At 37.6% G+C, this 72,089-nt stretch overlaps 5 protein-coding genes across 6 annotated transcripts; 1 reads left to right on the top strand and 4 right to left on the bottom strand.

Moving 5' to 3' along the window:
- Positions 1 to 13,096: 13,096 nt before the first annotated feature.
- LOC111900522 (uncharacterized) lies at positions 13,097 to 15,524 on the bottom strand. Its single transcript, XM_023896407.2, has 2 exons — positions 15,434 to 15,524; positions 13,097 to 14,787 (listed from the first exon to the last, which is right to left on the bottom strand). Exon 2 carries the CDS (start codon positions 14,775 to 14,777, stop codon positions 13,722 to 13,724), a length of 1,056 nt encoding a protein of 351 aa, XP_023752175.1. The 5' UTR covers positions 14,778 to 14,787; positions 15,434 to 15,524; the 3' UTR covers positions 13,097 to 13,721.
- A 13,373-nt stretch (positions 15,525 to 28,897) lies between these two features.
- Positions 28,898 to 31,216, bottom strand: LOC111900472 (uncharacterized). Its single transcript, XM_023896356.3, has 2 exons — positions 31,119 to 31,216; positions 28,898 to 30,330 (listed from the first exon to the last, which is right to left on the bottom strand). The coding sequence occupies exon 2, from the start codon at positions 30,326 to 30,328 to the stop codon at positions 29,267 to 29,269; it is 1,062 nt and encodes a 353-aa protein (XP_023752124.1). The 5' UTR covers positions 30,329 to 30,330; positions 31,119 to 31,216; the 3' UTR covers positions 28,898 to 29,266.
- A 2,689-nt stretch (positions 31,217 to 33,905) lies between these two features.
- LOC111900521 (uncharacterized) lies at positions 33,906 to 35,695 on the bottom strand. 2 transcript variants are annotated; one of them, XM_023896406.2, is made up of 3 exons: positions 35,581 to 35,695; positions 34,959 to 35,055; positions 33,906 to 34,883 (listed from the first exon to the last, which is right to left on the bottom strand). In XM_023896406.2, the coding sequence occupies exon 3, from the start codon at positions 34,844 to 34,846 to the stop codon at positions 33,992 to 33,994; it is 855 nt and encodes a 284-aa protein (XP_023752174.1). In that variant the 5' UTR covers positions 34,847 to 34,883; positions 34,959 to 35,055; positions 35,581 to 35,695; the 3' UTR covers positions 33,906 to 33,991. The 2 variants fall into 2 exon arrangements, with proteins under 2 accessions (XP_023752174.1, XP_023752173.1); XM_023896405.2 differs by having other exon boundaries at positions 33,906 to 35,055.
- A 2,689-nt stretch (positions 35,696 to 38,384) lies between these two features.
- LOC111900470 (putative protein FAR1-RELATED SEQUENCE 10) lies at positions 38,385 to 41,105 on the top strand. The gene is made up of 4 exons (XM_023896354.3): positions 38,385 to 38,576; positions 38,792 to 39,840; positions 39,949 to 40,392; positions 40,470 to 41,105. The coding sequence occupies exons 2-4, from the start codon at positions 38,815 to 38,817 to the stop codon at positions 41,082 to 41,084; spliced, it is 2,085 nt and encodes a 694-aa protein (XP_023752122.1). The 5' UTR covers positions 38,385 to 38,576; positions 38,792 to 38,814; the 3' UTR covers positions 41,085 to 41,105.
- Positions 41,106 to 41,271: 166 nt separating this feature from the next.
- Positions 41,272 to 44,202, bottom strand: LOC111900471 (pentatricopeptide repeat-containing protein At5g39350). Its single transcript, XM_023896355.3, has 2 exons — positions 43,783 to 44,202; positions 41,272 to 43,440 (listed from the first exon to the last, which is right to left on the bottom strand). Exon 2 carries the CDS (start codon positions 43,401 to 43,403, stop codon positions 41,376 to 41,378), a length of 2,028 nt encoding a protein of 675 aa, XP_023752123.1. The 5' UTR covers positions 43,404 to 43,440; positions 43,783 to 44,202; the 3' UTR covers positions 41,272 to 41,375.
- Between the last annotated feature and the right edge of the window lie 27,887 nt (positions 44,203 to 72,089).

Here is a 72,089-nt window from a genome sequence, read left to right as displayed (position 1 = left end):
TTGGGAAACCCTAATTCCGGGACTTGGTACCCTATTTAAGCATCTTATTCTCTTCCCTAAGGCTCATTTGCGTCCCCTATAGTCCAGAACCCCTAACCCTAGCCACCATAATCGTTTTTGGAGCAAGATCTACCCTTGGTGAAGTAATTTGGAGCTTGGAAGAGAAGAGATTCATAGTGGTGCAAGAAGAGACCTTGGATCCAGAGTTAGTGGAACTTTTTAGAGCATTTGGAGGTAATGAATCGTTATCCTTGGCTTTCTCCTTTCTAGATCCACCTTTCATGGAGTTTTAGGGTTCCTTTGAGAGTATGTGATGATAAATTGGTGCACAAGTTAGATCTGGAGTTGAAACTCCAGATCTGAGCTCTATTTGGACCAAAGATGCAAAAAGCCTTGTTAGTTGCTATGCAAAAGCCATTCCCCATGAGTTAAGTTCCTTTCTATCTTGGTTTTTGGTATTATGAGACAAGAAGCACGTAAAGGTAGCAACTTTATGTTGCTAATGGACTCTAGGAACCCAGATCTATTGTTTAAAGCAAAGGAGAAGCTCTGTGACTCGAAATTATGGAAATGCACGTATGGACTCGGCGAGTCAGGCTAAATATCGGACTTGAGTCGCGTAGTAACTCGGCGAGTCACATGGGTGAACTTGGAGAGTTGGATGAAAATAGGCAGGAACTCGACGAGTTGGAAGAATGACTCGGCGAATCTGTTGAAGATTGTCTTGGACTCGGCGAGCCTGTTCTTAGGACTCGGCGAGTCAAGTCGTGAAACCCCAAACCCTTCTAGTTAAGACTCGGATCAGTGGGTTGAGTGAAGACTCAGTGAGTTGGACAGTTCAGAACTCATAAATCAGTAGACTCGGCGAGTCATGTTCTGACTCGGCGAGTCGAGTCGCGAATGAAAGGGGTTTTATCAGAGACAAGGGTTTTATCAGGCCGAGTAGTTCACCATGGGGAGCCTCGATCCTATTCATGAAGAAAAAGGACCGGTCGTACCGTATGTGCATAGATTACCGAGAGCTGAATAAGGTAACGGTGAAGAACCGTTACCCACTCCCGAGGATAAATGACTTGTTTGACCAGCTTCAGGGAGCATCTTGGTTCTCCAAGATTGATATGCGCTCTGGATATCACCAGATGTGGGTCAGAGGTAAGGATGTCCAGAAGACCGCTTTTAGGACCCGCTATGGTCATTATGAGTTTGTGGTGATGTCGTTTGCGCTCACCAACGCTCCAGCCGCGTTCATGGACCTCATGAACCGTGTATGAAGACCCATGTTAGATCGGTTTGTAATAGTGTTCATTGACGACATCTTGGTTTACTCCAAGACTCAGGAGTAGCACGAGGAGCACCTGAGAGAGGTGCTAGAGACGTTGAGGAAGGAGATACTTTTTTCAAAGTTCTCTAAGTGCGAGTTCTGGTTGCGCGAGGTGCAGTTCCTTGGTCATCTCGTCAACCAGAAGGGTATTCTAGTAGATCCGGCCAAGATCGAGGTCGTGATGCAGTGAGAGGTCCCGAGGTCTCCATCAGAGATTCGGAGCTTCCTGGGATTAGCAGGGTACTACAGGAGATTCATCCATGATTTCTCCAAGATAGCAGTTCCACTCACCCGACTGACCAAGAAGTCAGTGGTGTTTCGTTGGGGGCCTGAGCAGCAGGTGGCATTCGAGACCCTCAGATGGAGGCTGTGCGAGGCGCCAATTCTTACCCTGCTAGAGGGTGTAGAGGATTTTGTAGTCTACTATGATGCCTCGATCACAGGTATGGGAGCAGTGTTGATGCAACGGGGGCATGTGATAGCTTATGCCTCTAGACAGTTGAAGCCTCACGAGGCTAACTACCCGACACACGATTTAGAGCTGGGGGGTAGTGGTGTTCGCTCTCAAGATTTGGAGACACTACCTCTATGGGGTTCATTGTACCATTTACACGGATCACAAGAGTCTGAGGTACCTCATGGACCAGTCGAATTTAAACATGAAGCGGTGTCGATGGTTAGATGTGGTAAAGGACTACGACTGTGAGATCCTTTATCATCCGGGCAAGGCCAACGTTATGGCCGACGCCCTGAGCCGTAAGGCAATGGTGGCTCCGATCAGAGATATATGTCTGAGGATGACAGTGATTACTCCATTGTTGGAGCAGATTAGAGAGGCACAGGTTGAGGGCCTGAAGGAAGAGAGGTAGAAGTGTGAGAGGATTATGGGCTGAGTAGCTTCTTTCGATTATGACAGTCAAGGATTGTTGACCCTTCATGTGAAGGTTTGGGTGCCGTATTGGGGAGGAGTACGACAGGTGTTGATGGATGAGGCCCATAAGTGTCGGTTCTCCATCCATCCAGGGGCGATAATGATGTATAGAGATCTTCGACCCAATTATTGGTGGCTCTGCATGAAGCGGGACGTAGCCTGGTACGTAGAGAGGTGCCTGAACTGTAGGAAGGTCAAGGCAGAGCACCAGAGACCCCATGACAAGATGCAACCGTTAGACATTCCTGTGTGGAAATGGGAGGATATCACCATCGATTTCATCACTAAGCTTCCCAAGACCGCACGGGGAGTTGATTCGATTTGGGTCATAGTGGATCGGCTGACCAAGAACGCACATTTCATACCGATTCAGGAGAGCATATCGCCCAAGAAGCTAGCCAATATCTATGTGCGCGAGGTAGTGGCACAACATGGGTTGCCTGTATCAGTAGTATCAGACCGAGACGTCCATTTTACTTCCAGGTATTGGAAGCGGTTTCATGACGAGATGGGCATTCGTCTCCATTTCAGTACCGCTTTCCACCCGCAGACGGATGGGCAGAGCGAGAGGACGATTCAGACTCTCGAGGACATGCTTCGGTCATGTGTCCTAGATTTCGGTGGCAGTTGGGATATGTATCTTCCATTAGCGGAATTTTCGTATAACAACAGTTACCACGCTAGCATTGACCGCCCTCCTTTCGAGATGCTCTATGGGAGGAAGTGTAGGACCCCGATTTGTTTTGGAGAGGTCGGTCAGTGAGTCATCGGGAGCATCGAAGTGGTGCTCAAGACCACAGAGTTGATCCATCAGGTTCATAGTAGACTGCATACTGCACAGAGTAGGCAGAAGATTTACGCCGACAGGAGGCGTTCGGACTTGGAGTTTCAAGTGAGTGATATGGTCCTCCTAAAGGTATCACCCTGGAAGGGTGTTATTAGGTTTCAGAAGAGGGGAAAGTTGGGCCCCAGGTTCATTGGTCCTTTTAGGGGTTTTCCCTGTGTGGGTCGGGTTGCTTATTGGTTGGATCTTCCGGCAGAGCTTAGCTAGATCCACAACACTTTTCATGTTTCTCAGTTGCGAAAGTGTTTGGTGGACGATTCAGTAGTTGTACCATTGGAGGATATTCAGGTTGGTAGTAGCCTAAATTATATCGAGATGCGATCTTAGATCGGAAGATAAAGACCTTGAGGAACAAGGTGGTTCAGTTACTTAAGGTGCAGTGGCAGCACCAAAAGGGTTCAGAGTGGACGTGGGAGACCGAGGGGGAGATGAGAGAGCATTATCCTAAGTTATTTTCGGATTCAGCAACAGCAGACTTCGAGGACGAAGTCTAAGATAAGTGAGGGAGAGCTGTAACGCCCCATTTCTGGTATGTAATTTAAATAAAGTATTTTCATTTCTTAAGGGGTACTCGACGAGTCTATAGCCCGACTCGTCGAGTAGAGACGAATTGATCATGCAATTTGAGTTGGCTACTCGACGAGTCCATATGTTGGAACTCGGCAGGTCCGCCTGTCTGGATGAAGCCCCAATTTTAAGGGTTTGCACCCTATTTAAACACATTTATGCGCCCCAACCTCGCCTCCATCACCCTCAGAACATTTCTTATGAAACCCTAGCCTCCTTGAAGAGTGTGTGAGTGATTATTGCCTTATGAAGGAACTTTTGGTGCATTTTGGAGCAAGTAGAAGAAGGAGAAGGCTGAAGAACTCAAGGAAGAAGAAGCAGATCCAGAACACACTCCTTTATGGTCATCTTTTCTGGTAATAAAGTCTCCATCTTTCTTATTGATCTAATAGATCTAGTTTGTCCCCAAATTGTTGGTATTAAGCTCAAAAACCCCCCAAATCCTTTGTGATAAAGCCTTATGATCGAGTTATACTTCAGATCTAGCCTCTCTTAGGCTCTAGGAGCTCAAGGAGATTGCCTTTTTGGCAGCCATGACTTTATTTTGGCTTATTAACCCCATAACAGTAGAGTTTGAGTGAAATAGCTTCATTTCTTCTTAGTTACACATAAAGTTAGCAACTTTACGTGTTCAGATAGTCCCAGGAGCTTAGATCTACGAGTTAGATGCTCTGAAACAAATTAGAATCGACTGTATGGAATCTTTATGCTTAGGACTCGGCGAGTTGTTCTACGGAGTCGACGAGTCGAGTCGTGAGTCCCCCGTCTTTCCTTGGTTTGGTAGATTACGAGTGGAATCAGTGCGTAGGAGGTGGACTCATTGAGTTGGGACATAAACTCAGTAATGAATGGACTCGGCAAGTCTACGCACTGACTCGGTGAGTCCAAGGCAATCTTCTTGCCTCAAGAACAGACTCGACGAGTTGTTCATACAACTCAACGAGTCACGGACTAGACGTGTTCATGAGATGAAGGTGGATTCGACGAGTTGTTCATACAACTCGGCGAGTCGAGTGAAGTTAGACTGGATGTTATTATCGAAGAAGAGCTCGTCAAGTCTTTGCTAAACTCGACGAGTAGTAGCGAGTAGTGGATAAGAAGAGAGTATAGGGACTCCACGAGTTAACGGCCAAACTCGGCGAGTCTAGTCAACTAAATGTTGACTTTGACTAGGGGTAAAATAGTCATCTTACCCTCAGTTCAGTTATCGGTATCTGATTTAGTGTTTAAGGGAATTGTAGCCGGGGAGTTCCGGAGCAGCCGTCATCTAGTTTCGAATTTAGCATCTCAGCAGCCAGAGTTTTGAGGTGAGTTTCCTTCCAGTAGGAATGGGTCTACGGCCACAATGCCGACCCGTCTAGTTAGCAGTAGTTCCGGACCTCGGTCCGATGCAGTTGTTAGATTGCTTGATGTCTTTGTGATTCAAGCATGTTTTGTGTTATGTGTTCCGGACCCTGGTCCGGTGCAGTATGCAGTATATGTGTTCATGCTAGTTGATATGTTTATGTTATGTTATGTTCAGTCAGTTCCGAACTTCGGTTCGATGCAGGGGACAAGGTCCCAGTCAGTTCCGGACTTCGGTCCGATGCAGTCAGTTCCGGACTTTGGTCCGATGCAGTCAATTCCGGACTTCAGTCCGATGCAGGGGACAAGGTCCCAGTCAGTTCCGGACTTCGGTCTGATGCAGTTTCCGGACTTCGGTCCGATGTAGAGGGCAAGGCCCTGGTTAGTTTTCGGACTTCGGTCTGATGCAATTTCCGGACTTCGGTCCAATGTAGTGGGCATGGCCCAATAGTTGTTTACATGTTATTGTATGGTATGTGGTAGTTTGGGGGAGCTCAATAAGCTTCGTGCTTACAATTTTCAGTTTTGGTTTCAGGTACTTTTGCTAGCAAAGGGAAGAGCTCGGGATGATGGCATCGCACACACCACAACTTCAGTTTATCCTGGGAGTTTATTTCGGATATTGTTATGATTGATACAGTTTTGTTTTGACACAATTACTATGACATTTGAATTACTCATTCCATGGTTTTATTATATATGATATTCGAGGATTTGATTTTTAGTATTATTAAAACAAAAAAAAAAATTTGGGTCGTATTTTGGGTTGTTTCAGTTAAACCATTTGTAATGACTGTTTTAACTTTTAACAAAAAAAATGAACAAAACGTAGGTTCAAAACGTCTTATGGTTTCTTTTCATGCTTGTATGGTATTTAAATAAGTAGAACCATAAGGGTAATATTGGTAAAATAGTTTCTAAAAAAAATAAAATCAGAGCTCATCTTGTGGTGGTTGAATAATTAACATTCATTTTGCAAAATAGGGGTTGTTAGACTAGAGAGAGAATTTGTATACAAGACCCATTTGTATAATCTTTCTAGATCTAATAAGAGCTTACAAAGATTTATTTACTCCTTGTGTTCTTGAATTTGTATGATGAATCACTAGATCTTTTCTAATTCCGCACATGTCATCATAATCAACACCACTACAATTGGTATCAGAGCGGGTGTTCTTGATTTCATCAAGAATTGATCCTTGATGGCGATTTTGATTTGGTGATTCTTATTGTTCATTGATCTTCGTGTTTTAGAGAGCTTTTGGATTCTAGAAATCGAATTCATCTTTGATTCTATTCATAATTTGATTTTCTTCACTAGAATTCAAGTGATTTTTACTTTCTCTCTCTAGAAAACCCATTCAAAATCACTTTCTCTCTCTAGAATTCTTCAAGTTTTTGTGATCATGGTGGGTTTGCCATATGATTCTTGGATTGTGATCGTTAAAGATGTGAAATACAAAGTCAATGAAGATCAATTTTATGGGTTGTTGTTAAGCAACTTGATTTCATGGGGTAATTTGGTTTCTTATGGAGATTTGAAGGATGATCATGGAAGCTTGGTATTTCAACCACTTTGTAAGATTGCATGGTTGAATAAAATTGCCTTGTCCATATTAGTTCGTAGTAGAAATCAAAAGGAAGGAGAAGAAAGAGATTTGTTCAATAAGAAATATGTTTCTCTTATTGAAGACCCAAATGATCTTCGTGCTCTTAAATTTCTTGAAGTTCTTGATAATGGAGTTCAATGTGATGTTCTTGATGTTCAAGAAAAAGGAGTTCAAGTTGATTTTCAAGATGAAAAAGTTTTTTGCTCAATTGGAGTTCAAACCGATGATATTTTGTGTTCTTGTGATTCGTTTGAAGCAATGATTCCTTATCGGAAGCTGTAACACCAAGAATTTAAAAACAATTTTTCGCATTTTATAAAGGCAAAATTCATTTAATATTCATAAAAACATCATTGTTTGTAATTCATTTCATAACATATAAAAACCCCAAGATCACATAATATAAAAATACCGCATGTGTGCACTGATCAGGCCGGCGCCTTCCCGCGATCCTCACTAGTACCTAAAACAAATAACACCAACACTGTAAGCATAAAGCTTAGTGAGTTCCCCAAAATACCACATAACACATATTAGCCACTCGAGGCTATAACTCTGTGGGTCCGTGCACCCATACTCTGTGAACCCTCAGGTTCTAACTCTGTAAACAAGCATAGCATAATCACATAGAAGAATGCAGTGCAACACATAACATACATAGCATACAAATACTCTATCACATAACTCTGGTTACCTACTCAAGGTAAAGTATAGTGAGAAGACTCACCTCGCGTGTCTCGATATCTCACAACCTGGGATTCCCTCGTGCCCGATTCTCCGAGCTCTAATCCTCCTATAACATCATATGTCCCTAGTTAACACTTTATATCTCTAATGTTGACTATCCCTAAGAAGTCAACACCGGTCCACTCTGGTCAACGGTCAACGGTCAACTTTGACCGGACTCGGCGAGCGCTAGGGCGACTCGGCGAGTCTAGACGTCCTCACCAATTCTCTAAGATCCCCTTTCTACACGTCGAGTATCCCCCCTGACTCGACGAGTTCCTCCTGGAAGAATCACGGGGCCACCCCGACTCAACTCGCCGAGTCTGAAGAACAACTCGGCGAGTCCCAGTTCGACTCAGACCACCTGTTAACCCTCTCTAACTCACCCTGACTCACCGATCCAACCCATAACCCGGACAGGACCACTCTAAGGCAATCTTCAAGCTACTCGCCGAGTCTGTTCATCGGACTCGGCGAGTCCATGCCATGCAACCGCTCAAACTGCTTTCTAAGGTCAGATCTGTTTCGGCAATTCATAGGTCTGGCCTTCCTAGACTGGTTCATCACGTAAAGTCCTCATTTCGGTGCTCATAATACACCCCATGACTCATAATTTACGTTTTGACCTAAGGCATAAGGATTCCAATCCAAAACCTCCATTGATTCCCGAAAAGCTCAGGCATGGGACATTCTGGACTTCCAAGGGTCCCAATATAGGGTTCCAGTCGCTTGGGGAACTAAGGAAACACTCAATCTAGCCACAAAAGGGTTCAATAAACCCTAAATCCATATACACATCAACATAGAAGGGAACAACTCGAAAATATTACCTGAATAACGTTGCTCTGTGTCCCCAACCCTCAGAATATGGCTTCTCCTGTTGTTCCCTTAACCAAGCCTCCTCCTCCTTGCAAAATAACACTTCCAAGATCAAGAATGGTCTTCTACCTTGCTCCAGATGCTCACAATCGAATTGGGGTTTCTCTCAAAGGACTAGGGTGAACAATGACGGCCATAAGGCCCCTTATATATGTCCCAAACCTGGACGGTTAGGGTTTCGCTAAACAGCGCGGACTCGCCGAGTCCATATCCGGACTCGTCGAGTCCAGTCGCGAACCCGCGACCAGTTCCGCGATCCTACTCGGCGAGTCTGAGCTCCAACTCGCCGAGTCCCCTCTTAAAACACCCAAAATCATAAATATAACGATACCTGGAATTCCGGGCTGTTACAGAAGCGGTTCAAGAAATTCACAAATATCAAACTCCAAAATATTTGATTCAAACTCAAAATGTTCATGTTGTTGAAAGTGGGTTTGTTCATGAAGTCAAGTCTTCAAGATGTAAAAATATGAAAAAGAAAAAGAAGAAGAAGATGAATCGGAAGAACAAGCGGGTTTACTCACAAAAATCGTCATATGTTGTGAAGCCAAAATCCGTGAAACAAATTTGGGTTCCAAAGCAACAATCTCCAAAGGTTGCATTGAATTTGAAGTCAAAACCCAAATGTGTTGGTGGTTCTTTTGAAGATGTTATTGGCTTGATGAAGAACACGAAGAACACGAAGAACGAGTTGTACATCTCGCATGGTGGGTGGTACAATGTTCGTTTTGGAGATTTTCTCATTCCGAAAAAAGAACCACGATCTTCCAAATTTGATTCGTTCGTTGAAAACGGAACTCGATTCGTCAAAAAGGTAACTCAAATTCTCAAATGGATTCCAAAACATCCATGACTTCGATTCGTGCTTTGCATTTTTCATTTTTGATCAATTTGTTTCGTTGGATCTAATCCGTTTCAACCCCTTTCTTGATCCAATTGTTTTTGTTTAGATCAAAATTACAAAAAGTCAAAATCAAAATTTCCTTACTATTCATCAATCAAATATTCGATCCAAATTTGATTCTTTGTTAATATTCAGTGATCCAAAATTTTAAGCCCAGTACTGTTCATCGGAAATATTCCCAGTACTATTCACCGATACATTCCTTCGGAATCGCTTGTTCGCTTATATGTTTTTTTTTTGCGATCACTTAATCTGAGTAGCAATGTTCTCATTTGATTAAGTTGTGTATATCGATCGTCTATCAGTATAGTTTCATGGTTTTCAAAAGTTTTTGAAAATCGTTTTTTTTTCGATTTAATTTGATCAATAACAGATCGGTATTGATTCTACTTGCTTCTTGTTCTCGATTTATACTTAAGACGAATTGATCGATATCATTCAACACTTGATTCAATTTTATCTTCTGTTTGATCGTTTTTCCTGAAAAATGTTTAATCTGTTCTTGAAGTTGAATCTAAGGTCAAATTAAGAGAGTCAAAATTGAGTGTTTGGCCGATTATTTTGAAATCGAGAGTGCTGAAGTAGTATTTTGATTCAAGAGGGTTAGAGTTAAAATCGACGGTCGTTTGTGAATCTGTGATTATCAAGAGTTAATTTCGAATGGTATTCTTTGATTTCAATTGTTGATGATTTGAAATTGAAACATTTGGAATCGATGGAACCTTGGGGTTGATTTTCATGAAAACGAATATGTACTACACAAAATTATGAATCGATATTCAAATTTCAAAGTCAAGAATCTAATCAAAAGATAAATCAGTTAAAAGGACTTTGAATCAAATACGATTCCATGAATTCAATGAGAACGCATATAATTTCGCCAGTTAGATCGGATCGAAATCGGAACTCAAGATCAAGAACAAAATCGATTTTAAGATTGACAATACTACACAAAATTGATTCAGATTACAAAACAAGCATTAATCGATTATTTTGAAACAATAGCAAGAAATCGATACTCAAGAACTCGGATACTGCTTATGTAGACCAGATGTACAATTGATCTATGCGTATGATGCAAAAAGACGACGCAAGCAGATAATCAAACTTGTTTTGGAGAATCATTTGGGCTCAAGTAAAGATATCAAAAAAAAATATGATGAACAGTAATGGATATCAAATTTTGGGCTCAATTATTCAAATAATATTCAATGGCATTTTGGCCTTCATTGGTGAACAGTAACAACGAATAATGATTTTATTTTTGGTTGAATTTGATCTAAAAAAAATTAATTGGATCAACAATGAGATTTGAAACTAATTAGATCCAATGAATCAAAACGATCAAAAAACAAGAACGCAAAGCACGAATCCAAATATTACGAGAGATCATAGAGAGAGACTCACCAAAATTGATCAAATTGCGACAAAAAATTTCCAAACTGAGAATCGTTCTTCAAAAGTCACGTTGATCGTGAAAACCAAGCTCTGATACCAATTGTAGTGACAAAGAACATGGTTTGGCATGCGGAATTAAAGCTTGCACAATTGAACATGGTGATTTGGGTGTTTAAGAGATATATTGAATGTATATGGTGTTACAAAAAAGATCTAGATCTAGACTACATAATTAACACACTTACACACTCACTTCTACATCTCTCAAGCACACCTCTACAAGTGGTATGAACCCACTATTTATAGAGGTGTTTACATGTCTCTCTCTCACTCTAACTAACAAATGGGTCTAAAGGCTAAAGCACCACATGCAAGTGGGTTTTACAAAAGTCAAACATTTACAAAGTCATGAATGAATAACTTTGCACCCCAACAGGGGTTGAAAAATCAAGTAACCCAAACCAAAACAATGGAATTTGATCCCAGTGATTTGGTAACTATATTGCCAAAAAAAATTCATCAGCCAAACTGTTGTGACGCTTATAGGCTATTCACTCAAAAAAAAACATGCGTTAGTGATTATCAGTGACAAGTTTAGATGATACGTAAGTGCAAGTTACACGATGATGACCATCAATTCCAACGTAGAATCCAAATCATGAGGGCATTACTTACAATTTCTCATCACCAAACTTCCACCACACAAGTTTACACAACGATTAATGATTCCCTCTAGAACATATGTACAATCCTAAATTTATATAAATAAAACATATGCTTTTTTTATTTCATGAAAAAGAACATTGGTTATTGAAGTTTTTGGAAGATTTATTGAATTACCTTCCTAATCCATTGTAGAAACCTACCAAAATAAACCTGCAGAAAGAAACAAATGCATAAAGTATCAATAAATTGTATATTGAGGTGATAGAAGAAAGGTTATTTGGAGAAAAAGATGGATATAAAGAAATGAAAGTCTAGGGCTTACTGATCTGAATCATCAATTAATATGATCCCTAAAAAGGGGGTTTAACCATAGCGATGTCGACGAAAAATAAAAACATATAAAGCCAATAACTAAAAATAAAAAAGGTAAGAAAAATACCTAAAGAGATTCATGTTGTCATTAATGGAGTATCAACCAAGAAGAAGAAAAGATGAAGAGTAATGGAGCAAGGCTGTTTGTTGAACAAAAGGCGATGATGACTTTGGAGTAAAGGGTTTATGGTTGTGGTGATGGAGATGACACAGGGGGTGACAGGCAGCCACGTTATTGCTGAAAGTCATCTAGGGTTTGGGATATAAGAGTAGGAAATCGGGATTTAACATGAACGGGATTGCATTGAAACAAAAATGCTACTAGGCCTGACAATCGTGTCGTGTTTGGGTTGGCGTGTCGCGGGTTGGCGGGTCAAAATGTGCCAACCCAAACACGACCCATTTAAATATACAGGTCACGGTTTGGCGGGTCACTGGTTGATGGGTTTGGAACATAAACTCATATATGACCCGCCAACCCATTTATTTATACGGGTTCACAGGTTGGCGGGTTCGTGGGTCAGATTTGGGTTAGTAGGTCAGATTCCATAAATAAAATTGACAATTAAACATGAATAAATTCTTGATGGTTGATGCAAACATATTCGAATTTTAGACATTTAAGTCTTAAACATCCAAATAAAAATTAAAAACATTCATAGAAACATGTTACATACTTAGCCTTATAGGTTACGACTTACGACCTTAAGCCATCCACCACGAGTCAAAATGTCAAAACAGTCAAATGGTCTATCAATCAATTGTCTATATTATATAATACTTATTAAATATTAATACTTGATACATAAATACATTTAAAAATAAAATAATTTTTTTATTAAGAATATAAACCGGTTGGCGGGTCAACCCGTTTATTTTTTGAGAAACTCATATATGATCCGTTTAATAAACGAATTGACGGGTTGAAAAACTCAACCTAAACCCATTTATTTCGTGTCGTGTCGAGAATTGTCGGCCCTAAATGCTACTATGAAGGAAGGAATAAAACAGAAGATGGATGAACGAATAGAGGAAGAGGGTGAAGATAGCAGAATCCAAATCTATAAACTTGGAATGCGACTATGAGGGGGTATAACAGTTGTCGATGGTTATCTAATTGACTGATTTTCAGCGATGGTAAATATTGTTTGAATTCGAAAGGCAGCAAGGGCAAAGAAGGAAGATGTAAACGAATGGCAAAAGGGTAAAATCACAATGGCTGAATTATGAATCGAGAGGAATGACACGTGGATGAAGGTTTTTTTTATTAAGAATGAAGATTAAAAAGCGGCAAGCCTATATAAATACTTATTAATCTTATTTAACGTGCTACTTAATTTATAAATTTTTATTCTGTTAAGTATAAAATATTCTGGAAAATGATTTAGAATGTAGACTAATCCTTTTTCTATTATTCCAACATTTTAATTTTACGAGACATGTAAGTGCACTCTAAAAAATGTAATAAATGGTAATTTAGAGGTTCAGTGCATTTCATAATTAGATGATCACATTTTCAAATGGCAAAGTGGATATTTGGTTTGTTTTTTACGAGCGGTAATAGAATATTTTATATGCACATTTTCTAGAATTTTATGTATTATAGCTCTAAACAAAATAACTAATTTATACGTTTATTTATGAAGTTTTGATTTCCTCTCCAATTTTAACGTTCGAATTCCGCCACTGGAGAAGCCATGGCTGGTTTAGAACTTTAGGGCAAATGACAAACATCAAATATATTCAACCATTTTTCAAACACATAATTTGAATGAAAACAAACTATGCTAAATTCCACACACCCCGAACACACTTACATCCAAGAAATATTTCATCATTTTTACCTATTAAGGTTTCAACAAAGGATTGTAATGCATTCAAGAACTGGAATCAACAAAACTTTGACCATGACCTAAACATTCGTGCAAATATCCGTAACATTTTTAATTCACACCATTAGAACCACATATAATAAGCTACGCATAATGCTTAAGGCACAAAAGGAAATTAAAGAAAATATAATTTTAAGAACGAAGTGAAAGTTGTGCCCACTAAAGCAAAATAAAGGGCGAGAGTCAAACCGTTTATAAAATAAAATGCAAGATGCATAACAACCAATGACCCTAGCATAAGTGCATAACTATGTTAACAAGTCATCACTAATATAGAAAATTACCATTCAAACAATCGTGGAAGAAGTACCACATGTTTGCACGAAATAACCTGCCTTTTCCACATTTCTTAGGAAAAGAATATTTCCCGTATTGTGAGTAAAGATCAGCCCACGGCTCTATTCGTATAAGAGTAGCACCATTGTCAATGCTAAAAAAGAATGCATATTCTTCTGCTGTCTTTTCAGGTGACACCCATTCCATTTTGCTGAAATCTAATTCTTCAATCTTGAATGGAAACTCTGGCATACGATTTATCACATAAAGATTTTCACCCGAACTTACAAGCCTCCAATGATTACGCTCTGTCTTCGAAAAATTCTTGATTTCAAGTAATGTTACTTCGGGTGTTGGAAAAAGTCTCACTTCACTTAAACAATTATTGGGGTGTAGGGTATAAATCTTCCCTTTGAAAACATGTAAATCATATATGCTTAAAGGGGTGAAGACACAAGTCCATTCTCGTTTACCAGCTATACAAAACCATATTTTGTTCCAAAATCTATTGATCACAACAAACACCCATGCGGATATTGAAGGTGAAAAGACAAGGATAACCCCCAGACCATGAATGTAAAAGCGGATATCAAGGAAAGGGAAAGGTGCATGAAATTCATGCCTTGTGATAGGATTCACAAGCCATAAGTCGTTGGTTTCCTCACCAATCAGAATCAAGTAACCACAACTTACTCCAATACATTGCTTATAATCAGAATGAGCTGGAAAAATGGTTTTGAACTTTCTCCCTTGAGAGTCCTCTAGATATAGATAGCACTCGTTCTCATTAGCATCTGTAGATATAGATATAGCCATGGGTGGTCTGGACACTATAAACATGTTCTTGTTAGATAGTGCGAGTGATCTCCATGACTTACAAACTCTGCTGAATGCAACAAAATCAACAACTCCAAGTCGCATCAAAACTAAGAAAAGCACATCATGGTTAAGATTTGACCAAGGATCACAAGTCTTGATCATGATCTTCTTCGTGATAGATGCATCATCATGGTTCTCGTCTATAGTCATACTTCTTGTCTCTTCCATTCCTCGTTTTCTACACTTGCAAAAAAGAAAAAAGCATTTGAGAGATTCATATGTACCACTTTCATATAAGATACAAAGATTATATACAAACAGGGGACAAGTATACACGTTTACACAGACACTAAAAAAATCAAACTTGATGAAAATAACATGCTAAAGTAAGGGATCCTAAAATTGAAGAAGTTTCATGTGGGTATAAACAAACATGACTATGATCCAGTCCCATGAAATAGTTACTATAGCATGCAATTACGTAAGTCCAAATAATGTTTAATAACTAATTGATAAAGCCAAGCATATGTTACCATTTAGAATAGTTCGTGTTTTAAATAGATTGATAACAAAATATGGTTTAAAGTCAATCAGGACTTGGGAAAACAAGAGGCATATAAATATGGTCTTTTCTTTGTGCAACTAAACAAAGAAGCAAGATTGGTTTGTTGATGATGTAAAGCTGTATTTGTATTTTGTTTTCTCAAATAGTTCCTAAGGTTTACGTTTGTTGCTGAATAGGAAAATAGGTTTTTGTCCCTGTCGACCACTGGACAGGAGTTAATAGGAAAAGATGTCGCTTAATCATCGAGTATTAACATCCAAATCCTCTGGAATTAGTTATAAACAAACAATATCGACATGTTCTTGAAGAAACAACTTACCTAATTACTGAGGATGAGAAACTTAAGCAGGATCGCCAATCGGTTGAACTTAAGCAGGTTCTATACTTCTAAGAGCCTGGCTCTCGCTAGGTATAGTAGATTCGTAATTTCGTATCCCATATTCTTATAAATAACAATTTTACCAATATGCTAATCGGCTAAAATGTGTCGATATTGTTTTGGGCTACAGAGTTCATTAGGTCTTGTGATTGCTCATTCACAAGCCCAATGCGCAGTTTGTATGGGTTGTGGGCTGGCGGCTGGGGGTAAACGCAATAAAAGGCTATCCAAGTTTTCTTCTCTCTAACTGTAAGGGGTAAATTACAATAATGTTAGTTCGGTAATTTGCTTGTTTAGCCTTTATTTTATTATTATTATTTTTTAATTCCGATAATCTTTATGGTTTGATTTTGTTTTGGGTTTTGCCTTTGACTGATTTAGAATGACGATTATATCCTTATAAGAATTTTTTGTTTGTTTTTGTTTCCTTTTATGTTATTATTTATATTGTTATTAAGAACAAATTGGGTCCCAAATCAAGGTAACATTAGAAGAACCGGAAAAAAAACATAACATGGTAAATTACTTCTACCCTTATAAGTGATTCATTTTTGCTCTATGTTTCTCTCATTTCTCAATTATTTTGTGTTTGTATTTGACTTGATAACAAATGATGAAAAACATGTTTTTCAGGATGGGATAACTGAGCATTTGATGCAACGTGATGGTCAACAGAAAGTCGAGCTTCAAGAGTTGGAGTAGTAACCAGATAGAGGTCGTTAGTGTTGTCACATCATATGAGAATTTGATGAGTTAAAAAGCAATTCATAGAAAAACCAATTCATCAAATTTAATAGAGTATTTGTTATCGAGAGTAAAATGACACATAAATAATGTTTTTAACAATTTAAGGTGCGATGAGGATTTGATTTTTTTTTGAACCACTAAAATTTATTTGAGAAACTAGCAAGGAGCTAGAGCAACCAAAAATTACAAAGAATTAAGAGGGTTTTGAATCCACCAAGTCCAAGTAATACCATTTTTCCGATTCCTACTCGAATACCATAAAAACAAATAATCAAGAATAGCTTAGAAAATAATTTTTTTTACGACCATGTCTATGACCCAACACAATTTCACCCTGGTTCTTCCAAAGCACCCACCAAGCTATTTGTATTATGATGTGAATCACCAACCTCTTAGGCTCTTAGCATTTGAAATAGGCAGCGAATTTGTCCATATAAGCCAATCCGAGATAGATAAATGAACCAGAATTTGCATCTCCAACCAACGTGAAACCGAACCCAAGTATGAGTAGCTATCTCACAAACGCGAAATAAGTGATGCAAGTTCTTCGAATCTTCGTAACAAACTAGACAAAGAAAAGTGTCAACATCCACTCCTTTAAGAACCAGGTTTGGTCTTAGAGGCAACCGGTCCAAAACCAGACGTCATGCATGCAAATATATTAACCTTCCGAGGAGTATAAGCATTCCAAATCATGTTACTGACAAAATCTTATATGATTATTTGCTCCATGTATTTTCTAGTGTTTTTTTTCTTTTTTACTGTAACACCTCATCATACACCAAATCCCACCACCATTTATCCTCTAGAGCTGATAACCGAGTTCCTTCCAGAAGAACCAAATGCTTTGAAAGTTGATTCATCTCTATACATTCATTAAGCATACCATCCCAATCCCACATTCATTGACCATCCTGCCAACGATCACTCACCAAACATAAATGATTCCTATCTTTACAAAATAAAACATGAAAGAGAATGACCAAAGCAATATCGTCACACCAAGTATCACTCCAGAATAAGATGGAAGTTCCATTTCCAACCTTACAGGTCAGAGTGGAGCTAGGAATGATTCCTTTTTATCCATTCTGCACCATGAATTTTGAATCGTATTCCTCACACCATGTTTTCGAACATTCAAATTTCCCATAAAAGAGCTACCACTCCTGTGCAAATCCCTGATAACTTTAACCCATAAAGCATCTAGCTCTATACAGAATTGCCACCTTTGTTTTTGTAACAAAGAATAACTATAACATTCCGGACTACCAATACCTACTCCAGTAATCCACCTTGATCTTTAGGATCAGTCATCAAGTCTCACGCCACCGACCGAATCTTTCGATTTCCATCTTCAATAACTCAAAAAAATGAGCTCTAATCGACTCAAGAATATTCTTAACTTACACTGACATAAGGAACAAATACATGAACTAAATGCCTAAGGATTTGTCTTTCGATTTCCATCTTCAATAACTCAAAAAAAAGAGCTCTAATCGACTCAAGAATATTCTTAACTTGCACTGACATAAGGAACAAAGACATGAAGTAAATGCCTAAGGATTTGATAATAGAGGAAGTCAACATAACTAATGCCCTAATAGAAAGTAATTTCACTTTCCAAGAAGCAAGTTTCTTCCCACAATGATCAATAATACATTGCCAACTCTTGGCAAGCATCATATTTTCACCCACCAGAAGACCAAATATTTGTTGGTCTATTGCAGGGGTAATAAAGACTTTCATTACCAAGATAGGAAACAAAACACAGCAAAGGAAACTACACAGGGGACAAAAATTGATAAAAGACAAGGAAGGGTAAAACTAGAATAAACAGTTTTAAAGAAAGTTGCACGATGAACAAAGAAGATATAGTGAAGAAGTAATAGGCATGGGGGATAATTGAGGCAAATTTTCTTTATTCACTGAACAAAATAAATAAAGTTGGGAGCTCCTAACAACGTACATTTGCCTGTGTATTTAAACTAGCACTTAGCTAAAAATTAGGAAACAAATTTGACTAGATGTTGTAGACCAGGGACCACTTCACTGGCTACTTTGATTTATTCTAAAGCTAATAAAATGTGCATAAAACAATAATTCTGAATTAATCTTAGCATTTTCCCCCTTAATTATTAATTTCATTCACTCCAATTAAGTCCCTCGTCTCTTCATGCTTCACTCTTGCTAGGGACTTTGTGAGAATGCCTGCTTTCTGGCTCTTCCCACACACATGAGTCACTATAATTTCTCCATTTTCAACACACTCCCTGATAAAATGATACCTGATGTCAATATGTTTGCTCCGACCATGAAATACAAGGTTTTTCATCAAATAAGGGTTGATTGTATGTCTACAAATAGTGTCATAGGTGGTAATCTTTGACCTGTGATTTCTGCAAGAAGTCTCCTTAGCCATATGCCTTGACAGGCTGCCATTGTGGCAATAATGAATTCAGCTTCACAAGATGAAAGTGTCGCTACCCTTTACTTTTGAGATACCCATGTGACCAAATTACCATTTACATAAAATGCCATCCCCCCAGTGCTTCTCCTGTCATTTACATCCTTGGCCAAGTCACTATCAGTATAGCCTGAAATAGTGACCTTTTCTCCTCCTTTAGAATAGACTAAACAATAACTTAAGGTTCCTTTTACATATCTAAGGATCCCCTTTACAGCTTGGAGATGTTTTATGGTGGGCTTCTCCATAAAGCGACTTACAACGCCAACAACAAAAGTAATATCGGGTCTAGTATGAGTGAGATACCTTAGGCAGCCAACAATGCTCCTGTACCCTGTTGGGTTCACCAATTCTTCATCTCCATCTTTGGTTAAAGAGAGTTTGTGTTCCATTGGACTCTTGGTGAGATTGCAGTCTAGCATCCGGGGTTTTGACCAAAATGTTCTTGGCATAGGCTTCCTGCTTTAGTGTGATTCCATTACCTTGTTGATTCACTTCAATTCCAAGATAATATGTTAGCAAGCCGAGATCACTCATCTCAAACCTGTCCTTCATCTCCTTTTTAAATTCTTTCACATCTTCTGGGTTGCTTCCTGTCACAAGTAGATCATCCACATATACTCCAATGATCAAATTATTCCCATTCTTTGACCTTGTATACACCGAATATTCTTGACCACACCTTTTGAAACCCAAACTCTTTAGGTACTTGTCTAAACACGAATTCCATGCTCTGGGAGCTTGTTTCAAGCCATACAGGGCTTTAGAGAGTTTATACACTTTGCCAAGTTCATCCTTCTTCTCGAATCCTTGAGGTTGTGTGACATAGACCTCTTCGGTTAGGTGCCCATTCAAGAACGCAAACTTCACGTCCAGGTGATGCACATGCCACCTATTCGAGCCTGCAAGTGACAAGATGACTCAGACTGTTTCGATTCTCGCCACTGGCGCAAAGACCTCTTTATAATCGATGCCCTGTTTTTGAACGTAGCCCTTTGCCACGATTCTTGCTTTGTGCTTCACAATCCTTCCTGTTGGGTCACGCTTCACCTTAAAGACCCACTTTAGCCCAATTGGCTTCCTTTCTTTTGGCAATTCGACTAGACTCTAGGTGTCGTTCTCCTAATTTGAGGCTATTTCATCGTTCATAGCCTGTACCCATTCTTTCTTTCGACATGCTTGACCGTAGCTCGCTGGTTCATCATCTTTGCACAGTAACAACAGTTCTTCTGGTGGCAGCTCGATTTCTTCGGGGTTCTCATAAAGGTCGGTAAACAATCAGTAACGTCTTGGGGCACCGCCACCAGTGGAGCTCGAGGCGGTGTTGGACGAATTGGGCGTAATTGGTGTTGACGATGTGTTTAAAGGGGTCAATATGTTTGATTGGCTTGTTGTGGGCTTATCTGAGGGTCCGAGTTAACATTAGGCTGGGATTCACTGCTGATCCAGTCCATATTAACTGGAGATAAATGGGTATCGGGTGTAGTTGGGGTAGATCCATGGATAGATCCATCCCCTTCGATAGTGCCTTCAACATCATCGAATTCTCTATCGTTGAAGTCAAATCCTTCAACGGTGAAGCTTAATCTAGGTGTACCATTGACTTTCTTTTCCTTCGCCCACAACCAAATCTTATCCTCTTCGAATACGACGTTCCTACTAACATGAACTGACCTAGTGATGGAATCATAAAGTTTGTATGCCTTCGTCTCCTTTTCATTCCCCATATGTACAAGTCGTCTGCTTCTCTCGTCCAACTTTTTCAATTGATTCTTGGGAATCATCATGTGTGCGAGGCATCCAAACACCCTCAAGTGGCCCACATGAGGTTTGCGACCAGTCCACATCTTGTAGGGTGTAGATTCATTCAGCGCTTTCATACCCAACCTATTCAACACATAGATGGCGTGACTAACTACTTCTCCCCACAGTGTGTGTGGAACTTTCATCGCTATTAGGTTGATTCTCACCATTTCTATCATCGTACGATTATGCCTCTCCACCACCCTGTTTTGTTGTGAGGAATAAGGGGAGGTGTATTGTCGATCGAGTCCTGTTTCACTGCAGTAAGCAGTAAATTGATTGGAAAAGAATTCACCGCCTCTATCTGTTCTTAGAACTTTGATTTTCTCACCAGTTTCAGTCTCCACTTTTGCTCTGAAGTTTTTAAACGACTGAAAAGCTTCATCTTTTGTCTTTAGCAGGTATACCCACATCACCCTACTATACTCATCAACCAGGAGCATGAAGTATTTGTTTCCTGCTGGTGTAGGAGGTGAGACTGGACCACATAAGTCTCCGTGAATCAATTCGAGCTTCTTCTTGGCCTTGAAACTTGTACACATTGGATACGGTCTTCTTGATTGTTTTCCAACCAGGCAGCCTTCACATAGCTGGGATGGAATAACAATCCTTGGAATTCATTCAATCATCCCTTTCTCAGACATCATTTTCAAAGAAGAAAAATTTACATGACCTAGCCTTGAGTGCCAAAGCTAGGTTGGGTGATCAATTTTGACAGCTAGACACTTTGAACTGACTTCTCTTAACTATATCTTGTAGAGACGATTTGGTGACCTTTGTACCTTCACGAGCAGCCTCATTTTTTAGTCATAGATCCTCAGAAAGTTCTGCTTGATTCTAATCTCATCCCCTCCTTCTGAAAGTTGGCTGAGACTTTTAATATTGTTGCACAATTCTGGTATATAATATACTTCTCTTAATTTTCTTTGCTCACCATTTTTACACTGAAAAGTTATCATCGCTTTTCCTTCAATTCTCACTTTTGAATTGTTGCCAAACTTCACAGTTCCCTAGACTGTGATGTCTAGTTCCTGAAACTTGCTTCTTTCTCCAGTCATGTGGTTGCTAGCCCCTATGTCCAGATACCACATGCTTGAATCACACCTAATATCCCCATTTGATCTTAGCTTCGGGTTGACCTTCTCTTCATTCAAAAAAAACTTCACCTGACTCTTCTTTAGCCTCAAAGGATGACAATAATAGGGCTGGTTCATTATCTTCTTAGATCAAATTGCTTTCATGATTTCTTTCTTTCCTTGGGTTCTTGCACTCAGCTGCATAGTGCTCGAACTCTTGACAGTTATAGCACTGTATTTCACTCTTATCTTAACTTTAACTTCTTTCTTTCTGCTGGTAAGAACCACCCCTGCCACGACCACCTCGACCACCACTAGGACCACCTCTGCCACGACCCCTTCCTCTTCCTCATGATGACCCACCACGGTTGCCTTTTGGTGCTGTCTTTGAACTACCTTCTCCTTTCTTCTTGTTTCTCTCAGTCCACTCTTGGTGGGTTAAGAGAAGCTTTCTTTCTTCACTTTCACCATGCCCTTTCAACCTTTCTTCATGGGCCTTTAGCCTCCCAATAACCTCTTTAGTTGTCATTGTTTCCAGGTCCCCAAATTGTTCAAGTGTTGAAGCAATTTGGAGAAACTTAGTGGATACTACCCTAAGCATCTTCTTCACTACATAGGACTCATTCACTGTGTCCCCCGATGTACGCAAAGAGCTCACTAAGTTGCTTATTTTGGCAGCAAATTCATCGACTCCTTCTAATTCCTTCATGTTTAAGGATTCAAACTCAACCTTCAATGTTTGAATCCTTGTTGTCTTGACACAATCCGCTCCAAGGAACATCACTTTCAAAGCATCCCAGGCTTTTTTAGCTGTCTTTTTCTCAAACAAGGACAAAAATAGGTCCTCGGGCATCCCTTGGTAGATAGCGGCCAATGCCAATTCATCTTTCTTGACCTTCACAGCTGTGTTGGCTGTTCTGGGTTCCACTGCATCCCAAACTCCTTAGGTTTGCATGAAAACTCTCATCTTTATAGCCCATGCAAAATAGTTGCTTCTTGACAGCATCGGGTAGTGAAAAGTGATCAGACCTTCCTTCTCCCCATTTCCATTGCTTCCTGCCATCTCTTCACGAGTTTGGTACTTTGGCATACAACAACCAGGTTTTGCTCTGATACCAAATGTTGGTCTATTGCAGGGGTAATAAAAGAATTTATTACCAAGATAGGAAACAAAACACAGCAAAGGAAACTACACAGGGGACAGAAATTAATAAAAGACAAGGAAGGGTAAAACTGGAATAAACAGTTTTAAAAAAAGCTGCACAGTAAACAAAGAAGATACAGTGAAGAAGTAATAGGCACAAGGGATAATTGAGGCAAATTTTCTTTATTCACTGAACAAAATAAATAAAGTTGGGAGTTCCTAACAACGTACATTTGCATGTGTATTTAAACTAGAACTTAGTTAAAAACTAGGAAACAAATTTGACTAGATGTTGTAGATCAGGGACCACTTCACTGACTACTTTAATTTATTCTAAAGCTAATAAAATGTGCATAAAATAATAATTTTGAATTATTCTTAACAATATTTAAATGGAAGTTTACCCGGAGCACAACATTTAATACTTGCCATTTCCACCGTTCGGTCAAAAGGAACCCCCTCCCTAAATAAATTGGACTTATGAAGATTCATCTTAAGACCAGAAACAAGAAAAAAATAGTTCGGGGGCCATAGTCATATTGTCAATATTCAGTCGAGACCAATCACCGAGCATCAACACATCATTTGTGTAAAAAATATGAGATAAAATAAAGTTATCGAACCAATGGGAACTACATGCAACAAGCCTGCAGCTTTGGCATCCTTGAGAGGTACATGTAATCCTTTCATTGCTAGAATAAACAAGAAAGGTGATATCAGATCTCCTTGACGAAGACCTCTCTCAATGCGAATCTCTTGAGAAAGACTACTATTAAAAACAAGTCAATATCCAACCCCACCACTTTTCACCAAACACAAGGAACTGCATAACTTGGAATAAATAATCCCAACTTAGAGAATCATAAGCCTTCTCAAAGTCAATCTTTAGAAGTCCCATCTTGTTTCTTTTTTTTAATCCAATGAATCACATCATTAACTATTAAAGGTCGATATAGAATATGTTCGCCCCTTTATAAATGCTGATTGTTCCAAGCTAACTATCGAGTCTATCACTAAGGCTAACCTATTTGCAAGAACCTCAGCAATGATCTTATATTGTAGACCAATGAGACTAATAGGCGTGGCCTGATTTTGTGATCAGAGACCAACATACGATTGTCAAATTTGGAATTAAAATAATAAAATAAGCATTACATCCGAATGAAATGTTGGCGTTTAAAAAAAAAATCATCCATACACTTCATCACATCCGACATAAGACACTCCCAAATCTTTTTCAAAAAAGAAAAAGGAAAATCATCAGGCCCAAAGATTTATCGCTGCCACAGGACCAATCTACATCCTTCCTTTACTTCCTCAACAGTGAATCAAGATTCCAACAACCCAACTTGAGCAAAGTCCAAGGCTTTGAAGGAAAATCATCAGGCCCAAAGATTTATCGCTGCTACAGGACCTGTTAATGTCTTTGTCTTTTTCATCATCAATGAACATAAATTCACCCCACACCTAAACATCTGTGCAAATATTCCTAACATTTTAAATTCACACCATGAGAACAACATGCCAGTAATAAGATACACTACACATAATGCATTATGCACAAAAGAAAAGTAAAGAGAATATAAATTGAGAACGAAGTTACAGTTGTGTCCACTAAAGCAAAATAAGGAGCAAGAATCAAACCGTTTATAAAATAAAGTGCAAGATGCAAAACAACCAATGACCATAGCATAACAAAAGTCATCACTGATGTAGAAAATTAACATTCAGACAATCATGGAAAAAATACCACATGTTTGCATGAAAGAACCGGCCTTTTCCTCTTTTAACAGGAAAATAACATTTCCCGTATTGTGAGTAAAGATCAATCCATGAGTAAGATCTGACCAAAGATCACAACTCTTGATCCTGTTCTTGCTACATGCATCATTATGGTTCTGATCTCTAGTCATAATCCTTGTCTTAACCATTTCTAGTTTTCTACACTTGCAAAAAAATAAAAAATAAGCATTATTGAGACATTCTTATATACCAGTTTTATATAAGATACAAAGATTATAAACACACGACAAGCATACACGTATACACAGACACTAAATATATCCAACTTTATGAAAACTATATGCTAAATAATCTATAGGATCGTAAAATTAATGCAGGAGCTTCTTGTGGGTATCAACAAAGATGACTATCATCCCCATATCATGAAATAGTTACTATCGCATACGTAAGCCTAAATAACAAATTAAACAAAAAACCCTAAAATATAAAGGCAAACACTTTATATTATTTAGAATAGTTTGTGATTTAAACAGATTTATAACAGAATATGGTTAACATCAGGATATGGGAAAACATGCAAGAGGCATATACATATGGTCTTTTGTTGTATCACTAAATAAAGAAGCAAGATTGGTTGGGTGATACTGTAAAGCTATATTTGTATTTGGTTTTCTCAAATACACATCCCCAATTTTAATCTGAATGTTAAAAAAAACTACTAAAAAAGGGATAATCATCTCCATGTTGCTAAATACTTATCTTACAGACAATTCACCAAAAATCTAAAGCTTATAGATACAGGAGAACGATCTTACATGGCACAGATTACATATCCGTAAAAGTCTAATCTAAACTATTAGAGCTCAAAACAAAATAAACAAAAATTAAACCTGATATGAATCAATTCCAAGTTTATAAGGGAGCACTACATAAGCATAATATTATTGAGACTATAAACTGAAATTTGTGGATTTTCAAAGTTGGAGTGAATTGCATTTGTCCAATATTTATAAGAATAAAATGCAGCAAAAAGAAAAGATATCGCTATATGACCGAGTATTAACATCCAAATCCTCTAGAATCAGTTATAAACAAACAAAATCCAGACGTTCCTAATAAAAACAGTTTACCTGATTAAAACTAAGAGGAACTTAAGCAGGATGGCAAATCGGTTGAACTTAAGCAGGTTCTATACACCTATGTGCATGGCTCTCGCTGCGTATAGTAGATTCGTAATTTCGTATTTTACCAATAAGCTAATCGGCTAAAAAGTGCCTATATTATTTTGGGATCCGCAGTTCATTGGTCCCTTGTTCTTGCTCGTGTGCAAAGCCCAATGCGCAGTTTGTATGGGTTCTGGGCTGGGAGTAAACGCAATAAAAGGATATCCAAGTTTTATTATCAATAAAGAATAAAGTACACTAATGGTTTATGTAGTCGTGTTTAGTTTTTAACTTTTTTTTTAAATTCGGATTATTTTTATGGTTTGGTTTTGTTTAAGGATTGGTCCCTAACTGACTTAGAATGATTAACGTTATGAGAATTTTTTTTTTGTTTTATTTATGTTATTATTTATATTGTTATTAAAAAGGTTGGGTCCCAAGTCCCAACTAACCCACATTCCTTGATACTTACCATCAAATATTTGATGTTCAAGAAGGGTTAGGGTTACAAAATGGAGGTGAGGGTGTCACCGGGGATGTAGACCGTGGTACGGCTACATGCGATCTTGTTTCTAGCGAGAGAAGAGATTAACGAGAGGCGGCTAGGGGTTCGAAAATGGAGGTGATGGTGTTACCAGCAATTCAACTCCAAATTTCAATTTGCTTCCAATCAACTCAAGGTAGCATTAGATGAATCGAAAAAACAAAATATGGTCAATTGCTTCTACCCCTACCAACGATTCTCTTTCTATTCTCCGTTTTCTAGCATTTCTCATTTATCTTGTGTTTCTATTGACTATACATGAGTGGTCAGTCTTTGGGACGTGGTCTCCTTGGTTAATGTTGAAAAATAGAGCCAATTTGAGTTGCATGAGAGCTGTTCAATGAAATGATGAAATGTTTACTAAAATATCAATTTAAAAATTGTATGTATGTTGTGAGTTAGAATTTTGTTGTTAGATGGTTACTCAAAATCGTTTGAAAATTGAAGTCCATATGAGTTTCATGTTTTTGATATAAAAGGGTAAATGGGGATGAGGAAAGGGATGTAGGAATCCCTAGGAAGTTGGAAGGGATATTAGGGAGTGAAAGAAAGAATGAAGTGAAGGGAGGGGGTTGTGGGACCAATGTAAATTAATGTTACTAAACATATAACACCAAATAAAAAAGAAAAACTAAAATAAAAGTTTAAAGAAAGAGTTCCATTAAAAAACTACAACAAAAGTTCTCTCACACATCAAAAAAAAAAAAGATGTAATTATTTTTCATTAAAACATTCTCTTTACTCTCCAAGGACTTGAAATCAATTCCTAGCACCACCGCTAACGTCGTCCCACAATCGCCTCCCTCCCCTCGTCGCTACCACCACCACTGATGTTTGGCCACAACCGTCTCCTTCCTCCCCCGTCGTTGTACCCTACCCTTGACGAACTACTGCTTCCGCTTACTATCAGCCACTCTACTCCAACGTCCACCACCACTGTGATATACTTTCCAACCATAGAGTTTTGGAAGCCTCCAAATATGTGATTTCCAATATCCTCTAGATCTGCAATTTTCGGCACCCTTGCCATTACCTACCATCACCTCTAGATTTGTGATTTTCGTCACCATCACCATTACCTACCATTAGTGAAGGTGTTTCGACGCAATCTAGGGATGTTTGCTCGAGGGAGTTTTGACGAGGCCATTGTATACTGTTGTTGTTCTACCACCTACGAAAACCACTGGTGCTCATGAATTTAAAGCCAGAGCCAATGAAACTATCATCTTATGTAATTGTTTCTTATTTATGTGATATGTGTGATGTACACAAGATGTTTGATGAAACTTCTCAATGAAATGAAATAAGGTATGTTTTAAGTTGTGAATGTACTTTTTTCTATATTAAGTTGTGGATGTTGTATTTTTAAGTTATGAATGTAGTTGTAAATGTATATTTTCATGTGTTAAGTTGTATTAATTGTTTATAGATGTATATATTTTTTTGTGTAATATAAATATGTATGAATGTATTAATTTTCTGAATTGTTTTTGCATTAAATTATGAATGGTGTACGAATTAGTATATTAAATTGTGAACTAGTGTATGAATTGGTCTATTAAGTTGTGAATGAGTGTATGGATGAATATATGTGAAAATGACAATTTTTTTCAACCAAAAAAGGCAAAACAAAAATTAATTTTTAACCCTTTCAATAAAATATGTCCATCTTTTAAATGAAATATTAAAATTAGTTCCCTTGGTTTCTAACATTTAATGGTTCATATATGAACCACTGCCCAATGGCGAATCCATGATCTAAACTATATGACAAAATAAAATGGTTATAAATTTTTTGTTATCAAGTTGCACGTTGCCAATAAAAGATTGTAATGCATTTTGGAACTAGGAATCAACAAGATATTTTTACCATGACCTAAACATTTGTGTATTCTTAACATTTTTATTTCACACCATCATAACTACATGTATGCCAATAGTAATCTCTATATACATAACTAGGTGTAAAACCCGTATAATACACGGGTTGATTAAAAAAAGAATAAATATCAAAATGTAAACAATAAGTATTTTTTTAAATAAAATTTTGAAATAAGAAATGAATAAACGTATTAACTGTAATTTACTATTACATTTATTACATTTAATACTTTACATATATAGGTATATAAGTATTTTGTGCCTTTTTTAATTTTAAAATTTGAAAAAACCTAGAAATTGACATGTGGATATTATATATTTAAAAAATATCATAAAATAACAAGTGTCAAAACTGATGAGAGATTGACAAGTAGCAAAAAGTTATTTATTTATTAGGGAAGATACATCAGGCATAAAAGGAAATTAAAGAGAATATATATTAAGAATGAAGTTGTAGTTGTGCCCACAAAAGGAAATGTCATTCTATTAGACTATATTCATAAGTTTTTTGTAAGCATGTAAACAATTTTTGTTATATGGTCTAAATTCCTATCTATTTGTAATTGCTTCACATTTTTTAAATTTTATTACCTTTATAATACATATTATCATGTAACATATATACACATTATATGGTACAATACTTAAACTAAATTAAAAACACCATCTAAAGGGCTATCTCAAATATGTAATGAAATAATTACCCCATAACCACAACATATATAGTTGGAGAGAATTCATGGTTGGTTAATTAAGAACTTCAAAGTGAACGAGAAACATCCAATATAGTCAACCATTATTGTAACACATAATTTACATAATTTGAGTTAAACAGTTGTTTTAAATTCCACACATCCAGAACACACTTACATCTTAGAAATATCCCTCACGTTTTGCCAAATAAGGTTTCAATAAAGGACTATAATGCATTTTGTAAATAGGAATCAACAAGAATTTTACCATGAGCTAAACATTAGTGCAAATATTTGTAAAATTTTTAATTCACACCATCATAACAACATGCTAATAATAAGCTACACATAATGCATCTGGCACAAAAGGAAATTAAAGAGAATATAAATTGAGAAGGAAGTTATAGTCGTGCCCACTAAAGCAAAACAATCCGTTTATAAAATAAAGTTCAAGATGCAAAACAACCGATGTTGACAGATTCTCAAGATTCTTGACAATGTTCTAGCATAACCATGCTAACAAGTCTTCACTGACTGATGTAGAAAACTAGCATCAAAACAATCATGGAAGAAGTACCACATTTTTGCCAAAAAGAACCTGTCTTCTCCACTTTTACAAGGAAAATAATATTTCCCGTATTGTGAGTGAAGATCAGCCCATGACTCTATTCGTATAAAACCAACACCTTGCTCAGGGTTGCGAAGAAAGAATGCATATTCTTCTCCTGTCTTTTCACGTGACACCCATTCCATTTTGCTGAAATTTATTTCTTGAATGTTGCTCAGATGTTCTGAAATTCGATCCATCACATAAAGATTTTCACCAAAACTTACAAATGCAGGATAATTGAAGTCAGGAATCGGAGAATTCTTGATTTTAAGTAACGTCACTTTTGGTGTAGGAAAAAGTCTCACTTCACTTAAACGATTAATGGGGTGTAGGGTATATATCTTCCCCTTGAAAGCATGTAAATCAAGGATGCGGAAAGGGCTGGAGACATAAGTCCATTCTTGTTTACTAGCAATAACAAACCATATTTTGTGATAGTATATAGCGAACACAACAAACACCCACCCAGATATTAAAGGTGAAAAGACAAGAATAGCCCCGAGACAAGGAGAGTAGAAGCTGACATTACGGAATGAGAAAGGGGCATGAAATTCATGTCTTGTGATAGGATTCACAAGCCAAAAGTCGTTGCTTTTTTCACCAAACAGAATCAAGTAACCACAACTTACTCCAACACATGTCTTATAATCAGAATGAGGAAGGCTGATTTTTAACTTTCTTCCTTCAAATTCCTCTAAGTAGCACTTATTCTCATCAGCATCGGTAGAGATAGATATGGACATGGGTGGTTTGGACACCATAAAATAGTTCTTGTTACAGACTGCAAACGATCTCCATGACTTGCAAACTCCACTAAATGCAATGAAATCAATGACTCCAAGTTTCATCATAATTAAGTAAAGCACATCATGGTTAAGATCCGACCAAGGATCACAAGTCTTGATCTTCTTCCTGATAGATGCATCATCATGATTCTGGTCTCTAGTAATACTCCTTATCTTAGCCATTTCTACACTTGCAAAAAATAAATAAGCATTTGAGTCATCGATATATGATAAAATGGGGACAAGCATGCACGTATAACCTGACAATAAAAAAATCAAGCTTTATGAAAACAAGATGCTAAAGTAACGAGCCATGGGCATTCACCATGGTGTAATAATAATCTGAGGGATCCTAAAATTGCAGGGATTTCATGTGGGTATTATATATAAGGCTATATTAGTATTTGGTTTTCTCAGCTATTTCCTAAGATTTTTGTTTGTAGCTTAATAGAAAAATTAAGGTATGCATATCCCCAGTTTTAATCTGAATGTTCCAAAAACTTCTAAAGAAAGGGATAGGAAAATTTAATAATCTCCATATTGCTAAATATCTTTCCAACAATTCACCAAAAATCATAAAGCTTATGGATATCCATACAAGTCTAATCTAAACTATGAGCACAAAACAACATTTAGAAAAAAAAAAAAAAAAAAAAAAGCTATGAACACAACCATAATTAATCTTATTGACACTAAAAGTTGAAGAACACGAACAAATTGAAATTTATGGATTTTCAATGTTGGAGTGAATTGCATTTTTCCAATATCTAATAAGAATAAAAAGCAGCAAAAAGATAATGTTAGTATTGTTGAAACTTTAAGTTGAATACTGCAATAATGTTTTTGTCCCTGTTGACCACTGGACAGGAGTTAACGGGAAAAGATATCGCTATATGATCGAGTATTAACATCCAAATCATCTCGAATCAGTTATAAACAAACAGAATCAAGATATTCTTAAGAAGCAATTTACCTAATTAAAACTGAGAACGAGGAACTTAAGCTAATCGATAGAACTCAAGTAGGTTCCGTACTTATATTAGTATGTGTCTTGCTCTTGCTTCCCTTGCGTATCGTAGATTCGTATCCTAATCTCAATTTTACCGATAGGCCCCTAATCAGCCGATAGTATTTTGGGCTCCACAATTCATTAAGGCCTAGGTGATTCTCGTACCCAAGCCCAATTTGGAAGTTTGTATGCGATCTGGGCTAGAAGTAAATGCAATGAAAGGGCTTTCCAAGTTTTATGTATATTGATTAAACTAATCTCATTTTAATTTTTTTTTTTACAAATAATCATGTTCTTTGGACCATTGTTTTCCACAAGAATAGTCCAGATTCTGGGGTTGTGATACAATCTCGTCCGTGGATCTGTGCATCAGTCAACCTAGAGGACTTGAGGACTTGGTCTAGTCACGTGCTTGAAGACTTAGGCCCCGTTTGATATGTATCTTTCCAGGTCCAAACAGATATTTCTGACTAAATGGACCTGAAAGACTGTTTGATTTGCACAAAAAAATGGGTCTTTCCCGGTAAGATATGTCTTTCCCATAAAGCCCCAAAATCATATCTTTCTGGCTGAATGGGCTGGAAAGACAATTATGCACCAAACCCCGTCTCTTTATTTCTTTCTTGGATTATTAATTTTTTTAAATAACTTTTTTAAAATTTATTTTTTATTGAATTATTACTTTTTTCATCATTCGGCACAGTCAATCAGATGTACAATCAAACAGTATGGTTTCTTTCCCAGTCAGAAAACTTTCTCAGACAGCATTTTTCCAAACAGAAACTATCAAACGGGACCTCTCATTTCAGTTTCTAGTAGAAGTTAATTGCAGTAAAGTAGGATTCACGTTTAAGTCCAGCATGCATGTTTCCCTTCATTTTAGCTAGCCAGTAACTCCATGTTGTCTATAAATTGTAACATGAATTTGATAAAAAGAGAAAAGAAATTTATTCCAAAGATTGTGTATTGTTCTTATTTTATCAGGAGATTAGTCATCTCGAAATAGACTGTATCATGTTGCCATTTAGACATTTGTGTTGATGATTCGTTTAGTTAAATCATGTTTGTTGGATTATTTTACTTACTTACTAGATGAATTTATGCTTCAATCGTATAATAAATTGAAATGTCAAACCATATCTAGCCTCACTTACCTAACTATTTCTAATTCCCCACCTAACATTCAAATTCATTAGATTTTGTACGTACATCCATATTTATAATCTATTTAAATCACTATATAATCAAGGAACATCATAACGACCCTTCCATGGAGCCCGTTCTATATTTCCAAGCATTACCCTAACGACAATCACTTGTTTGAAATCAAGAAGAACGTATGCACCACCATTAACAAATTCAATTTTTGATGTCACTACTCCATCTTTAGTTGAATCAAATGGTCAGCACTATCATATTGTGGTGGTTAAGGCTCCTCCCCAACTAGATTGTTGTCGTAGAAGGCTCGAGAGTTATTGCCTTATTGGAGTTGCTAGGCCAGCAGATTCAGTTGGAACATAAGCAATGGGTGCTGGGATGGAGCTTTCTTAGGGCCAGAAGGGGCTGCTCCATGATTTTTTTTTTGTTAGAAGTAGTCCTTACCCTGTAATTTTTATATATATTAGGTCTAAAAATATAAAATTTATGTTGTGCCCCCTTGCTTTCCAATTTTTATATATATTATACTTTTGGCCCCCTCAAAATAAATGTTTAAGCTCTCACGGGACGTGTAGGGGTGAAACTCTCGATATGGGTTTGAGTTAAAGGGTGTAGGGTCATCAGTAAAGGGTGTGCTTTGGTGCGGTGATAATAGAAAATGATGGGACAGAGGGTAGGTTTCATATAATATAAGTCATCTAGTTATCCGAAAAAGTGTAGGATGAAGGTGATTTTTGAGTCATTAAGGCAAACGAGAACATGTTTTCATCGAGAATGACATGTCGTAATAACTTAAGGGATCTTTATAGATGTGAGGTCTGAGTAGTGATACACAAGATGATGGGATGGGTAATCCATTCCCCACCTTTGTCCATCTCTTCTAATCGTTGTGCCACTGTTGCCCTTTTCCATTTCCATCTCGTCCGGATGTAATTTTGGATCTGGCAACATACACACTTCTTAACTACCTCCAAAAAAACAAATCTTAAATTTGTATGGAAAATTATGTCCTCTTCTATGCAATTAAATTTTTTTATGGAAAATTATGTCTTCTTCAGTGTAATTAAAAATTTTAGTAGTTTGTAAATCTTGCAAAGGAATTTGTGTATTGCCATAAGTGATTTTTGAGAAAAAGCTACCAACTCAGAATCCACAATGTCCTCTAAGTGGAAGAGTAGGAGTTGGCAGCGGAGGGCCAAAGTTTTTCTTTTATTAATGGTTTCTTTTGGGGCATTTTCACTTTATGTAGTTGGAGAGAAGCCATGGTTGGTTCATAACTTCTGACGAACATCAAATATATTCAATCATTATTCCAACACATAATTTGAATGAAAACAAATTCTTTTAAATCCCACATCCCGAACACACTCACATCTAAAGAATATCCAACCCTATTCATGACATACTTACTAAGGTTTCAACAAAGGATTGTAATGCATTTTGGAAATAGGAATCAACAAGAATTTTATTTGTGTAAATATTCATGACATACTTATTTCACACCATGAGAACAACATGCCAAAAAATAAGCTACACATAATGCAGAGAATATAAATTGAGAACAAAGTTATAGTTGTGCCCACTAAAGCAAAATAAGGAGCGAGAACCGAACCGTTTATAAAATAAAGTGCAAGATGCAAAACAACCAATGACCATAGCATAACCTTGCTAACATGTCATCATTGATGTAGAAAATTAACATTCAAACAATCATGGAAAAAGTACCACATTTTTGCACGAAATAACTTGCCTTTTCCATTTTTATCGGGAAAAGAATGTTTCCCGTATTGTGAGTAAAGATCAACCCACGTCTCTATTCGTATAAAAGCAGAAAAACAATAGTCACTGCTAAGAAAGAATGCATATTCTTCTACTGTCTTTTCACATGACACCCATTCCATTTTACTAAAATTTATTTCTTGAATCATGTATGGAAACTCGGAAATTCGATTTATAACATAAAGCTTTTCACCCAAACTTACAAGCCTCGGGTAACGACGGTTTGGCTTAAGAAAATTGTTGAATTCAAGTAACGTAACTTCGGGTGTTGGAAAAAGTCTCATTTCACTTAAAAAATTATCGAGGTGTAGGGTATATATCTTTCCCCTGAAGGCATGTAAATCAAGGATGCTGAAATGGGTGGTGACATAAGTCCATTCTCGTTTACCAAAAATAACAAACCATATTTTGTGAAAGTATCTATCGAACACAACAAACACCCACCCAGATATTAAAGGTGAAAAGACAAGGATAGCCCCCAGAAAAGAAGTGCAGGAGCGGACATTAAGGAAAGGGAAAGGGACATGAAATTCATGCCTTGTGATAGGATTCATAAGCCAAAAATCGTTGGTTTTCGCACGAAGCAGAATCAAGTAACCATAACTTACTCCAACACATGCCTTATAATCAGAATGAGGAAGGCTGATTTTTAACTTTCTTCCTTCAAAATCCTCTAAGTAGCACTTACTCTCATGATTAGCATCAGTAGAGATAGATACCGACATGGGTGGTCTGGACACTATAAACATGTTCATGTTAGACAGTGCGAGTGATCTCCATGACTTACAAACTCTGCTGAATGCAAGAAAATCAACAACTCCAAGTCGCATCATAACTAAGAAAAGCACATCATAGTTAAGATCTTACCAAGGATCACAAGTCTTGATCTTCTTCCGGATAGATGCATGCATCATCATGGTTCTGGTCTCTAGTCATACTCTTTGTCTTACCCATTTCTAGTTTTCTACACTTGCAAAAAAGAAATAAACATTTAAGAGATTCGTATATACCAGTTTTCATATAAGATACAAAGGTTAAAAACGTGGGACAAGTATACATATATAAACTGACACTAAAAAAATTGAACTTTATGAGAACAAGATGCTAAAGTAATAAGGCATGGGGCATACACCATGGTATATTAATAATATGAGGCATCCTAAAATTGAAGGAGTTTCATGTGGGTATAAACAAACATGACCATGATCCACGTACCATGAAATAGTTACTATAGCATGCAATTACACAAATCTCAATAATTAAAAAAAAAAAAAAAAAAAAAAAAAAAAAAAAAAAAAAAAAAAAAAAAACCCTAAAAGACAAAGGCAAACGCTTGATATCGTTTAAAATAGTGTTTTTGTCTCTGTCGACCACTGGACAGGCGTTAATAGGAAAAGATATCGTTATATGATCGAGTATTAACATCCAAATCCTCTTCTAGAATTAGTTATACACAAACAAAATCGAGATGTTCTTAAAAACAATTTACCTAATTAAGCAGGATGGTTGAACTCAAGCTGATATGGTTCCGATTCCGATACGTATCGTAGATTCGTAATTTCGCATCCTGTATTTGTATGAATTGCAATTTTACTGATTTCTTTTGGGCTCCACAGTTCATTAGAATTTAGACCTAATAGGCCCTAGTGCTTGCTCATTCACAAGCCCAATACACAGTTTGTATGCGTTTGGGCTGGCTTTTTACCAAGTTATTATATATATATATATATATATATATATATATATATATATATATATATATATATATATATATATATATATATATATATATATATATATATATATATATATATATTTTTATCTTTTAAAAGGAGTAGTGTTTATGATATAATTATTTTCTAAATCGATTTTATTGTTGAATCTTTCAACGTTTTATTTTTTTTTTATATAAGGTTGTTACTTTTATATATTTGTTATGATTTGTGAGTTAATTATTATCTTGACAATTGTCTATTTATTTATTTAGTGTTGTTATTTTGCTAAATGTCACAATTTTTTGAAGAAAGAACATCAAAGCAAAATTGTATATGCCATGCAATCAGCACTTTTTGAATAAAGATGTATATAGTCATTTTCAAATACGATATTTTTTCATTATTTCCAATGTATAGTCATGTTGCAAGATTGTGTTATAGTAATAAATCTCCATGTCGTTCATTCTAAGTCATAATGCAACATCCATTTTTAGGTACTAATCTCTAACCATTTAATGTATTCAAGACTGAAGTTTTTTAATTGACCGCAACACGGTGGTGGAGATCCATTATGGCACGGCCACGACATTCCCTACGGTGCGGTGACGAATGGTTTCAAAACCCTAGGTATCGGGTAGCGGAGACTATTTAAAAACAATGATGGTTAGGGTTTCCTCCACTCTTAGTCTCCTTCCCTTCTAGAGAACCCTAGCGTCAAAGTATCGTGTTCTCTTTTACTTCTTAGATCTTGTGATTTATATGCATTTTTGGGCCTTGTATGGATTATGAAAGGAGTTCTGGAAACTCCAAAATAAAGATTGGATCTTTATGGTCCCTTTGTGTTCTAGAAGTGTTTTATGGCATGGATATGGAGTTTAACCCCCATTTGATACCATGCATGGGGTTATGACCATATTTTCACCATTTCTTAACTTAGATTGTGTGACGTGCATAGGATATGCATGTCCATAAAGTTCTGATTTTTGTAGACCTTGAGGAAGTATAAAAGCTTCTTGGGAAGTATAAGACTTGGACTTAGGTGATTATGAGCTCAATAAGAAAATTGTTCTGCCAAATAAACCATGACACAGTCATGGCAAGGCCGATGAAGGGCAGGTGCAATCTGGACATACGCACGGGGCCCTTTTCCTAATGGGGCCCAATTTCTTTTTTTTTTGTTTGTTTACTATGAGGCCCAACAAATGAATCCATGCTAGGTTTGTCCAAGTCCATTCAACAATTTAAGCAAATACGTGAGATTGTGAGAACTAGGACTGGGAACGCAACACAAAAGTCAAGCCAAAAGTCATTGTAATTGTATTCCGTCGATTATCCGGTTACCGATCATTCAGCGAATGGACAAGTTTGTTAATCGATCAAGCCCAACAAATCACTCTTTGTTAATCGATTAGACGATTACTAATCAGGTAACAGTCATTCAATTTCATTCAACATTCAATCATTTATGTATCTTGTTTGCTTTTTGTTTTAGAATTCATAATTTTTTTGTTCCAAAATGCAAAATTCATAAACTGACTAATTTATGTTATTAGAAATTGAATGTATAATGTCTTTATGTTATTAGCAATTCTGAAATTGAATGTTGAATTTGAATAGTTTGTCTTTATACTAAATTGAATATATTATCAAAATCACTTTATCATATGACAGTTATTAGTTTGTGTTGAAATTATGAAATCTGAATGAATGTTGAATGTTGAATGTTGAAACTAATGAACTTGTAGTGATGAAGTCTAAATAACCAACCGGTAGTTGAAAACCTAAAAAAAGAAAACTAGATGAAGAAAAGAGAAAGGTTGACGTAGGTGTTCTAGATTATTTTATTTATAAAGTTTATCGTCGTTTTAAAAAAAAAATAGTTTATATAATTTAATTTGTTACACGTTAAGGCCTAAGGGCCCTTTTTTTGGCTCGTCCTGGGCATTTGAATCCCCAGGACTGACCATGAGTCAGGGGCTAACCACGGTGCGGTGGATGTGAGGTCTCGCGACTATTTTGGCGTGACTCGACCACGACGTGGTGGACCGTTGACTTTTTATCCGTTTAACTTTTGGTCAAACTTGGGGGTTTTAGGTTGTAGACTAAGGTATGACCTCTAAATTATTATAGGTGGTTCGTGTAGTTGATTCTGCATGATTTAGAGGGTTAATGTACAACTTTGATTCAGATAAGTCTTCTCACTATACTCTAGGATACGATGGTGCGTTATGGCAGTTTGCAGGTGATTGATTCATAGCAAGATGGGTAGATGGGTTGAAGATGAAGGGAATAAGAAGAATAGAAGATATGAGGAAAAGATGTGTGTGTGATTGAGAAAGGGGGGAGTGGGGTGTAATTTCTATTTTTAAACAATAAAGTATTAAAAATATATATAAAATACAAAAAATAAATTAAAATGGCAAAATCGTCTTTTCAAGTTTTTTAGGGAACAAAAGTATGAAATTTTTTTAATTTTAGGAAAAAACCATAGAAAATTCTTGATTTTAAACTTTTTATACAAATCTTAAGGTTTTTTTTAAATTTTAGGCAATTTTGTCAAAATTTTAGGCCCGACTATCTGATTCGAATTGCCATCAATCAACAGCATTTTGACTTCTTCCAATGTAAAGGGAGAGTGACTACAAAAACGAACAGCAGAAATTCTCCAGAAACAACAAAACTCATCACTCCAAAGAAGGTGAAAATCAAGAGGGTCTCTCTCAGGTTTTGTTATGATTCTCGTCTCCAAAACCCTAACTTCCTCTTCCTGGTACGTCAATTTTTCCTATCCAGTTGTTCTTCAATTGAATTGTGCTTTAATTGATCTTATATACAAACTGAAACCTGTCATAAATTGAAAAAGGTTTCTCCATAGTTCACATACTAATCATCTTTTACGCACCTCATCCTCGAAAAAAAATCTACAATTTCCGATTATATCGTCGTAAACCTAATACGTTCAAAATCCAAATTGATTGTTTGCAGCTTATGTGATTCTGTTGTGGGAAATGACATCAAAACCGTTAAACAACATCTGGATTCGACGCCAACAATGCCCTTGTGGAGATTGGAAATGCTATATCAAATACGAAGGTGATGATCAAACAACTGGAGTGTCTGAATTGGTAAAGACTGATGGAACAACTTCATCATCATCAGATGTAATTTTCACCCCATATGTGGGTCAAATATTCAAAACCGATGATGAAGCTTTCGAATACTACTGCAACTTTGCCAGAAAGAACGGATTTTCAGTCAGGAAAGCCCGGTCAACAGAAAGTCAAAACCTCGGGGTTTACAGGAGAGATTTCGTGTGTTACAGATCTGGATTCAATCAGCCAAGAAAAAAGGCTAACGTGGAACACCCAAGAGATAGAAAATCAGTAAGATGTGGATGCGATGCAAAACTATACTTAACAAAAGAGATTGTAGATGGTATAACACAGTGGTACGTTTCTCAGTTTAGCAACATTCATAATCATGAATTATTAGAAGATGATCAAGTACGCCTCCTTCCTGCCTATAGAAAAATCCAAGAATCTGATCAAGAACGCATTCTTTTACTCACAAAAGCCGGTTTTCCAGTCAACCGAATAGTCAAAGTTCTTGAATTAGAAAAAGGGGTTCAACCAGGACAATTACCCTTCATAGAGAAAGACGTAAGAAACTTTGTAAGAACCTGCAAGAAAACCGTTCAAGAAAACGATGCCATGTTGACCGAAAGAAAAGAACTTGACATGTTGGCACTTCTTGAAGCATGTAGGGAAACCTCACAAAGGGATAATGGATTTGCATATAATTATACAACTGATGAAAGTGGTAAAGTTGAAAATTTTTCATGGGCATATGGTGATTCCATTCGCGCTTTTTCAGTTTTTGGAGATGTGGTTACTTTTGAAACAACATATCGCTCCATTACTTACAATATGCTTCTTGGTGTTTGGTTTGGTATTGATAATCAAGGCAAAGCGTTTTTGCTCGGGTGTGCTTTGCTACAAGACGAAACTTCTCAATCCTTTTCTTGGGCCCTACAGGTGATAAATCTTTCATTGATCATTAAGTTTTCCACTTTCCACTTTATTGTTAGTATCTGCTTTCTGCTTTATCGCTAGTATCTGCTTTCTGTTTTATTGCCAGTACAGACTTTCGTCCAGTTCTTGAGAGGAAGTCACCCGCAGACAATCGTAACAGACATAGATTCGGGTCTGAGAGACGCAATCACCACCGAGTTACCAAATTCCAAACACGTGATATCCATATGGCACGTGTTATCTAAATTATCCAGCTGGTTTTCTTTGGATCTTGGATTACAATATCCAGAGTTCAAAACCGAGTTTGAGTTGTTATGTCATCTTGAAAACATAGAGGATTTTGAAAACCAATGGAATCATCTTGTGAGTCGATTTGGAATCGAGTCAGATAAACATGTGGCTCTTTTGTTTTCTTATCGAGCTTCATGGCCTGTTGCGTATATTAGAGGCTACTTTCTTGCACGTACAATGACAATTGATTACATGAAGTCTATGGATAAGTTTATGAAGACTATCTTGAATCCACATTCGTCTTTCAAGAATTTCTTTGATCAGGTAATAGGTTGAAATTTTGAAAATTACCCTACTTTAAATGAAAAGGGCTAAGATTGTTTTCTTTAAAATTTGTGAAGGTAAGTGAGGCTACAAATGTTGCTTTTCATAAGAAAGAGAAGCAACTATCATCATATTCACCAATGAAGACAAGTCTACCACTTGAAGAACATGCAAGAAGTGTTCTTTCACCTTACGCCTTCAATGCATTACAACAAGAGATTGTTTTATGCATGCAATATGCAACAACCGATATGGCAAACGGATCATATCTTGTGAGACATTACAACAAATTGGAAGGAGAGTGTCTTGTGATTTGGATACCAGATACTGAACAAGTTCATTGTTCTTGTAAAGAATATGAACATTCGGGTATTTTATGCAGACATTCTCTAAGGGTGCTTGTACTCAAGAACTACTTCCAAATTCCTGAAAAATATTTTCCACTTAGATGGCGGGTTGATACTTCTCTGGTTCTTGATGATCATGTAATGACAACACAAGAGGGAAATGATGAGTGTTCTGAGGCGTTTAACTCTTTGACTTCAACTCTATATTCCGAATGTTTGATCTCTAAAGATCGTTTTAGTTATGTTCATAAAGAATTGAATCAGATTCTTGAAATTGTTAGAAGTATGCCTGTTTTTGATGAAGTTACTCTGGATTTGGGACCTAACACTGTTAATGATTTATAGAAACTTGGTGAATATTGAGCTTTTCTTGTTGTTGAAGTACATAGAATTTATTCATTATCGGGATAAAATTTTACATGATTGGTCCCTATGGTTTCAGTTTCTTGCATGGTTGGTCGAAATTGATATTGTAAACACATTTTTAATACAAAATCCATATACATGATATTGGAAAAAAAAAAAAACAATATTAAGTGAAATTATTCTTCATGTTAATGTTAATACTCAATAAACCCTAGATTCAAAACATAATTTTGAACGAAAATCGCCTTCATAGTTTCATACCAAATTCACTCATACAAAGCTATGAGCAGGTGATTTCCTAAGTCCAATTTGATTCATCATATTTCTCACATTCTCAGCCTCTTCCCACCTACCAACAGCCGCATAAATATTCCCCATCAAAATATAATTCCCCGTGTTCTCCGGTTCCAACTCAAACAGCTTCTTCGCCGCCACTTCCCCCAATTCCACATTCTCATGGACCGCACACGCGCCCAATAACGCCCCCCACACCGTACAATTCGGACTCACGGGCATCTTAGTAATTAACCCATACGCCTCCTCAACCCTCCCCGCCCTACCAAGAAGATCAATCACACACGTGTAATGATAAGGACGAGGGGTAATTCCGTAATCTTCCATCATTTTAAACAACCTCAAACCCTCATCCACTAAACCCGAATGACTACAAGCATGTAAAACAGAAGTAAAACTCACCTCATTCGGTTCCACTTTACATTCAACCATTTGGTTAAAAAGCAAAACCGCACCCTCTCCATTCCCGTGTTTCCCATAACCCGATATCAACACGCTCCATAACACAATATCCCTTTCTTTCAAGGGTATTTCGGTAAATTGAACATACGCTTGTTCTAAAGCTCCGGATTTCGCATATATATCGATTAAACCGGTGGCTAAATCGTTTTTTGAAAGAAACCCCGATGTTATTAGATACCCATGGAAGTTTGTTACTTGCTTAAGATTTGTTGTAATCGCATATGCGGGTAGAACACATTTTATAGTTGCTTCATTGGGTCCCACGCCTTCGAGTCTCATTTTTTTGAAAAACAATATTGCTTCTGTGTAAAGTCCATTTTCTATGCTTCCGGAAAGAATCGCGTTCCATGGTGCTGTTCTTGTTTTTGATGTTTTGTTAAATGTACGAAAACTATATGTAAAAAACGTACATTTTGCATACATGTCGATTAATCCGGTTTCTACATTTACATCAGAATCAAGATTGTTCTTCATTGCCCATGCGTGAAAGGTTTTACCATGTTTTAAATGCTTTAAATCCGCACATGATGAAAGAAGAGAAGCTAAAGTTAATGCATTAGGGTCTACACCTTCATGTAACATCAATGGGCAAAGTGAGATAGCAGTTCTTGTATCTCCATTCACAATGTAGCCATTTATCATTGAAGTCCATGTCACTACATCTCTTTGATTAGTTTCATTGAATACAATTCGTGCATCTTCCATTTCACCACATTTTACATACATGTCTATTAAAGCGTTTCTAACGTATAAGTTTTCATCCAAATTGTTCTTTTTCACTAAATCATGAATCTTTCTTCCGATATCTATCTCTTTCAGATAAGCACAAGCGGGAAGAATGGAGACAATTGTAGCATTATCAATCTCCATCTTTGAATCAATCATTTCATTGAAAACACTCAAAGATTCGTTTGCGAATCCGTTTTTAAAACACCCACTAATCAAAGTGTTCCAAGATACCACACACTTGTCATGCATGTCATCAAAAACTCGTTTAGCTTCATCTTTTTTGCCAAAACTCATGTACATTGCTAGCAAAGAATTACCCACAAATGTGTTTGATTCAACACCACTATGTAGAATCAAACCATGAACCGATAAACCAAACTGCAACATTGAAAGTTCAGCACAAGATTTAACCACAAAAGGGTATGTGAGCCTATCTGGCTTTGTTGTTCCTGACTTGAGCATTTCCACAAACATCTCAAGTGCGTTATATGGAAATCCCTTCTCGGTGTACAGCTTTATCATACTGTTGTATGAGCGCTTGGTTCTCTGATGCAATTTATCAAACAGTTGGCGTGCGTATGGGAGGTGACCTGATAATGCATACCCAGATGAAAGGAGAGCGGGAATGTAACGTGATTCCCATTGTGTAAGGAGGCCTGATGTGATGACATGGGCGTGGAGCTTTTTAATGTCAGTGAGAGATTTGTTGGCTGCATAGTTATATAAAAGAGACTCGATTTGAGTGGCAGTTGGAACTATGGTTCGGGTAAATAAGTGGCTGATATTCAGAAGTGCTGTTGATGTGCCATTCATGACCTAGTTAGATGTACTTCAGAAGGTTAATCGCTTCCTGGTAGCACAAATATCAAACAGAAACAGTTCAATTCACAAGCGAAGTCGAAATAACTTTAGATACGAACGCAATTTGCACAATTTCAATTAGGAATCGAAAGAATTCTGTGTATTTTCTTCAGCAAAACAATCACTTGATTAACAGTTCAGAGTAGTAAGAAAAATCTCAAATGCATTCTTTCCTACTGTACTCGTTATATTTTCTGATAGATAAACACAGAAACGATCAAATTTTAAAAGTCGAAGAATCATATGTAGAACCACAATGAAATATATGATTAAGCAACAAGCATACATAAAACACATATACTATGATGCAAGAAATTATCGAAATACGTACGGTAATGAATTTAGGGTCTGAACTTGTCTGACAACTGGAAACGTCACCGGCGAGGAAGGGACGCAGTGGAGCTCCGACAATAAATTAGGAGTTTTTTAGGGCTCAAATTATGAACTTGATTTTGTTTTGACAAAATTACAAAAATGGTCCTTTTGGAATGTCATTTTTTTTAAAAAAAATTATAGATTTGGTACTTTTCTACTAGTTTTATTAAGGATTTGTTCCTTCGAATTAACTTGTTTTAAATTATTGATGTTAAGTCCCTCACTGTGGGAAAATGCAGTCTTTTTATTTTGGGGAAAGCTTTCACCGTATTAGCACCATAATTAAGATATATTTTACCCAAATATCTTATTTACGATCCGTAAGTTGCAGTTGGCTCTTCACTTTCTCTCTTATTCTTGAAACCTCAGTTGTGCAAAAGAAAAAAAGAAAAAAAAAAACTAATACAAGCATCAAAGAAGATTATCGTTTCTACATTTCAGTTGCAAATGATGCATGTAATGCGGGGATAAAACTAGTAAACAAGGTGTTTGACGCGTCACTCATATATGATTAGTTGTACTGCTTCAAAAACTTTCTTGAAATTTCTTATGATCTCGAGTATCATAGGCAAGATGCAAACTTTTTACTTCCATTTTCCTTTAATGATTATGTTTTTTTGTAGGGATAATATCATAAAAACCCTTAAGTTTTTCAGGAATTTGCGGTTTTACCCTTTGGAAGAATTTTAGTTCATTAATACCGCAAATTTGCAATTTTTTTTCGGTTTTACCCTTTTAAGGGGTTCAGCCGGTCACCTGCACACGTGGCACGCCACGTGTGTGCTGAGTGGAAGGTTCTTGCTGACTTGTCAGTCATATGGGCGGCCTCGATGACGTGGCTTGCTATGGCTTCCTTTATAAAACTAACACGCAAAATGAAGCAAAGGGGTTTCGAACCCGCAACCTCCAGTTTATAACGCAAGAATGCTACCACTAAGCTGCATCGCATTCATGTTCCATATTTTGAAAAACTGACATATATTTATATTACTTAAATAATAATAATAATAATAATAATAATAATTATTATTATTATTATTATTATTATTATTATTATTATTATTATCATTATTATTATTATTATTATTATTATTATCATTATTATTATTATTATTATTATTGGCGTTTTTTTATTAGTGTATATTTTTTTAATTACATTTTCAAAGGTATAATTATATTTATAAAGATAAAAAAAAAGTTTTTAAAGATTAAAAAAACATTTACAAGGTATATATATTTTTGAAAGAGTATGTAGATCTTTAAAAACATATTTTTACATCGAAATCGTATTTATAGACTTGAAAACGTACATTTTTTTTAAAGCGTATTCATATTTTTCAATATATAAATATATGTTTATATATGTTTACGATTTTGAAAGTATATAATATATAGGTACATATCTTTAAACTTCCAAAAACGTAAAAATACATTTTTGGTGTTAATGTGGATTTTTTTTTTCTATTTTCTGTATAAATGTAGTTTTTTTATTATTATTAATACAAATACGTATTATTAGTAATTTTAAAAAAGAAATACAATTTGAAAGGTATTTATATATTAAAAAAATCATTTTAAGTCTTCAAATACATATTTCATCATAAAACTACGTTTTTAAAGGCATGCATACGTTTTTAAGTGTATAAATACATTTACAAAAATGTATTTTAACCTTTAAAACATATTTTTTTTATTTATAAATATATTTATACCTTTAGAATTGTAATTTAAAAACATAATTTAAAATGTATCTATATATTTTATATCTTTAAAAACGTATTTTGTACCTTTATAAATATAATTATACCTTTAAATTGTAATTAAAGATATATGTATACATTTATAAAAAAAAAGCAAATAATAATAATAATAATAAAGCAAATTTTGATACCTATATACACTTATTATTATTATTATACAATATATATTAGTTTTTCGAATTATAAAACATCAAAGCGATTCAGCTTAGTGGTAGTATCCTTGCTTTATGAGCTGGAGGTGGTGGGTTCGAAACCCCCTTACTCCATTTTGCTTGTAAGTTTTATAGAGGAGTAAAGTCATAGACAGCCACGTCATCGAGTACGCCCACATGGCTGACAAGTCAGCAGAAACCGTCCACTTAGCACACGCGTGGCACGCCACATGTATGGGTGACCGGCTGAACCCCTTAAAAGGGTAAAACCGAAAAAAAAATTGCAAGTTTACGGTATTAACGAACTAAAATTCTTCCGAAGGGTAAAACCGCAAATTCCTGAAAAACTTAAGAGTTTATATGACATTATCCCTTTTTTATAAAGACACGTCTCATGTTGTTTACCATAGAGCAACACCATGTTGACAAATTTACCAAGTTTCTAGGCATCGAATACATCGGCTAATTATGCAAATGATAAAATCCCAATGAGAGATGAAAATAATAACTTTGATGATAAAAACAAATAGGAGGGTATGCGGCTTTGATACTTTGTGGCGGTGATACTACACAAGTGTCACCATATTACAAAAGAACTAAATCGGGAACACATGCTTAACATGTTGTTGATGTTAAAAAATGCTTACACTTGCAGATGTTAGTATGCATTCCTTGCAACATGCAGGGTGGGCGAGAGAAAAAATTGGACCCTTAAAATACACAAATGTCATCAAGTTTTTTAGAAACATTCAATAATTGAAAGAAAAATATTGTATTATCTTCTAAATATAACAATTTCTATAAAAAAAATTGAGCCCTTTTAAAAGATGGATCATGAATGGTCACCCCTATCGCCCACCCTCTGAGACGGGCCTGGCAACATACCACTGCCATTCTTCCTTAAATGAAAATAAAAATAAAAATTAAGGATGTATGTGATATTTACAAGTGGGTGCATAATGTTTATTAATCGGAGACATGGAAAAATGTATATGCATATAAGGTGCAGCCAATAAAGAAAAAAAAAAGATATAGCCCAAAAGGTTATGTAAAACAAAGCTTAATCCACATCCATATCATAAGTAGGTAAAAAGGCTTAAGAAAAGAACAAAGAAAAGTGAGGATGAAAGTTTGAACAGTAGTCTAAATGGAAGTGAAAGTGCTAGTCAACGAGAAGGTCGCAATGTTGGTGTTGGTGGAGTTTAGAAACTAACAAGAAAGCATGTTAGTGTTACTTATGCAAAATACAAGAATAAGGGGCACAACTCACGGACATACAAAGCTGTAACATCCAGACTCTCAGGTATAAATTTAAAGCTTTTATATTTATATTTTTAGGGCAACTCGACGAGTTGGAAGCTCCAACTCGTCGTGTAGAGACCAAGATGGCCGTGTGAATTTTAGAACCTACTCGATGAGTTGGAGGACCCAACTCGACGAGTTGAAGTTGAATGTGAAAAACATAATTTTTAGGGTTTGCACCCTATTTAATGGACCTTATGGCTCATTTGCAGCCTCTCTCATCATCCCCTTACCAGAGAAACCCTAATTACCCCATTGTGTGAGTGTGTGAGCTTGGAAAGTCATTTTTGGTGCTCTTTTGAAAGTATTCTTGAAGATTAAAGAAAGGAAGGTTGTAGATCCAACATCTACGTGGCATTGGCAACCAACTTGAGGTACAAAGTCGATACCTTGCCTTTTTCTTGCATAGATCTTCCCTTATTCGAAAATGGCCATTTTTGGTGCAAAATGGAGTCACTTTCGGATTTGAGCTTGTCTTGGGAACATGTTTCAGATCTGAACTCCCCTAGACCTCCTTAGGCCTAAAGACTCAAGCTTTATCAAGCTATGACCATCCTTCATGCCCTAAACCTCTTATTTAGCTTGTTTTTAGTGTTTTAGCCCCCTTAATGCCATGCATGAATGTAAAGCTTGCAGATTTACGTGGTATCTCAACCTTAAAAGACTAGATCTATAGTTTGGAGGTGTTACGCTGGTTGAAAAACGTTTGAACGAATTAAGAACAGGAAAACTCAACGAGTTGCATAGCCAACTCAACGAGTTGTATCAGATTTTTCCCGTTTTCTGGATTCTAAGTGGACTCGGCGAGTTGATGAGATAACTCGACAAGTAGTTAGGGTTTTTCCTGTTTTCTGAGTTCTAAAGGAACTCGACGAGTTGGGTCAACATGGACTGTTGGCCTTGACTGTTAACTTTGACCTTGACCATGGTTGACCAAGTTTGGCTTCTGAGGGTATTTTGGTAATTTGGGTCTTGATGAAATTGGTCCTATGGTGGTTGTAGGCGTTTGTGTAATGCCTCGTTCCTAGTACGCATTTAAAACATCATTTTTCTTTTTATTTTAGAAGCTACTCGACGAGTCAGTGGCCCTAACTCGTCGAGTAGCAGCGGGTCAGCACGTGAAGTTAGCGTGGCGACTCGACGAGTCCATATTCCTGACTCGGCGAGTCCGTTAGTCTGGATGAAGCCCTAATTTTCAAGGTGTGTATCCTATTTAAACATCATTATAGCCCCAAACCAGCCTCCTTTGCCTCTCAGAGACTTATTCCTGAAACCCTAGCCTCCTTGAAGTGTGTGTGAGTGATCTTTGCCCTTGTGAAGGAGTTTTTGGTGCATTATTGATCAAGAAGAAGAAGGAGAAGGTAGAAGAACTCAAGGAAGAAGAAGTAGATCCAGATTATACTCCTCTTTAGCCATCCTTTCTGGTAATAAAGCTTTTATCTTGATTGTTGTACTACTAGATCAAGTTTGTCCCCAAATTGATGGTTTTGAGCTCAAAAACCCCAAATCCCTAGTGATGAAGTTTTGTAATCGAGCCATATCTCGGATCTAGCCTCTCTTGAGCTCTAGGAGCTCAAGAAGGCCACCTTTTGATAGCCATGGTCTTGTTTTAGTCAAATAACCCCATAATAGCCAAGTTTCAGTGCTATTGCTTCATTGTATCATAGATACACGTAAAGTTAGCAACTTACGTGTTCAGATAGTCCCAGAAACCCAGATCTATGTATTGGATGCACTAAAGCTGATTAGAATCGACTGAATAGAAATTGCATGCAAAGGACTCGACGAGTCGTTCTTCTGACTCGGCGAGTCAGGTCGCGAGTCTTAGATCCCCGGTTCAGTAGTAGCGAGTCTGTTTAGTGAGTGGAGTAAGGACTCAGTGAGTTAAGACATGGATCTGAGTGTAGAGGGACTCGGCGAGTCTACGTCCTGACTCGGCGAGTCCAAGGCAACCTCCTTACCCGTAAGAACAGACTCAACGAGTTGCTCATACAACTCGATGAGTCGATTGAAGGTTGGCATGATTTCATTAAGGAAGGGGAACTCGTCGAGTTATGGCTAAACTCGGCGAGTAGAGTCTGGTAAGGAAATAAAAGGAAAGATACGGACGACGAGTTGGCGGCCTAACTCGGCGAGTCAGGTCAACGGGTTGTTGACTTTGACCACGGGGTAAAATAGTCATTTTAACCTCAGATTAGTTATCAGTGTTTGATTAAGTGTATTTTGGGAATTGTAGTCGGGGAGTTACCGGAGCAGCAGTCAGACAATTCCTGATCAGCTTTTCAGCAGACAGCCTTATGAGGTGAGTTTTCCTTCCAGTAGGAACGGGTCTACGACCACAATGCCGGCCTGTTTAGCGGTAGTTCTAGACTGCGGTCCGATGCAACATTTCAGTATGCTTGATGTCTTTGTGATACAAGCATGCTATGTGTTATGTGTTCCGGACTATGGTCTGATGCAATATGCAGCATATATGCTTATGTTACATGCTATGATCAGTCAGTTTCGGACATCGGTCCGATGCAGTGGGCGAGGCCCTAGTCAGTTTCGGACTCCGGTCCGATGCAGTTCTGGACTTCGGTCCAATGCAGTGGGCAAGACCCTAGTCAGTTCCAGACTCCGGTCCGATGCAGTTCCGGACTTCGGTCTGATGCATTGGGCAAGGCCCTAGTTAGTTCCGGACTTCGGTCCGATGCAGTAAGCAAGGTCCAGTATGTGTTGATTATATTATTGTATGGTATGGGGTAGTTTGGGGGAGCTCACTAAGCTGCGTGCTTACAGTTTCGGTTTTGGTTTTAGGTACTTCATCTAGTAAAGGGAAGGGCTCGGGATGATGCCATGGCACACACACAGTTTAGCCTGGGAGTTAGACTCTAATATTTTAATATGACCTTGACACTAGTTTCGATTTGATAACTTTATTATGACATTTTGAGATACGCGATTCATGGTTCTTTTATCTTTTGATATTTGATATTATGGTTTAGTAATGTTTTTAACAAAAATCTTTGGGTTGTATTTTTGGGATGTTACATGTTGGTATCAGAGCCTTGATTTGAGGGATTCGAGCACACCCTCGGGTTTGTCTGAACTCAAACTAAGGAAATGGTATAAGGTTTTAAAAGGAAAAACATTTTCGAAAAGAATTTTGAAAAGGAAACTTAAAAAGAAGAAAAGAGCTTTGAAAAGAGAAAAAAGGTGTGGTGCATGAGATCAACCGAACTCAAGTAAGTACTCCCAAATTACCCATACAAGTTTGTGTTATGATTGTCAGTTTCAGTAGAACAGCATGCTAGAATAGGACTAAGGATCTAAGAGGATGCCTTATGTGCCTGTTATATGTGTTTCAGCTTTACGAGAATTACATGCTAGTATCAAGTAGTATGATATCCTGTTTAGGTTATGCCTGATAGTAGGAGCTTAGCATCATATGCTAGTACAGTTTTTGGTTATGTGGATAGAACCTGCTTGAGTTAGTTTCCTTGTCTGAATGTTGCTTGCTTTGTGCTTTATGGGGCTCGGAGTGATGGGAGTTAGCTATTAGGTGGATACGTTAAGTCACATGCAATCAGGGTTGAATAATCTCAGAGTGTTGGATTTGACCCTATTACGTAGCTCTTGTTTGAGTCCTAACCATTGTAGGGATGAGTCCCTTACTCGAAGGATTATCTGAGCCTCGTTACATGTGATGGTATCCATATGGTGGCTAATTGGCATTACAAGGAGGCCTTTAGCAGCTGAGGACTGGGATGGGTGAAGTCAAAAATCTCCCTAGGGAAACCCTAGGATAAGAGTAGCAGAGATCAGTAGCAGTAGAAGGGACTTGGTGGAGTCAAGCCAGTACTTGAGGAAAGTACGGATAGATGTGGAAGGTAGTATGGGCTCGTACTACTGAAAGCAGAGGATCCGTACTTGAACCAAGGAAGGATGAGACAAGACCAAGAAACTTGTAGTAGTAGCGATCCCTCGAGATATATTTGCATTCTTGACGTTTGTCATTATGTGTTTTCAGAATGGTGGTTTTACGCCCTAGACCAGCAGTCGGCAGTTCAGGTGCCGGTGAGGGATCAGGATCAGGCTCGGGGGCCGAGCATTTGGATGAGAAGACTAGGGAGTTTCTCTCCTCAGAGGTTAGTCGCATCATACTCGAGCAGGCTCCTGTGATCTTTGGTTCGATCAAGGATGGTATTTTGGAGCTGATGGACGAGAGGTTGAGCACATTCCGTGCTGAGGTGGCGGCCATGATAGGGTCGCGTACCCTCACTTTCAGGGAGTTCAGAGCATGTGGAGCTCCTGACTACCATGGGTGCGCAGGATCCCATTGCGAGTACTAGGTGGTTGGCGGATGCGTCAATGCCTTCCGCACCAGCAGATGTCCCGAGGGGGACAAGGTCATACTAGCATCTTGTCTCCTAAAGGACAGGGCACGAGATTGGTGGGAGGAGATCGGGCATGTCATGGGAGATGACGCAGCTCTCGATATGATGACCTGGACCGATTTCACTACCAGCTTCACAGCCGAGTTTGCACCAGTTATCGAGGTGCATCAGTTAGCGGGGGAGTTTCAGGATCTTATTCAGACTACTGAGACTGTGGCGGAGATTACCGCCAAGTTCAGGGAGAGGGCTCTTCTCGTTCCTCAGTATGCGTTTGATGAGGAGATGAAGAAGGCCTGTTATCATAAGATGTTGAGGAGTGATATCAGACAGTTTGTGAGCTGGTCCAGCTGTAAAACGCTGGATGACATGATTGCAAGGGCTCGTGAGAGAGAGATAGATTTGGAGATGGAGAAGAAGAAGAAGCCAGAGGCGACATCTGGCACAGGGAGTTCAGGCAAAAAGTCCAAGGTATCGGATCACAGATCTAGAGGACAGCAGATCCATAGTCGGTGTGGCAAGTGTGGGAGATTTCATGCTGGGGCGTGCAAGGCAGGGATCTCCGGCTGCTACAAGTGCGGTCAGTGATGGGTTTTGGCCATATGAACATTCCTATGTACACATACAAACCCTAATGCTTGGATCTAGGTTTCTCTAATTAAACATGCAATGGATCCAAGACTTCTAATGGCTAATAGAGTACAAGAACAATACAAAATCAGAGTTAGAAGCTTACCTTGAAACACTTGTTTGATCTTCTTGTTCTTGGAGCTTTAGAGTCACAAATGTCACTCCTCTAATGGCTTACAAACACCAACTAGCAAGAGGATGATTTGAGAGAGAGGAGAGGGAAGGAATTGGCCAGGGTTTCTTTGCTTTAGCAGAGGTGCCGATTTCCCTTGCCCCAAAGGTCTATTTATACTTGTAAGGCTCCTAAGGTTTCACCCTTAAACCCTACTTGGATAAATTTTACTCAAAGCAATCCAAATCCTTTCCAAGATAAGCCCTTGGACGATTTGTGGCTTATCCCAAGTCCTAGAAATCGTCCAACCCTATCCATGAAGGATTTACAGCCCAAAGGGTAACTATCAAACAATTGATAGTTTATACCCTCTTATTTAATTAATCTCTTTAAGTCACCAAATTAATTCTAATTAATTTTATGACTTATATTAATCAAATAACAATATTATTATTCCATATATTATTCTCATAATATATTAATAATATTTATTCTCTCATAATAAATCATCCTGTCAAGTCGCTATGGTGAAGGCAACCCAAAAGGACCATGCACAATCGGGTCAAATACTTGCCCAATATAGTTGTAGCCTTAGACACTATTCCAACAGTCTCCCACTTGGATAAGTATAATAACTATACGCACAAGTACAATTCGATTTGCAATCGTAGCTCTCAAAGACGCTATCAAACTCTAATCAATCTTGTCCTTTAGATAAGGGATCGTACAGTCCTCAGTTAGATATCATGCTGGCAATTCTATGGAATAATTTGTCTGGCATTTGGTTTCTCGATCTCCGATTCATTTGACATAGAACTTAATCGAACACATCAATTCAGTTCTGACCGGGCCTGACACATAAGTCAAATCAAATCATCGAGTGGCTGAGATATCGCTTTTACCCTCTTGGGATAAAAGTAACAGATAAACTTCGACTTATATGCATTTACTTATTCATTAATCAATACTTATTCATTAATCAACTATACACAACAATGCGTTTTATAACACCGAGTTACTGATGCGTTTTCGCATTATCAATGTACAACCAATTAACAAATAACGAACCATATATCTTGGTTTTAAGACTATATGATATTATCGTCTTGCGATCTCCCTTTTATATCATATTCCATAAGGTGATTCCAGCAAGCGCGGGTTTGTTCCAATGCTCAAAACTAGTTCATAAGCCCTCATGAACGTTGCAGCAACCTTTTGCTATGTCTAAAACCATTTAGACAATCTACACACCAATTCATGACAATGTTCATTCATATTTACTTCCAACATATGAACGATTGTGGACAATTTGAACAATTCGATTATTCTTAATAAATTCAATTATTCTGGAAGTCAAAACATGCAAAATGAAACAATAGTTAAACAATTAACATAAGATAGTAACATTACTCATAAATAATACTCTTTTATTTAATCATCAAATGTTAATTACATTTATCTATTACACGTTTCTACTACTATGTAATCAATGCTAATATCATCCTTCAACCCAATACTCCTAGCATGCTGCAAGTGCTTAACCCTATTCAGTCCCTTCGTAAGCGGATCTGCTGGGTTATCCTCCGATGATATCCTCTTCACTACGAGTTGTCCTTCTTCTACACGATGTCTAATAAAGTGATATTTTCTGTCGATATGTCGTGATCTACCATGATCTCTCGGTTCCTTGGTCAAGGCAACCGCTCCTTCATTATTGAAGAAAATCTCCATGGGCTCCTTTATGGCAGGTACAACTCCAAGATCACCGATGAAGTTCTTCAACCATATTGCCTCCTTCGACGCTTCGCTCGCTGCAATGTACTCTGATTAGCACGTTGAATCAGCTACGGTTTCCTACTTGGAACTTTTCCAAGTCACTACTCCTCCATTCAGGGTAAAGACCCAGCCCAAATGCGAACGGTAGTTGTCCCTGTCGGTCTGAAAGCTGGCGTCACTATACCCTCGCACCTTCAAGTCATCACTCCGTCCGAGGACTAAAAACCATTCCTTCGTCCTCTGAAGGTACTTAAGGATATTCTTCACCGCAATCCAATGGGCTCTGCCAGGATTCCCTTGATATCTACAAGTCATAGCATACATAATTAAGCCAACTGCGGAAGCGTATGGTACTCGGTTCATTTTTGCTATTTCAGCTTCGGTACTCGAACTTTGAGTCTTACTCAACTTGGCGTTACTTTGTATTGGTAATTCTCCCTTCTTCGAGTTTTCCATACTAAAACGTTTTAGTACCTTATCTAAGTAAGTGTTCTGACTAAGTCCTATTAGTCTCATACTTCTCTCTCTTACTATCCTTATTCCCAAAATATAGGAAGCCTCTCCGAGGTCCTTCATAGCGAAGCACTTCCCGAGCCAGGACTTAACTTCATGCAGAGTCGGGACGTCGTTTCCTATGAGTAGTATGTCATCAACATACAAAACGAGAAAGCTAACTATGCTCCCACTGGCTTTGACATATACACACGATTCATCTTCGCTTCGTACAAATCCAAACTCTTTGACTTTCTCATCGAAGCAAAGATTCCATCTGCGAGATGCTTGCTTAAGTCCATAAATGGACTTCTCAAGCTTACACACTCTATTTGGATGCTTCGGATCGACAAAACCCTCTGGATGAGCCATGTAAACATCCTCGGCCAACTTCCCATTAAGGAAAGCGGTTTTGACATCCATTTGCCAAATATCATAATCATGAAATGCGACAATCGCTAGCATCACTCTAATAGATTTTATCTTCGCAACTGGTGAAAATGTCTCATCATAGTCAACTCCGGGAGCTTAAGTAAAGCCCTTCGCAACCAATCGCGCCTTATATGTGTGTACGTTTCCATCTACATCGGTCTTCTTCTTGAAGATCCATTTGCACCCAACGGTCTTACGTCCGGGCACATTATCAACCAAATTCCAAACTTGGTTGTCATACATGGATTCGATCTTGCTATCCATTGCCTCTTTCCATTTTACAGACTCCGGGCCTGCCATGACTTCCTTGTAGCTATTAGGTTCATCAAGATTTATTAGTGTACCATCACTAATATACGTGTCCCCTTCGGTAGAAATATGAAAACCATAAAACTGGGGTTGAACTCTAACTCTTTCGGAACGTCTAAGAGGTAAGGACTCGTCAATCGGTTCAACCGGAGTTTCCTCCTCGGGTTGAGTGCCAGCGGTAGAGGTTCCTTTATCTATCGACTCTTGAATCTCTTCAAGCTCGATTTGTCTCCCACTGTCTCCTTGGTTTATGAGTTCTTGCTCTCGGAAAACCCCTCTCCTCGCAACGAAGACAACATTATCCTTCGGTCTATAGAAGAGATATCCAAAGGATTTCTGCGGGTAGCTGATAAAAATACATCGCTCACTACAAGGTTCGAGCTTGTCGTGAGTATCTCGTCTTACGAAAGCCTCACAACCCCAAACTTTGATATGTGCCAATGAGGGAGCTTTCCCTGTCCACATCTCGTGAGGTGTTTTAGCAACCTTCTTAGTAGGGACTCGGTTAAGGATATGGGCGGCAGTCTCTAAGGCATACCCCCAAAATGAGATAGATAGTGAAGCACGACTCATCATAGAGCGAACCATGTCCAACAAGGTTCAATTACGCCTTTCTGCCACACCATTCAATTGTGGTGTCCTAGGTGGCTTCAATTGTGAAACTATTCCACACTCCTTGAGATAATCGTGGAATTCAAGACTTTGGTACTCTCCTCCTCGATCGGATCGAAGCATCTTGATTTTCCTGCCCAATTGATTCTCCACTTCATTCTTGAACTCTTTGAACTTTTCAAAAGTTTCTAACTTTTGCTTGATTAAGTAGATATACCCATATCTACTATAGTCATCGGTAAAAGTCACATAGAAGCGGTTCCCATCCTTCGTGGTTGATCTAAACGGTCCACATACATCGGTATGTATTAGGTCCAATAGACCCTCAACCCTTTCACACGTACCTGTGAAAGGTGATTTAGTCATCTTTCCAAGCAAACAAGACTCGCATGTGTCATCTTCCCTAAGGTCGAATGACTCCAACACTCCATCCTTTTGGAGTTGGGCTATGCGCTTCTTGTTGACATGTCCAAGACGACAATGCCACAAGGATTCTCTATCCATACTATTGGAAGAATCCATGCATAAAACATCATTTCCTAAGTTATCTACAATCATAACGGTTTCATAAATTCCATTACATGGTATAGCTTCAAAATAAAAGACACCATTTAGATAAGCCAAAATAGAACCATTCTCATTATTAAAAGTAAATCTAAAACCTTTTCTAAACAAACCATGAAATGAAATGATGTTTCTAGCCATTTCTGGCGAATAGCAACAATTGTTCAAATCTAAAGATAAACCATTCCTAAGCACTGAAGAATACACTCCAATCTTGGTCACAGGCGACGATCTTCTGTTCCCCATGATTAGATTTATTCTTCCATGCTCCACGTCTCTATTTCTTCTTAGTCCCTGCACATTAGAAAAAATGTGGTAACCACACCGGTATCAAGAACCCAAGAAATATCATGAGATGAATCATTAGATTTAATTGTGTATATACCTGCGAAAGACGGCTTGATCTTTCCTTCCTTGATGGCTTGCAGGTACTCTGGGCAGCTTCTCTTCCAATGTCCTATCTTGTGGCAGTGGTGGCACTCTGCCTCCTTTGGGTTAGGACAGGGTTTAGCAGGATCAACTTTGGTCCCACTAGAAGAGGTACCATATCGGGGCTTAACCTTGCGATGGTTCTTAGACGAAGTCTTCCTCTTCTTTCCCCTTCCTTGTCCAATAGCCAACATAGGAGCAGCGGGTGGATTGGGAGTTGGTGCAACAGACTTGTCCTTGAAGTTTCTTTCAGCGACCCTCAAGAGACCTTGGATCTTGCTTAGGGTGACCTCTTCTTTGTTCATGTGGTAGGTCATCCTAGATTGATTGTAACTTGGAGGCAAAGAGTGAAGCACCATGTCGATCGCCAAGTCTTCCCCAAAGTCAACATTCAACTTGCGAAGACGGTCGACATACCTTTGCATCTTTTGCAGGTGCACGGTAAGAGACTCTCCATGACCCATCTTAGCGGAAATCATGTTAGTGAAAATCTCATAACGCTCTTGTCTCGCGTTTTGGTAGTATCTCTCCAACAAGTCTTGGTGCATCTCGTACGGATACATGTCCTCATAGGACTTTTGGAATTCGGAGTTCATAGTGGCTATCATGATGCAATGTACCTTCGTTGCATCACGCTCGTGAGTTTCAAAAGCGGTCATTTCAGCCGGAGTAGCGATTTCAGGGTTGATTTTCTCGAGCTTCTCATCGAGGACATACTCCTTGTCCTCATAGCGAGGAATCGTGCGAATGTATCTTATCCATTCGCTAAAGTTCGTTCCATCGAAGGTAACCTGTTGGCAAAGGCTCATCAACGTGAAAGAACTAGCAGCAACGTTGTTTGCGTTCAACATCTACAAAAGGAAGAAAGGATAAAGATAGATTAGAATAAGAATCCCTAATTATCACCCAATAAGAAAAATTAGGGCTAAGATCCAGCAACAATATTTACATATTAGAAAAGGGATGCCGTAATCTAACATGAAAACAATTTGAAGGTAAGTGAATGACGATTCACTAATTCTCCACCACAAAACATAACTTTAAGTTCTAAATGTATTGAGAATTCCTAGGTTTGGATGAGATTCACTGAAACTCTTCAATGGCATGTTTAAATCTCGATATGCCCCTCTTGTTTGTGACTGGGATACCGAGGATCACAAAGCGGGTGTGAATTACCATGCAAATTCACATGGTGCCTTCATTGTAGCGATCACCTATTCGATGTGCTGGTAAACCACACACGCTCCATCGAACTATGATAAAAAATGAATCACCCTTTTCCACCTTTGCTTAGAACCAATTAGTGTGCCGGTAAACCACACACGCTCTACTAACTTCTTAGCAAGGGTGCAAAGTGCAATTTCATGGGATTGCATCAATTCACTTTTCCTAAAGTAACTAAGATTGGGAAATATTAAAAAATGTAGTTACTTTGTATTTCATATTATACTTTTAATGAGAGGATGAGGTTGCCCTATCCTACCCGTTCGGCTAACGACCCTCCACCGATCAAGCAAGCGGTAGGTGTGAGTGTACACCCATTAAGCGTCATTTTATAGGCCGCAACCTTATACCCACCTTATAGACCGACTTCGTGAATGAGGCCTACTAACGATAAGACTAGCATTTTAATTATACATATATATATATATATATATATATATATATATATATATATATTAATCTTGTAATATTATATTAGTATAGGGTTGGATTTTAAACTAGTAAAATTCTAGGGTTTGAAATTTAAATTGTCTAAATTAAACTTTTAATCACAAAACATAAATTTCAAAACTTGAGGGCAAATTTTAAACTATTCAAAACATAGAGGATCATACAACAAATAACAATTAATCACATAATTATCCATATTTGATTTATTTATGATTTCTTGCCAAATAATTTACCAATTTAATCAAAATAATCAATTAATTATCACATAAGGAAATTAAATATTTTATTAATTGATAAATATCTTAAATTAGATCAAGATTACAGTCATATATATCAAAAAATCGGATTAGGGTTGATCTAATATGATAAAGGCAAGTTTCCATAAGATAAATATAAAAAAATCCCGATTTTTGCTCTTCCTGACGCTCGGACTCACCGAGTGCCCAACTGGACTCGCCGAGTCAGGCCAACTCGCCAAGTCCACCATGGGACTCGCCGAGTACATGACTCAGAATCACAAAATTCGAATTTTGCAAGCAAGAAACAAACAATCATGCATCAATTTAATAGGAACCAATCTAGGCTCTGATACCACTGATGGGTTTTGGCCATATGAACATTCCTATGTGCACATACAAACCCTAATGCTTGGATCTAGGTTTCTCTAATTAAATATGCAATGGATCCAAGATTTCTAATGGCTAATAGAGTACAAGAACAATACAAAATCAGAGTTAGAAGCTTACCTTGAAACACTTGTTTGATCTTCTTGTTCTTGGAGCTTTAGAGTCACAAATGTCACTCCTCTAATGGCTTACAAACACCAACTAGCAAGAGGATGATTTGAGAGAGAGGAGAGGGAAGGAATCGGCCAGGGTTTCTTTGCTTTAGCAGAGGTGCCGATTTCCCTTTCCCAAGGGTCTATTTATACTTGTAAGGCTCCTAGGGTTTCACCCTTAAACCCTAATTGGATAAATTTTACTCAAAGGAATCCAAATCCTTTCCTAGATAAGCCCTTGGACGATTTGTGGCTTATCCAAAGCCCTAGAAATCGTCCAACCCTATCCATGAAGGATTTACAGCCCAAAGTGTAACTATCAAACAATTGACAATTTATACCCTCTTATTTAATTAATCTCTTTAAGTCACCAAATTAAATCTAATTAATTTTATAACTTATATTAATCAAATAACAATATTATTATTCCATATATTATTCTCATAATATATTAATAATATTTATTCTCTCATAATAAATCATCCTGTCAAGTCGCTATGGTGAAGGCAACCCAAAAGGACCATGCATAATCGGGTCAAATACTTGCCCAATATAGTTGTAGCCTTAGACACTATTCCAACAGTCAAACCGGGCATATGAGTAGGGATTGTACAACCACTACCACCACCACAGCAGCAACTGATCCGATTTGCTTCCATTGCAATCATAAGGGACATAAAAAGTCCCAGTTCCCGAGTTTAGCAGCAGCAGGGTAGGCGGCAGCACCTGCCCCTGCTACTTTGAGGATTACAGACGGCCGTCAGGGTCGGGCTGAGGCACCGGTGGAGAAGAGTAGAGCTTTCCAGATTACAGCAGAGGAGGCACGGGCGACTCCTGATGTGGTGACGGGGTCGTTCTTAGTGAACGACATTCCAGCTACAGTATTGTTTGATTCGGGGGCTACCCGATCATTTGTCTCGCTTGATCTTAGCAAGCGGTTCAGTAGAGCTCCGGGGGAGCTGGACTGTCCACTTGAGGTTGAGATAGCTGATGACATGACCTTCAGCATCGCGAGGGTACATAGGGGGTGTTCGTTGCGGTTATTTGATGAGCAGTTTTTCAGTAGACCTGGTTCTTATTCCCCTGCGAGGGAATAAGGTCATAGTGGGCATAGATTGGCTGAGCCCCAATGGGGTAGTGATCGATTGTGAGCTGCAGTTAGTGAGGTTTCTCACCCCTAATGGGGGAGAGTTAGTGATTCAGGGCGAGAGGCCACAACGCGTACCGATTCTTTGTTCAACAGCAAGATCAAGGCGCTACTTTCAGCAGAGTTGCGCGAGGTATGTCGCCTATGTTTTAGATGGTAACTACAACCATGATCCAAACTGGTACATAGATACTGGAGCAAGAGACCATCTCACAAGTGATCTTGACCGTTTGTCCTTACCAGAACGCTATCGTGGCAAAGATCAGGTCCAAGTAGCAAATGGAACAGGTTTGCATATTTCCCATGTTGGTCATTCACAAATCCATAGTTTGGGTCGTTCACTTGTTCTTAAAAATGTCTTACATGTTCCTCATATTAACAAGCACATTCTTTCAGCTGACAAAGTCGTTTCTGATAATAATGTTTTCATTGAAATTTACCCAAATGTTTTCTTTGTTAAGAACATACGCATGAAGAAAACACTTCTAACCGGTAAGAGTAAAAAGGTTCTATTTCCAGTGCTGATCAAGCATACCCCTAATTATGTTGGAGTCAGCACCAAAGTTTCCTCATCTTAGTGGCATCAGCATCTTGGTCATCCTTCCCCAGCAGTCGTCAAGTCAATTTTGAAGTCTACTAAATTAGGTGTTTCTTTTAATAATGTGTCATCTATATGTGATACGTGTCAACGTGCCAAGATTCATCAACTGTCTTACAATAATTCTAGTCATGTTACTTCATCACCACTTGAGCTCATCCACACCGATGTTTGGGGACCAGCTCAAGTGTCTAGTGGAGGTTTTCGTTATTATGTTAGTTTTTAAATGATTATAGCCGTTACACTTGGATTTATTTTATCAAGAGTAAATCAGATGTGGAACAAGTCTTTTATAATTTTTAAAATCATGTTGAACGACTCTTAGATACTAAAATTCATAGTGTTCAATCTGATTGGGGTGGTGAATACCACAAACTTCACAAATATTTTCAATAAACCAATATTTTGCATCGTGTGTCATGTCCTCATACTTCCCAACAAAATGGGATGGCAGAAAGAAAGCACAGACATATTGTTGAAACAAGGCTAGCTCTGTTAGCTCAATCTTCACTCCCACTTCGGTTTTGGGATGAGGCTTTCTTAACTGCTTGCTATCTTATAAACTATATGCCAAGTCGAACCATTAACAATACTCCTATCACACGACTTCTCAAAATCACTCATGATTACACTTTCTTACGAAATTTTGGATGTGCTTGTTGGCCGAGTCTTCGAAAATACAATCATCACAAACTTTCTTTTTGATCCACCTTATGAGTCTTCCTTGGGTACAGTTCAATGCATAAGGGGGTATAAGTGTCTAGATAGGCAAACGGGTAGAATTCATATTTCACGAGATGTAATATTTGACGAGTCTCGTTTTCCTTTTGCTTCATCTATCATGAACGAGACTCCATCACGCAATGTTACGGGTGCCTCGTTTCCCCAAAATGAACTGAGTATCGTGAATGACCACATGCGAAAGTATGACTTATCATTATTGTTAGCTAACCAATCTGATACAGTTGCAACTTTATCTAAGAGTAACAAGAGTCAAACAAGATTGGATCACACAATGCCTTTTCATACAGTTCAACAGCCCATGTACCCTGCCACCGAACCCAATAATCCAACACCGGTTTCTCTAGATATGCCAGTTGTTGTGCCCTCCAACAACGATCAGACTCCAGACTTTCAAAATACTAATAACATAGGCAATGAAACTGATGCTAGTACTACTTCTCAATTTTCTGCACCAGTTGACACCTCACCTGAGTCAACATCTCCACCAAGTCCTCCAGCATCACAACACTGGGTTGTTACATGAAGTCAAACAGGGAAGTATTTTCCTAAGTCATACAACGATGGAACTGTTTGGTATGACTCAACTAAGCGAGCATTTTTTGCTGAACCAACTTCTCATCAGGTGGCATTGTCTCAACCCCAGTGGCGCCTAACAATGGAAGCTGAATTCAATGCTATTCAAAAGAATAAAACGTGGGTCTTGGTTCCATGTCCCAATGGAGTTAACAGCGTTGGTTGTAAATGGATATTTAAACTTAAACGAAGTCCAGATGGCACGCTTAACAAATATAAGGCACGCTTGGTTGCCCGTGAGTTCACTCGACAATATGGTATTGATTACCACGATACTTTCAGCCCTGTTGTGAAGCCAACCACAATTTGGTTAATTCTTGCTCTTGCAGTATCTAACAATTGGCATCTTCGACAAATTGATGTTGGTAATGCCTCCCTTCATGGCTTCTTAAATGAAGATGTTTATATGAAACAGCCTCCCGGATTTGAAGACCCTAGTAAGCCGTATTTTGTGTGTAAACTTCAAAAAGCCATATATGGTTTAAAACAGTCACCTCGTGCATGGTTCTCACGACTTAGTGATAAATTACATCAACTCGGTTTCCGCTCTTTTCTATTTCATCATGGGAAGCATACTATCTACATGTTAGTGTATGTGGATGACATTGTCATTGCCGGTTCCTCTCAAGGGATTGTTGATCAGCCTGTGCATAACCTCTCAGACTCTTTTCCTGTTAAAGATCTTGGCAAACTCACCTATTTTTTGGGGATTAAGGTCACTCACAATTTAGGGGGAATTACACTGTTGCAACATAAATATGCATCTGATCTGCTTCATCAGGTGAATATGGTGAATTGTAAGAGTGTCTCAACTCCCATGTCAGTTACTTCCACGCTCACAAAAGACTATGGCAAACTGTTAACTGAGGATGAAGCGTTCAAGTATATAAGCATGGTTGGAGGCTTGCAATATCTCACCTTAACTCGACCCGATATCTCTTTTGCTGTAAACAAAGTTTGTCAATATTTTTCTAAACCCATTGGCATGCATTAGGAGGTTGTAAAACGGATACTTAGATATATAAAGGGTACGGTTAACTCAGGGCTACACATTCGAAAGTCTAATTCAAGATTGCTAAGTGTGTTTACAGATGCGGATTGGGCTGGATGTCTAGATTATCGCAGGTCAACTGGAGGTTTCGTGGTGTTTATCGGACCAAATCTAATCTCATGGAGTTCACGTAAACAACCCACGGTGACAAGGTCAGGTAAGAAAGCAGAATACAAAGCCCTTGCAAATGGTATAACTGAAGTAACATGGGTACAGTCCTTACTTAAAGAGCTTGGAGTTTGTCAATCGAGATCACCTGTCTTATGGTGTGATAATCTAGGAGCTACATATTTAACTACTAATCCTGTATTTCATGCAAGGACGAAACATATAGAAGTTGACTTCCATTTCGTTAGAGAGAAGGTTGCAAAAGGGGCCCTTGATGTTCGATTTGACTCAACCAATGATCAAATAGCTGATGGATTTACCAAACCAATTACACATAACATGTTGGATCGATTCAAGTACAATCTTAACCTTGTTCCGGTTCAGATTGAGAGGGAATGTAAATTTGAGGATAATACAAGACGTTTGAATGAAGATTAGGTAGGATCATTTGTATTTAGTTTATTGTATAGATAAGGATCCTAAGTTATTAGGCTTATCCTTTTGTATCTATTATTGTATGTATATATTGATCCAAATCCCTATGGGATGTTACAAGGCAAAATACACTTTCAACTATAATTACTCCTGAATGTGTTATTTTGGAGAAAATAAGTATTTTCCCAAAACCAGAAAAAAAAGTTATTTTTAATAAACTCATTTACATGGATTAATTTAGTCAATTTCCCTTAAGGGAGCTACCATTCTCCAGCATAGGGATGAGAATTTGGCCCGAAAACCCGAACCGAACCGAAAACCGAACCGAACCGAACCGAATTAGACCCGAATAAGCAATTCGATTCGGTTTTCGGGTATCTATATAAGCCTTATTCGGTTTTCGGGTTATTCGGTCCGGGTTACCCGAATAAGGGCTTATTCGGTCCAAAAGGACCGAACCGAATATGAAAAGTCACATTCTTTTTCCACTTGCACGATTGCTTATTTGGTCTCGTGTTCTATCGATCGTTACCCAAAATACCCAAGTAAGGTTTAATATTTAACTTATATACTTATAGATAGATTTTTGGGTGTTTTAGATGTTTAATGTTTAGTGTTTAATATGTTGCTTAATAACTATATCTTAAGAATGTAGTGGTTGGATTTTACATTTTATATATCAAGAATAGTTAATCCGTGTTATTTTTTTGTTTATCATAAGCTACAAAAGTCATACAAAATACAATATTTATTATCATATTGTAAATGTTATTTGAGTTATTCGAGTTATTCAGGTTATTCGACTCCTTAATCATCTTGTACATGTTATTTGGGTTATTCAGGCCGGAACCGAACCGAATCAAATAATACCTGAACCGAACCGAACCAGTATTGCTTATTTGGTTCGGTTTTCGGTTCATATAATTACCCTTATTCGGTTTTCGTTTTATTCCGGTTCGGATCGGTTCGGTTCGGTTCCGACCCGAATAACATCCCTACTCCAGCACTAGTGAGTCTCAACCCAAAAAAACATGCACTGCCGAAGGCCCAATGTCTATATGTGGCCCTAAAGGCCCAAAAATCACAGTTTACAAGGAAATTAGTGGCGGCGGCAATGTACAAGAGTTTGTGAGAGCGGGAATCTCACTTAGTTCATCAGTCTTGGGTTTTAAGCAGGTGAATAATTCTTATAGAACATCTCGATTTTGACCACTCTTTGTTTATTCACCCAACTTTGAACATCTACGGATTTTAATATCCTTTTCATTTTTACAATTGTAAGTGCTATGTCCATCTCACTTTTATAGGATTCCTTATTTATCTTAGTTTCTTTTGATTTTTTCCTTCAGGTTGAGTTTTAATTGTACTAATGTACAATGCCATCTATGATTGCTAATGAGATCATGAAATACAAAAATAGTTATATTATATTACTTTGTTTTCACCGATTTTCCGCTTAAAATTGTAGTTTTGCATAACTGGGTACGTCATACATGATACGGTACTAACTATCTTTATAGTAATGGTTTCCAAAATCTTGTTGGTTGAAATATAAACTTTATGAACATAACCAATTTTGATTTCTTCTCTGTTTTGTGTCTTTCTTTAGTTATGCAACAATAGAGCATATGTATATTCCTCTTGTTGTCCCATGGTCTAATTAAGGTTAAACATACTTTGTCATCCGTGTATTTGAAACAGAACTGGTTTAATCGATATCATGATGACTGCTGCCATGGCTCGATTTTGTAACATTTAGTTTTTTGTAAAATTCTATCATCATAGAAGGATAGTTTTTGTAACAAAGGTTTCATATCTGTATTTTTGTTTGACTTGAAAATCCTATCACAAGGCATGAATTCATTTTCCTGATTTCACATCCGATGTCTATCGGACATAAAAGATTGTAACATCCAAATTCTCAGGTATATTATTTTATTATTTAATTTGAGATTTGTGGAGTGACTCGACGAGTTGGTGCCTCAACTCATCAAGTAGAGTCGCGGTTGGTGACGTGGATTAATGAATGGACTTGACGAGTCTGTGAGGCGACTCGCCGAGTCAGCTCTGCTGAAGGAAACCCTAATTTCTCGAGCATGTGGCCTATTTAAAGACACTTATAGCCTCCCTTGCGTCCACTTTCCCCAAAGAGAGACCTAAATGATCTTTGAGCTTATAGAGAGAAAGAGAGAGCTAACCTTGAGAATTTTGGTGTATCTTTGCAAGGAAAGGAGAAGGTTTCAAGCAAGGAGCAAAAAAAGGTTGTTAGATCTGTCAATATTCATCCAAGGGCTTCTTTAGAGGTATCAAGTTCGAACCTTTCTCTCTTGTTTGAGTAGATCTCTCATTTTGAAGATTAGGGTTCATTTCTTTATATTTTGGGACTTTGAGGATTTGGGGTTCATGAGGAGGCTTGAACTCCAAATCTAGACCTTAGGAGGTCCCTAGCATATAAAGGTTCATGCTTTATTCAACCTTGGGGGAAATTTATGAGTGAAAAACCCATTTAGATCATGTTCTTGGCATTTCATGCCCAAAATTCCATGCATGGATGTAAAGTCTATGACTTTACATGATAAATGAGTCCTGAGAGTGTGGATCAGGAGTTTGGGAAAGTATCCTGCCTTAAATCGTCTGAATGGACTCACCGAGTTGATGAGCCAACTCGGCGAGTAGATTGGGGTTGTCCTGATTAGCTGGATCATGCGAGAGCTGGGCAAGTTAGGGGTTAACTCGATGAGTTGGACCTTCATGAGATGGTCGAGAATCGATGGGACTCGACAAGTCGCACGAGTGCACTCGGCGAGTTTGGTCAGTTTTGGACTGTTGACTAGATTTGACTTTTGTTGACTTTAAGGTTTGGTCAAAATGAGTAATGGAGGTCAGGGAAGGGTAAAATGGTCTTTTACCTATTTTTAGGGCTGAGAGTGTAAGAGAGACCAATGAATGGTGTAGGCGAGTGTGAGGAGAGTATTAATTAGAGATATTATCCTTGTGATAGGCGGAGGCTAGATCGAGGATTCCGAGCACGAGATTTTACTAGCTAGCTTATGAGGTGAGTCTTCTCACTATACTTTACCTAGTGTAACGTCCCAAAATTCAAGACTAAAATTTTTATTTTAATAAAACATTACTTAAGCAAAACCAACAATCCAAACATAATCAGAGTATTAATTTCCAAAACACAGGTTCATTATCAGAGTAAAAAATTCCCAGGCTGTCTAATCTATGGTGTGTGCCATGCGATCACCCCGAGCTCTTCCCTCCGCTACCGGAAGTACCTGAAACCAAACTGAAAACCGTAAGCACGAAGCTTAGTGAGTTCCCCACCCTACCACATACCATACATAACCACATACTGCACATATTGGGCCACGCCCGCTATTCTGGGCCTCGCCCCCTACCTCGGGCCTCGCCCTCTACTCATAACTACATGGGCCGGCATTATGGCCTTAGACCCATTCACACAAAGGGAAACTCACCTGCACTGGCTGAACTTGCTGATGATCCCACTAGCCGCTGCCCGACAACTCTCTGAACTCCTGCTCCACCCGCTCCCCGAGCTACCAATAACATTGTAACACTGAGTCTAACTGACCCCCGGAAGACAACCAAGTCAACTCTGGGCAAAGTCAAAGTCCTGGTCAAAGTCAACCTTCCAGGTCAACCCTACTCACTGAGTCACCCTACTGACTCGCCGCGTTCATATGTTCAGAGTCCTTCCGTTCGCGACTTGACTCGCCGAGTCAGTCCATGACTCGCCGAGTCTACCGATTTCCGAGTCCTGACCTGACCAACTCACTGAGTCTCCACTCGACTCACTGATTCGAGTCTCAACTTGAAGGGTTTGGGGTTTCGCGACCTAACTCGCCGAGTCCAAGAACAGACTCGCCGAGTCCAAGACAATCTTCGTCAGACTCGCCGAGTTGTTCTTCCAACTCGTCGAGTTCCTGCCCAACTTCATCCGACTCGACGAGCTGTTCATCCCACTCGTCGAGTTCCTCCAAATCTTCATGCTACTCGCCGAGTCCACTCAAAGGACTCGCCGAGTCCATTCAGATCTCCATACATGCAGAGGACTTTTGAGTCATGCATGGACTCCAAACTGTAGATCTACCCTTCCCAAGCCTATTCCTCACGTAAAGTTGCAAACTTTACGTGTAGAGAAGGAGATCTAGGCAAAATACACCATAAACTAGGGTTTACGGCAAAGAGGCTCCATAATCAACTCAAGGGCAGATACTTTATGCTTCTCAAGACCATAATAGGCTTAGATCCGAAGTAGCAACTTCGGATCTGGCTTCTAACTCAAAAGGGTAGCTAATCATGGCTAAAAAGCCCCCAAAACTCACAACCAAAATAGATCTAAAGGAGGGAAACGACTTAATACCTTCAATATCTCAGAAATTTTCCCCAAATTTTCCCCAAACTTCTGGGTGAGAGAGGCAGTAAAGGAACCCTAGGGGAGAGAATGAGACGTTTAAATAGGCTCCAAGTCCCGGATTTAGGGTTTTCCTCGCACAGACCAGACTCGCAGCGTCCACTTGGCCGACTCGCCGAGTTGGTCACTTACTCCTCGACCCGGATCCCGCTCGGACTCGCCGAGTCGCCCCTAAAAATTAGGGTTTTCTTTCCTTTCTTGGCCTTCCAGATTTTGGGTGTTACACCTAGTGTGGTAATTATGTGTGACTAGAGGGTCTTATGTGTTTACTTGAGTTATGCATGTTATGCGTGATATGAACTGTGTGCTATATTATGTGATACTTAGACCGAACCGGAGAGTCCAACGAACTATGAGGCCGGAGGGTCCGCACTTAGATCGGACCAGAGGGTCCCACTGAGACACATTGACCGGAGGGTCTTCCAGAGCTATAGCCTCGAGTGGCTAATTATTTGTGTGTGGTATTTTGGGGAACTCACTAAGCTTTATGCTTACCATGTTATGTATTATGTATTTCAGGTACTTCCGAGGATCGCAGGGTAGGCACCGGCGTGATTGTACACACCTGTTCGAGATTATGTTGAGAATTCTGGGATTTGACTTTTGTTGTGGATTTATGTTGACATTGAGACACTTATGATTTTTATAAAATATAATATATGAGTTTTATGTGTATTAAAAATGAAAAAATTGGTTTGCAAAATTACATCGTTACAAAGATGGAGGGCTATCCTTGTCTTTTCACCTTCAATATCCGAGTGGGTGTTTGTTATTTCAGATGGATTATTCTCTCATAAAATGTGGTTTTCTATTATGGGTATACAAGCATGGACTTGTGTCTCCACCCCTTTCCCAATCCATGATTTACATGCTTTCAATGAGAAGATATACAACTTACACTCTCTTTCTCGATCATGTGAAATCACATGTTTATGTGAGCTGAGACTCTATCTAAAGCCCAAATTGATGTAACTTGATACCAAAAATATTCCAAACCCATATTTCACACTTCCGGAGTTTGTAAGTTTTGGTGGAAATATTTTTGTGATGGATCGGTTTGCGAGACATCCATTTAAGATTCATGAACTTGATTTTGTTGATATGAAATGGGTGTCACATGAAAAGGAAGGAGAAGCATATGCATTATATTTTAGCAAGTTTAAGCGTGGTACTTCTGGTATACAAGACCTGACATATGGAAACACTAATAAAAGTGTAAATGGCGGGTCCTTTTATGCAAAAATGTGGTACTTCTTTCATGATTGTTTTAGTGTTAATCTCTTACATGATTGACAATGGTTAGTATGTTTATCTTTGTTTTTACCATGGGTGAAAGACCTATTGTTGGTCCTCTTGATTAAGTGGAAATTTGTTTGCACATGATTTTGATGCCATATTTGTACAATAGTACTTTTTACTTGATCATACATACTTGCGTATTAAATAAAAGCATGCCCTCAAGAAGGGTATTTTGGTAGATTTAGGGTTTGTTTTTAGTTTAGTGAAGAGAATGTGAAAAAGTGATATGTGAGGTTTAGAAGAAAAATGGTAGAGTAGAGTGGGGTTGGGGTGCTGCTTATTATTGAGCCTTAATCTCTAAATATTATTAAAAGAGAACCTTTAATTCTAAACTGAAGAAATCAGGACCATTGATTGCATTTCAATCATATATTTTCCACCTTTGGATTATTTGATGACATCATCTTTGTCAACCCATTTATTTTTGTCAATAGATTTTATAAAACGTATATTACGTTTTAAATTAGAATTCCATTAATGATAGTTAAATCTCACCAAAAATAAAATTAACTAAATTATGAATTCTATTAATGACAATTAAATTTCACCAAAAATAAAATGAATTAATTAGGAATTCTATTAATGACAATTAAATCTCACAAAAAATAAAATACAAAAATACCACGCGTCCCTCAATTCTTTACATAATATATTTAACCTAAGTTTTGTAGTGGAGAAGAAAATGAGGGAAAAACATGTTGTTTTGATTTTTACTTAACGATTCAGATTTGTAGTCGAACGATTGGAATTATAAATACATCAGATAAAGGTAAGAAAACAAGTAACTCAAATTCCACTTGACAACTTTTTAGTCATCTCATATATGCTTATTTCTTGATAACTAATATTTGTACTATTTATCGATATTTATGCTAAAGTTGTGACAACATGAAAATGATTGTTACTCAAGTTGCTTGATTTTTTTTAGATTTCTTGTAGGTCGAAATTGGAGTTGACAAACAACAAAAATGGTCGAATTCATCTGGGTTCTTGTGAACGTAAGTAAAATATATTTTGATTTTTATGTTATGATGGTGTCAAATTTTGTGGTTTGAAAATTAATTGTCACATTTGTGTTATTTAGAAATTTGAATCGGATCTTTCTATGGAATTCCCCATTTTTTCATACTTTTGACGAATTTTTCAATAAGTTGAGCAATCAAATTATAAACGATAGACTCATACACAATGTATATCATATCCTTTGCTTTTGGTTGTTAAAATCACAAATTCATTTATTTTTTTTTTCGTTTTTTTGATGTGTTAGGATTTGAAACCTTGATTTGGATACTTGAAAATTTTGTTTGGTCTACCTGTCTACTACCTGTTCGATGAAATGCTTAAGGGAACAATATTGGGATAAACTTGCGGCCCGGTTTAAATTACTTTAAAAATATATTGGTTTAAATTACTTAAAAAATATACTTGTCGATTTTTGTTATCCTTCACGGTTTAAATTTGAATGTTTCTCCTAAAAGTTTCATGTTTCATCCCTAATAGTTCTTTGTTTATGTTTTAGTTATAATGTCTTCTTTAACCCTTGATCACAGTGGTTAGTTTCTCATACTAAGTTTTATTTGAAAATTATATTTAATTGCAAGTTATTACACTATCTGATACCCCCATAATCTCTAATATTTGTATAAGATGGTGACAATTATTATTTTTTATTGCAGCTTCCCTTCATATTGATTATCAGATGTGGTTTGAGTTATGGAATGCTGCGACTGAGGGGATTCCACATTGTGGGGCGTTGGAATTCAATACAAAATGAGACATGATTTATATACCTTATTGGGTATTGATGGAAACGTTTAATTCTTACTCATGTAGATCGATAAATATTTTACAACATGTTCTTTTAACCTTATATTAGGACCTTTTTTGGAAAAAAAATTGCTTTTAATATTAAACTTTGAAAAAAAGAGTTCATATATAGCATCATACTCTTAAAAAATGACTTCTTTGGATTATTTTTAGTTGATATGGAAAGTTATATTTTTTGTATATTGAAGCTCATTTAAACGATTGTTTTCTGAAAAAAAAACCATTAATAGCATTAAACTTTGCAAAAAAGTTCATTAATAGCATCGTAGTTTCAAAAAATGACTTTTCCGTATTCTTTTTGGCTAATCTAGAAAAAAAAAATCTACATTAGAGCTAATTAATAGGATTTTTTTGAAAACATTTTATTAATGAAAAGTACATTTTCATTTTCTTTCGCGTAATAGACCATTTATGTAAGAAAAATATTTCAAATATGGACCATTTGTATACTTTTGATCACATGTGAACCATTTATGTAGTATATAAATTTAATTGTTAATTAGTAGGTCATTAATATGACAATTTTTTAGGGAAAATTTGTTTTTAGTATTGAAATTTGCAAAAAAAAAAAAGTAGAATGATAATAATATATTAATTTATTTTGTATTTACCATATATATATATATATATATATATATATAT

The sequence above is a fragment of the Lactuca sativa genome, chromosome 7 (genome assembly GCF_002870075.4).
Source record: "Lactuca sativa cultivar Salinas chromosome 7, Lsat_Salinas_v11, whole genome shotgun sequence".
Taxonomy (NCBI): Eukaryota; Viridiplantae; Streptophyta; class Magnoliopsida; order Asterales; family Asteraceae; genus Lactuca; species Lactuca sativa.
This window is presented reverse-complemented; position numbering and strand designations above follow the sequence as displayed.

Bases quoted from the DNA above. Each gene is read 5' to 3' on its own strand.
- LOC111900522 (XM_023896407.2), bottom strand. From the start codon at position 14,777: ATGGAAGAGACAAGAAGTATGACTATAGACGAGAACCATGATGATGCA.
- LOC111900472 (XM_023896356.3), bottom strand. From the start codon at position 30,328: ATGGCTAAGATAAGGAGTATTACTAGAGACCAGAATCATGATGATGCA.
- LOC111900521 (XM_023896405.2), bottom strand. From the start codon at position 34,924: ATGATGCGACTTGGAGTTGTTGATTTTCTTGCATTCAGCAGAGTTTGT.
- LOC111900470 (XM_023896354.3), top strand. From the start codon at position 38,815: ATGACATCAAAACCGTTAAACAACATCTGGATTCGACGCCAACAATGC. The intron at 39,841-39,948 runs GTGATAAATCTT...TTGCCAGTACAG, and splicing joins CCTTTTCTTGGGCCCTACAG to ACTTTCGTCCAGTTCTTGAG. The intron at 40,393-40,469 runs GTAATAGGTTGA...AAATTTGTGAAG, and splicing joins TCAAGAATTTCTTTGATCAG to GTAAGTGAGGCTACAAATGT.
- LOC111900471 (XM_023896355.3), bottom strand. From the start codon at position 43,403: ATGAATGGCACATCAACAGCACTTCTGAATATCAGCCACTTATTTACC.